Source organism: the organism of the source record quoted next, unplaced genomic scaffold (genome assembly GCF_019419815.1).
Source record: "Pyrus x bretschneideri cultivar Hongxiangsu unplaced genomic scaffold, Pyrus_bretschneideri_v1 Contig4, whole genome shotgun sequence".
NCBI lineage: Eukaryota > Viridiplantae > Streptophyta > Magnoliopsida > Rosales > Rosaceae > Pyrus > Pyrus x bretschneideri.
In genome coordinates this window covers 3,703,014-3,772,293 of record NW_025999723.1, presented here as the reverse complement: position 1 = coordinate 3,772,293, position 69,280 = coordinate 3,703,014, and the positions used below count along the sequence as shown (strand labels likewise).

The 69,280-nt window shown below is 37.7% G+C and overlaps 9 protein-coding genes and 1 pseudogene across 15 annotated transcripts in view; 5 read left to right on the top strand and 5 right to left on the bottom strand.

Moving 5' to 3' along the window:
* The window catches only part of LOC103959862 (leucine-rich repeat receptor-like protein kinase TDR), a 5,111-nt gene extending 117 nt beyond the window's left edge, over positions 1–4,994 (top strand). Inside the window, exons 1-2 of the mRNA XM_048565645.1 lie at positions 1–3,315; positions 4,419–4,994. The exon at positions 1–3,315 is cut by the window's left edge and continues 117 nt beyond it. Of these exons, the coding sequence (XP_048421602.1) occupies positions 639–3,315; positions 4,419–4,840 (3,099 nt within the window). The 5' untranslated portion in view covers positions 1–638 and the 3' untranslated portion in view covers positions 4,841–4,994. The remainder of the gene's footprint in view (positions 3,316–4,418) is intronic.
* A 2,968-nt stretch (positions 4,995–7,962) lies between these two features.
* Positions 7,963–10,397, bottom strand: LOC108868287 (QWRF motif-containing protein 7-like). The gene is given in 6 exon segments (XM_048564891.1): positions 7,963–8,040; positions 8,765–8,860; positions 8,977–9,066; positions 9,152–9,235; positions 9,237–9,390; positions 9,757–10,397. Coding segments are annotated over 6 exon segments (1,143 nt in total).
* Positions 10,398–17,882: 7,485 nt separating this feature from the next.
* LOC108868288 lies at positions 17,883–21,756 on the bottom strand (annotated as a pseudogene).
* Positions 21,757–27,807: 6,051 nt separating this feature from the next.
* LOC103961990 (QWRF motif-containing protein 7-like) lies at positions 27,808–32,685 on the bottom strand. Its single transcript, XM_048564888.1, has 6 exons — positions 32,647–32,685; positions 30,788–31,276; positions 30,185–30,421; positions 30,014–30,099; positions 29,798–29,897; positions 27,808–27,885 (listed from the first exon to the last, which is right to left on the bottom strand). Exons 1-6 carry the CDS (start codon positions 32,683–32,685, stop codon positions 27,808–27,810), a joined length of 1,029 nt encoding a protein of 342 aa, XP_048420845.1.
* An 858-nt stretch (positions 32,686–33,543) lies between these two features.
* LOC103961944 (F-box protein At5g07670-like) lies at positions 33,544–55,295 on the top strand. Its single transcript, XM_009374592.3, has 3 exons — positions 33,544–33,562; positions 53,195–54,450; positions 54,771–55,295. Exons 2-3 carry the CDS (start codon positions 53,228–53,230, stop codon positions 55,093–55,095), a joined length of 1,548 nt encoding a protein of 515 aa, XP_009372867.1. The 5' UTR covers positions 33,544–33,562; positions 53,195–53,227; the 3' UTR covers positions 55,096–55,295.
* Positions 34,369–35,778, bottom strand: LOC103961939 (zinc finger protein ZAT9-like). The gene has a single exon (XM_009374587.3). It carries the CDS (start codon positions 35,569–35,571, stop codon positions 34,609–34,611), a length of 963 nt encoding a protein of 320 aa, XP_009372862.1. The 5' UTR covers positions 35,572–35,778; the 3' UTR covers positions 34,369–34,608.
* On the top strand, positions 39,892–49,936 carry LOC103959810 (structural maintenance of chromosomes protein 6B). 2 transcript variants are annotated; one of them, XM_009372177.3, is made up of 28 exons: positions 39,892–40,207; positions 40,367–40,472; positions 40,839–40,972; positions 41,713–41,768; positions 42,059–42,145; positions 42,219–42,539; positions 42,758–42,877; positions 43,437–43,571; positions 44,330–44,406; positions 44,497–44,572; positions 44,735–44,809; positions 44,995–45,099; positions 45,348–45,517; positions 45,609–45,711; positions 45,824–45,936; positions 46,230–46,434; positions 46,638–46,763; positions 46,866–46,980; positions 47,069–47,154; positions 47,265–47,360; positions 47,879–48,015; positions 48,112–48,214; positions 48,662–48,741; positions 48,825–48,903; positions 48,994–49,051; positions 49,203–49,300; positions 49,428–49,522; positions 49,683–49,936. In XM_009372177.3, exons 1-28 carry the CDS (start codon positions 40,066–40,068, stop codon positions 49,738–49,740), a joined length of 3,156 nt encoding a protein of 1,051 aa, XP_009370452.2. In that variant the 5' UTR covers positions 39,892–40,065; the 3' UTR covers positions 49,741–49,936. The 2 variants fall into 2 exon arrangements, with proteins under 2 accessions (XP_009370452.2, XP_048421259.1); XM_048565302.1 differs by lacking the exons at positions 39,892–40,207; positions 40,367–40,472 and having other exon boundaries at positions 40,869–40,972; positions 41,705–41,768.
* Positions 55,296–56,133: 838 nt separating the features above from the next.
* On the top strand, positions 56,134–61,251 carry LOC103961943. 3 transcript variants are annotated; one of them, XM_009374590.3, is made up of 16 exons: positions 56,135–56,458; positions 56,559–56,642; positions 56,759–56,832; positions 56,940–56,973; positions 57,063–57,121; positions 57,245–57,359; positions 57,594–57,631; positions 57,808–57,905; positions 58,034–58,089; positions 58,900–59,170; positions 59,318–59,433; positions 59,814–59,870; positions 60,005–60,070; positions 60,165–60,239; positions 60,441–60,531; positions 60,741–61,251. In XM_009374590.3, exons 1-15 carry the CDS (start codon positions 56,243–56,245, stop codon positions 60,501–60,503), a joined length of 1,422 nt encoding a protein of 473 aa, XP_009372865.1. In that variant the 5' UTR covers positions 56,135–56,242; the 3' UTR covers positions 60,504–60,531; positions 60,741–61,251. The 3 variants fall into 3 exon arrangements, with proteins under 3 accessions (XP_048421466.1, XP_009372865.1, XP_009372864.1); XM_009374589.3 differs by having other exon boundaries at positions 56,136–56,458; positions 60,750–61,251; XM_048565509.1 differs by lacking the exon at positions 60,441–60,531 and having other exon boundaries at positions 56,134–56,458.
* A 138-nt stretch (positions 61,252–61,389) lies between these two features.
* Positions 61,390–64,458, top strand: LOC103959864. 4 transcript variants are annotated; one of them, XM_048565511.1, is made up of 15 exons: positions 61,390–61,667; positions 61,751–61,834; positions 61,945–62,018; positions 62,118–62,151; positions 62,240–62,298; positions 62,385–62,537; positions 62,647–62,744; positions 62,849–62,904; positions 62,992–63,181; positions 63,288–63,397; positions 63,507–63,560; positions 63,697–63,762; positions 63,846–63,920; positions 64,084–64,170; positions 64,269–64,458. In XM_048565511.1, the coding sequence occupies exons 1-14, from the start codon at positions 61,620–61,622 to the stop codon at positions 64,144–64,146; spliced, it is 1,164 nt and encodes a 387-aa protein (XP_048421468.1). In that variant the 5' UTR covers positions 61,390–61,619; the 3' UTR covers positions 64,147–64,170; positions 64,269–64,458. The 4 variants fall into 4 exon arrangements, 2 of the variants coding, with proteins under 2 accessions (XP_048421468.1, XP_048421469.1); XM_048565512.1 differs by lacking the exon at positions 61,390–61,667 and having other exon boundaries at positions 61,786–61,834; positions 62,125–62,151; XR_007251226.1 differs by lacking the exons at positions 64,084–64,170; positions 64,269–64,458 and having other exon boundaries at positions 63,663–63,762.
* Positions 64,459–64,608: 150 nt separating this feature from the next.
* Positions 64,609–67,416, bottom strand: LOC103961945 (NADPH-dependent aldo-keto reductase, chloroplastic). Its single transcript, XM_009374593.2, has 5 exons — positions 67,238–67,416; positions 66,808–66,983; positions 65,985–66,228; positions 65,299–65,478; positions 64,609–64,887 (listed from the first exon to the last, which is right to left on the bottom strand). The coding sequence occupies exons 1-5, from the start codon at positions 67,355–67,357 to the stop codon at positions 64,660–64,662; spliced, it is 948 nt and encodes a 315-aa protein (XP_009372868.1). The 5' UTR covers positions 67,358–67,416; the 3' UTR covers positions 64,609–64,659.
* Between the last annotated feature and the right edge of the window lie 1,864 nt (positions 67,417–69,280).

Sequence of the window (69,280 nt, the reverse complement as noted above, 5' to 3'; positions counted from 1 at the left end):
TGGGAGCAAAATGTTTAAAAAAATTGGAGGAGAATATGGTGGGAAATTGGAACGACTTTCTTGGATCCTGTGAGAGGCATTTGTCACTGCTACTGTGCTAGAAAATAACAATATTTGCCAATTTGCTAGACACAAAGATAAAGGGTACCCCCAAGGAATGATGAAAAGTAGAACCAAAAGAAAAGGAAAACTTAAATCCCAATAAAACCAAAAGGATTGTATTAGACAAAGGTAGAATACCCCAGCAGTAGCACCACTGCAGCTGCAGGAGGTGAGAGAGAGACACAAACAGAAAAAACTAGAGAGAGAAAACCAGCCATGGAAATTGAAATTGAAATCCAAAGATTATATTAGTAGAGAGAGAGAGAGAGAGAAGGGAGGAGAAGAAGTATGTATTTCTTTGCTTCTTTCTTTCTCTCTCTAGTTTCTCTCACTAGAATTTGAAGTCCACCAAGAAATCCCACTGGAGCAAAAGACCTAATGATGGTGATCATGAAACACCCTCTGCCCCCAGCACTCCTGAAAAGCACTTCTCTCTTGAACAGAAGCAGCCATCAAAACCTCTCTTCCCTTAAATTTCCTAACACTCTTTCCCTCTCACTCTCACCCACCACCTCCTTCCCCACACCCCCTAAACCATGAAAGTTCCTTCCTTTTCCTCCTCCTTCCCTCTCTCTCTCATCCTCTTCTTCTCTCTCCAGACCTCCATAACTCTCTGCTCTTCTTCCTCTTCTTCTCTCTCTTTCCAGCTCATTGCTCTGCTCTCTCTCAAGTCCTCCCTCAAAGACCCTTTCTCCTCCTTTCACGACTGGGTTCTGCCCAATTTCCAACAAAACGGCGGCGTCTCAGGTTGGTGTTCGTGGTCCGGCGTTAAATGCCACCCCAACACCTCCCAAGTCGTCGCCCTCGACCTCTCACGCCGCAACCTCTCCGGCCAAATCCCACCTCAAATCCGCCAACTTTCTTCCCTAATCTACCTCAATTTGAGCGGCAACGCCTTCGACGGCCCTCTCCCTCCCGCCATTTTCGAGCTCGGCAACTTAAGGATCCTCGACATCAGCCACAACGACTTCAAGTCGGATTTCCCGCCTGGGATTTCAAAGCTCAGGTTTTTAAGAATCTTCACCGCTTACAGCAACAGCTTCACCGGCCCATTGCCTCAGGAATTCATCAAACTCCGGTATCTCGAGCGGCTCAACCTTGGCGGAAGCTACTTCGACGGCGAAATCCCGGAAGGGTACGGAAGTTTCCCGAGATTGAAATTCCTTTACCTCGCCGGAAATGCACTTAACGGTTCAATTCCACCGCAATTGGGCTTCTTATCGGAGCTGACCCGGATGGAGATCGGGTACAACGAGTATTCAGGTGGGTTTCCTGCACAACTCGCAATGCTGTCAAATCTCACGTACTTGGACGTCTCCAACGCCTTTCTCTCCGGCGCTCTCCCGTCGGAGCTCGGCAACTTAACCATGCTCGACACATTGCTGCTCTTCAAGAACCGATTTTCGGGATTTATTCCGGCTACTCTAGGCCGCTTACAGGGTCTGAAGACTTTCGATTTGTCGGATAATCAGCTCTCCGGCTCAATCCCACCGGAAATTGTAACGTTGAAAAGGCTGACTAATATAAGCCTGATGAACAACTTTCTCGTCGGAGAAATCCCGGAAAAAATGGGAGAGCTGCCCAACTTGGAAAACCTCCTCCTCTGGAACAATTCACTGACGGGTGTCCTCCCCCAGAGCTTAGGATTCAGTGGGAAGCTCCTGCGAGTCGACGTTTCCTCCAATTCTCTCACCGGACCGATCCCGCCAAATCTCTGCAATGGCAACAAGCTCCAAAAGCTCATACTTTTCTCCAACAGGTTCACCGACCCACTTCCCAAAACGTTAGCAAACTGCAATTCTCTTTTACGACTCCGAATCCAGGACAACCAAATCAATGGGTCGGTTCCGACGGGTTTCGGGTTGTTACCCAATTTGACCTACGTCGATTTGAGCGGCAACAATTTCACCGGCGCGATACCTGAAGATCTCGGCAATGCCGAAGAGCTCAGTTACTTGAACATTTCACTGAACCCACTTCACTCAGTCCTTCCGTCGAACATTTGGCGTGCACCAAATCTCCAGATCTTCTCCGCCAGTTCCGGCCACCTCACCGGTAAAATCCCCGACTTCATCGGCTGCAAAAGCCTGTACAAGATCGAACTCCAACGTAACGACTTTAACGGCTCGATCCCGTGGGACATCGGGCACTGCGAGAAGCTTCTCAGCTTGAATCTGAGCCGCAATTCTCTCACCGGCATTATCCCATGGGAAATCTCCGCTTTGCCCTCCATTACCGACCTCGACCTCTCCCGTAATTTTCTCTCCGGCACGATTCCGTCCAACTTCGAGAACTGTAGCACGCTGGAGAGCTTCAACGTTTCGTTTAATTTGTTGACCGGTCCGATCCCGTCCGGTTCGATTTTCCTGAATCTCCATCCGACGTCGTTTTTGGGGAATGAAGGATTATGTGGCGGCGTTCTGGGGAAGCCCTGTGACACGTTGTCAGCCGGAGCCGTGGACGTTCGCGGCCACGAGCAGCCGAAGAAGACGGCAGGCGCGATAGTATGGATTATGGCGGCTGCTTTCGGTATCGGGCTTTTTGTTCTCGTTGCTGGGACCCGCTGCTTCCACGCCAATTACAGCCGTCAGATGGACGAAAGTCAGCAGATCGGACCGTGGAAATTAACCGCTTTCCAGCGGTTAAATTTCACGGCGGATGACGTGTTGGAGTGCCTGGAGATGAGTAATAAGATTATAGGGATGGGGTCCACGGGGACGGTTTATAGAGCTGAGATGCCAGGTGGCGAGATCATAGCGGTGAAGAAACTGTGGGGGAAACAGAAGGAGAACAGTAGTATTGTGATCCGACGGCGAAGAGGAGTTCTGGCTGAAGTGGAGGTGTTGGGGAACGTTAGGCACAGGAACATTGTGAGATTGTTAGGATGCTGCTGCAACAGGGACATCACCATGCTGCTCTACGAGTACATGCCCAATGGCAATTTAGATGATCTGTTGCATGGCAAAAACAAGGCTCAGAATTTGGGGGCGGATTGGGTCACGAGATACAAGATCGCCCTCGGCGTGGCGCAGGGAATTTGCTACCTGCACCACGACTGTGACCCGGTGATTGTGCACCGTGATCTTAAGCCGAGTAATATCTTATTGGATAGTGAAATGGAGGCTAGGGTGGCAGATTTCGGGGTGGCCAAGTTGATCCAGAGCGATGAGTCCATGTCTGTCATCGCCGGCTCCTATGGCTACATTGCACCAGGTGAGTTGATTCATCAATTTCCATTTCTCATATTGTTTTAATTTGTGGAAGATTATCATGAGTAGAATATTATGCATTTATAGACTGGTTAAAAAAAAAAAATTAATATTCGATTATATCCGTGCATATTATGTGTACTATAAATATTTGACCTCTCGCATAAGTTAGTTAGGTGATGCTTGTTTTTGTTTGTTATTTGTGGTTTTGGCTTTGTTGTTAAAAATTCGTTTTGTTGGATGACGAAATCTAAATTATCTAGTGTGTTGGGGTTAATCAACCAAAGGAATGTTTATTCCTAAAAGCAACCGTCACTTACTAAATTCCATTTGTAATATTAGTTACATAATCCAAATGGAAATATTAAGATGGTTGGTCCATTTGGTCAAAAGGTGTAACAATTTTGTTTTCTCTTTTGGATCCTTTATCTGCACAACTATGATGAAATTCTTAAGATGGTCGGATCTCCATGTATAAAAATTACAAATCACTATTACTTAGTTCACATTACATAAACCCACAAAGAAAAAGGTAAAAAAAAAGTTGACATTGATTGAAATACCACATCAACTTTGGGGCCATGCACCTTATCTTCATTTAAAATGTGGTTAATTTTATCTTCATTCAAAATGTGGTTAATTAACATAAATAAAAGATTTGATGATATTGGACGTGTAAAGTTATTAGGGTTTTATTCAATTCGATTTGCTGGGTTTAGATCTTTGATGCGAATAATAGATTTTGAAGATGGATGAGATTCGACATGACGTGAAACCTTCTTCTCTTCTCTTCTTTTTTTTTTTTTTTTTTTTGTTCTTTTGTTTTATTAATTAGTATTTTGTTTTCACGTAACATAGATTATTTAAGTTGATAGTTTAATCTACCGTAAGATTAATCTGATAGTTCATATGAAAATGGACTTCACTTGTCCTTGAAATGAGAACATTAGGAGAGCAGCTCTGCTTGGTGGATATGACATTTTTATTCAACTTACTGCATTTTGGATTCAAATCTTCTCTTTTTCGTTTAGAGTAGCAAAACTTACGAAGCACCATCGTTTGTAATTGAAAAAAATAGTAAGTTAACTTTGTTCTTGTTTTTCGCAGAATATGCTTATACCCTACAAGTAGATGAAAAGAGTGATATATACAGCTATGGGGTGGTGCTGATGGAGATCTTAAGCGGGAAAAGATCGGTCGACGCCGAGTTTGGAGACGGGAATAGCATTGTGCATTGGGTTAGGTCGAAGATCAAGATGAAAGACGGGATCAATGACGTTTTGGACAAGAATGCAGGGGCGGGTTGCGAGCCGGTGAGGGAGGAGATGATGCAGATGCTTAGGATTGCTTTGCTCTGCGCGAGCCAGAACCCCGCGGACCGGCCGTCGATGAGGGACGTGGTGTTGATGCTGCTCGAGGCCAAGCCCAAGAGGAAGTTGCTAGCTAGTGTTGGGCATGGCCACAATGGGAGTGGTTGTGCTGAGTATCATGATATTCCTTTGCCACAAAAGCCAGCAGCGGAATGTTAATAGGATTATTTATTACTTTTAAAAGCCTTAGAGGGGTTTTTAATTTTTTTTGGGTTTTTTTTTTTTAATGTTATTTTTCAAATGGTGGGGATTGGTATAGGAGAAGTGATTTCTTATTTTACTTTTATTTTAATGGAAATTTTCTCAAGTGTTACTATTATGTTCTTATATATGGTTTTGGGTTTGTGCATGTATGTGTATAAATTAATTAAGTGTTATATATTTTTACCAAAAACTTTTTCAATTATTTATAATATACTTTCCAACAAGTCCTAAGTGAGTTCAACTAATATTATCAAGATTTTTGTACACGGTGAGAAACTTGCATGCATCGAAAGCACATGATGTGTATTACAAGCTTAATGTCACTCAAGAACATTCTGGTGGGAAGTGATGTGGAAGTAGTGGACATAAATTAAGGGTCGGGATGTGAAACTTTGACTATCTTTTTACCTTCTGTTCTAACACTGTGAATTGTTTGTGCTACTCCTGCTTTTCTAGATTAGCAAACTTTTGAAACTTTTATTGTTCATCATGGCCCTGTTAGAATTCCTATGTCTCACATCCGTCAGAAGGCTTGAGAACAAGTCTTTTAAATAATATTACCCTATTTTAACTAACACTCCTTTAAATAGAATTACCTCAGTCTAACTAACATCGATGCCTTTGTATTAAAACCCCACACCTGACAGATTGAGCAAGTGTCCAAATGGAGACAGTATCGATGTTGTTGGAGTGGGCTCATGATCCGTCTACTTGAAATTTAAGAGGCCCTAAGTTACTTCTTGTGATATACCGAAAAATTGTATGCTCGGCAGCTGCATGCCTGCAACCTAAATATGAATTCACTTAATATGTTTATGATTAGCATATCATTGGACTTTATGCACACAGATTCTTACATATACACATATACGCATGTATTCATGTACGTGTGTGTACAGATTCTTATGTATACACATATGCACATGTATTCATGTACGTGTGTGTAGTTTGCGTATGGCGTATATGGGGAAGTAGGATTCAGTACGTATTTTTCATTTTGGTACTATCAATTTTCACACACACACACACATATAATATGTAGTATGTTATATATTTATTAAAAACTAATAGCTGCAATGTTTCACTCGAAGAGAAGCAACGGTTGGGTAAATACCCAATTTTTCAGCCAACGTGAATATATAAATATATTCTTGAAATATTTAACATCTACATCCCGAGAATTGATTATGGCGGTAAACTTCAATTTTGTTGAAGGGTTTAACTGCCCTCGGTATTATATTGTTGGGCACCAGAACTTGGATTCTTCTCTGCCTCAGTGACCAACTACTATTTTCGTTTGAAGTTACTTTGACTTATTTTGGATCAGAAAATTACTTGCTATTAAGGCTAATTAGATTGTGTAACAAAGGTAAAAACAAGCTCATTTTATCATTCTTTTCATAGTTGGAAGAGGCCTTAAGTAAGAGGGTTGAATGGGCTGAATTTTCAAGCCCATTAGACCTACGGGTGCACACATACTCTTTTTCCCGCCAAGCTTAGGCTATTGAGTAATATACTAATAATTAAGCTGAAAATTTGATATTACCCCTTGAAACTATATTTTCCTCTACTAAAACCCATCTCCTTTTGTTTTCTTGAATAAAGCCCATTGACTAGCCTCCAATTAAACAAATACTTTAATTAAGTTTGACTTTTCAAATTGTGTATTTTTCGAATGCCTAAACTACCCCTATTAATACTTGGAAGAGGTTTTTGGATCAGTTACTTGTTATATCCATTTAATTAATTTTATATATTTTACAAAATAATTCATGCCATTCATTGCATATTCAATGTATTAACTTTCAAATTGTTATAACCTGCCAATTGAAAAATAATAATACTAATTTCATAATTTTGTGCATTACATATATAAGTTAATTTACCTACCAACACAACAATAAACCTAAAACAGTTTCGGCTAATATTTCAATCCCTAATACACAAAACAAAAGCTATATGTTCCGCACAATTCTTACCTACAAAATAGTCTAATTTACCTATTACATCAAACCAAAATTTAAAGGGTCTAGTTTACTTTCAAAATGGTCTAAGTTACCTACATGATTTATGTGCATTAGATTAAAAGTTTATTTAATTGCCTACAAGCACAAATTAATTTAAATGTAGGTAAATTAGTATAATATTAATAAGTAGGTAAATTAGTATAATATTAATAAGTAGGTAAATTAATTTAAATGTAGGTAAATTAGTATAATATTTTATAAGTAGGTAAATTAATTTAAATGTTGGTAAATTAGTATAATATTTGTATGTAGGTAATTACATGATTCAAAATGCAGGTTTATTAGTATAATATTTTATAAGTAGGTAAATTAATTTGTATGTAGGTAATTACATAACAATATTATTTTTTCCGTACAAGATTGTGTTTCTCTTTTAAATTTGGTAAATTAATTTATATATGTTGCTAATATTTATGATACAAGAAAGGTAAAATATCCATATGGATTTAATTGCTCATCATAATTAGGATGAGTAATAACATTTATTGACCAAATTAGGATTCTATGGCATAAGTTGTAATTGTATTGTAATAGTTGGTCATATATTTGTCTACATGGTAGGCTATTTGAAATTTGGGTTTTATTTGAATGTTTAAATTTAGATGGGTTTTTATTTGGAAAATAGGAATTTCAAGGGTCTATATCTAAAGAAATAATTAAGCTTGGCATATATAACCTGATAAAATAAAAATAAAACTCAATCGAAAGGATGAAAGCACCAAATAAGCAATGGGTTCAACTATGTTCAAGATTTTCATACATGCATGGACCAAGATCACCTTATATGTAGTACGGCAAATGTCGGTATGCACACTGGACAACATATGATGTTTGTTACAGAAACAAAAGGATATACACATCAGAACAAAACGTGATGTTTGTTATAGGAAAAGTGCGATATGCACGTTGGGATAACTATTTTTTTTCTCTAGCATGTCCTACTATTGAACAAGAATTGATGCCATAAAAGATCACACTGGAGGTAAATGAAGATGAGCACAACGATCGAAGGATCATCTAAGTAGAAGATGACCTTTTCATTGATCAAATTTATAAGAATTTGTTGGGGGGCAAGAGGTACATTGATTCCAATTGGATGAGATGTGCTCTTACACTTGCCTCCTCCTCCTGTTAATAAAAGATAAGATCAATTTACAACCTCCAATTAATTATTTGCCTCTAAAAATATGTTAAATTTGCAAAATCTTACTCACATTAAATTTTTAAATTCAGAAAACTCTGGTGCTTTTTTTGGGGGGTTCCCTACGATCGGAGGTATCCGTGCTTAAGTTTTTCTCCTTCATTAATAATGTAAATTTGAATAATAATCGCTATTTGAAAATTCAGTTACTGAAAATGATTTTGCTATGGTATGTTCATATATATATATATATGTGTGTGTGTGTGTGTGGGGCGCATCCATGCCATCTTTCTTTTTTTTTTTTACATAACTTTTGACACATATTTTTGTGAGGTCTACTATGTAATTATTTTAATGTTCCGAACCATCTATCTTTTAGATCATTCATAAATTATCTTTGCAAAAATTCAACAAATTTAAGGCGATTAAGACATTCATTTGTAGTGAAGAAAATAAATGAATATTATTCTCTAAAAACAACTTAAACTCTTAAATCAACAGTCATATGGTCGCAGATTTTGGTGATATTTTGTAGACATGAATCATGAGGGAAGATCTTAAATATAGAAGAATTGGATCATTGAACAACATTACAAAATGGACCCATAAAAACACGTGTAAAAAATTATGTAAAAAAAGTTGTGTCGTCGATCCATTCCATATATAAATCAGAAAATTGCGTGAGCTTGACAGAAAGATAATACGACTCACCGCAAGTGCAGAAACCAAGGCTAAATTACTATCCAGGTCTCTCTGTTGTTTATGTGCGATTAATAGCTCCGTAACCATGTAAAGGACCTTTTCCAGCTGAAGAAAATCATCCGAATTAGAACTTAATTATATACAAATAATGATCCAATGGAAGATACCAAACTAAATTAGGCTTTTTTCTACTTTAATTAACTGTATAAAGAGGAACTAACCTGCGGCAGCAGTTTAGAGAGCATTGCTAAATTACCTTCCATCGCAGCCATGGCCGGGGTCATGGCTTCGTATACAGATGCCACATCTGCCTGCAATATACGGAAAGAGAGATTCAAACTTAAGTGTAACAAACGGACAAACTATCCCGACTAAAAGAGAGAGTTGAACTTATACCTTAGCATCATTGACCAAAGGGATTGTGTTTGAAATTCCTGACAATTTTCTCACCAACCTGCTGATGGATTCTTAATTTTTTTTTATCCAATTTTCCCCATTCATTCAGTAGGAAAATTTGTGGGTTCAAAATCTGGTACACCTTAATCTCATGCTTGACCTTTTGCACTTGTATTCTTTTGTCTAGGATGAAGTTTCTCACTTTCAATGTTCTAAGCCACACACTAAACAATTTTATCCTGAAAAATAAAAGACAATTTATTAAGCAAATTTACATAGTGCACCAGTTAACTAGTAGGCCTCATTTACCATGTTACCCCTCAAAAGTGTGTTCCAATAATGCTTAAGTGTTGGTGTGGTACAAATAAAGCTCGTTACATTTGACTCTCACTTAAACACAAATAAGCACAATATCAGACCCTGTTCATGCCTCGAAAACATGTTGGACGGTATATTTGACGGGAATTTAACGGCGTGAAAAAAGTGGGCAACGACAACATGGTTTAGGGGGTGAACTGGGTCATGGGAACATCATGAGGCAAATTGTAATTTACAACACCGTCAGAGGCAATGTAGTAATTAAGCATTAATGTATAACTAGTACCTGTGAAATTTTCTGTGTAGCAAGCTTAGCAGCCTCACCTCTGGCGTTTGCAAACCTCCACTGCAGCAGCCTATTATGCAAAATCCGAAACCGGTGGAAGTCCTCCTCTTGTATCGGCGGCACTTTCTTCTGCAGCCTAAAATACTTTAAAACCCCACCAACCCCGCCACCACTAGACTTAACCCTAGCTGCCCTTGTCGAAGGCGCTGCCGCTGGGGGATCCGGTGTCACCTTGCGCGGCAAAGACCGCCCTGGGGACAAAGCCCATGCAGACGGAGACGGCACGGACACTGATATTCTAGGGCGTGGACTTGGACTAGGACTAGTACTCCCTCGCTGCAACTTAGCAAAACTAGTATTTAGACCGAAATTATTAGTACCTTGTTGTCCAATAATGATATCTTCTTGGCCACCTTTCTTTTGCTTGAGTGCGTGTACTTTCTCTTCCTCGTGATTCTTATTGGTTCTTGATTTTACGGTGGATTTCGAGCGCCGGGGGGTGACGAATCTTTGGCTGTTGTTTGGCGTGGTAGTGCATGAACGTGAAACGTTTTGCGGTAGGGTTAGGGTCGGGGTCGAAGAAGTTCCACTTCTGCTTCTGAGAAGTCGAGGGCTGGATTGCTGCTGCTGCCTGCGTGACATGTATGTGTTTTCCATCTCAAGAACTAATTTCTGGGACTAATTTCAGTGATGACTTTGATTAATATTTAAGAAGAATGGATGTTGAGGGAAGTTGGTCGCACGTTGGGATTCAGCATGCAAAATAGAGTTTAATTAATTCATCAGGTCATGTTGGTCAGTATGTACTCACCAACCTTCAAGAATCATTAAATCTTAATTTTTATATTTTAAACAAAAATTTTAAATTTTAAATACTCGAAATATCGGATAGTACTCTGGAATACATAAGAATGTTCCCACCAACCTTATAGGTTACTCTATTTCATTTGTCAACGCTTCAGAAAAAAAATAAATATATATAGCAACTATGCATGATTCTATTTTTACAATGTGATATCTACACTTATTTTTACCTTCCACACACTGTTTGTTAATTTTCATCCTTTAATTTTTCTTAAATTTATTCGATCATATGACCAGAAATTAAGAGGATTGTGTGGGAAGTAAAAAAGTATGTGTGAATAGAACAACCCAAAAATAAAAACTATGCATTATAATGAACTTTGCACAAAATTGTAAAACCGACTAAAAACCGTGAGTGTTAACATAATTTTTAGGAAAAACGCAAATTTTTTATTCTCACCAAATATTTTTCGTATAAGTTAAGGAAAATTTTATAAGGCACTTGGAATTGGTTTTACCATTTATTGAGCCTCAAATGTATATTTAATAGAATATTTAAGACGAAAACTAAACAATAAGTGGAATAAATAGTAGTGAGGCCCAAAACATTGCCAAAATAAGGTTCACTCATTTTGGAAGGGCAGGGGTGATAAGCACATTCTCGAGACGTTACCAAACACGCAAGACCCTCACTTCGTCAATGGCGTTAAACATGCTCATGACTGTGGAAAGTTCGCGGCGGTGTGCTGAAGTAGAAGGCAAAGTAAGCACCAAAGCGGATATGTGGTGGGTAACGTGGGTTCTGTTGTCACATCCCGACCTAGGGGGACCACTTCCCGGGCCCGCTCCACCACCGTAGCACGATATTGTCCACTTTGGGCCCCGACCACGCCCTCATGGTTTTGTTTCTAGGAACTCACATGAGAACTTCCCAATGGGTCACCCATCCTGGGAGTGCTCTCGTGCGCTACTCGCTTAACTTCGGAGTTCCCATGAAACCTGAAGCCAGTGAGCTCCCAAAAGGCCTCGTGCTAGGTAGGGATGAGAATATACATATAAGGATCACTCACCTGGGCGATGTGGGATGTCACAATCCACCCCCCTTAGTGGCCCAACGTCCTCGTTGGCACATCACGACCCGGGTTAGGCCTTGATACCTCCCGGGCCTGCTCCACTACTATAGCACGATATTGTTCGCTTTAGGCCCTGACCACGCCCTCACGGTTTTGTTTCTGGGAACTCACACGAGAACTTCCCAATGGGTCACCCATCCTGGGAGTGCTCTCGTGCACTACTCGCTTAACTTCGGAGTTCCCATAGAACCCGAAGCCAGTGAGCTCCCAAAAAGCCTCGTGCTAGGTAGGGATGAGAATATACATATAAGAATCACTCCCCTGAACGATATGGGATGTCACATCTGTGCATATAAAACAAAGCAGGCTCCGCTTACAAAAAATGAGGTAGGCACCGTTCACAAAAAACAAGGTAGAAAAAAGTTGTGCACAAACGAGGTGGGCAATGTGTGGAAAATGAGGCATGCAAAAAAGAGGTATGCTCGGAGCACTGATCAACCATGGTTGGCTGGACGAAGCATTGGTACTGGGGTGAGGCATTTATAAGTCGCTATCAACTACGATAAAATTCACACTAAAGTCGTCACCTTTAACATTGTAACTTCTTCATTAAAAAAAAAAAAAAGTTTATCAGCCGCTCCACGGCAAAGAAATTTTTTTTTAGTGCGCCAAGCACTAAATCGCACCGAACTCAGAATGTTATTTTTATGGTCCGCTACTATTCACACGCTCCTAAACTCTGAACCATCAATTTTATTTATTTTATGTTTTTTTTAATTTTTGTTAATATTTTTCTTTTTTCGCTTACCATAATACCAAATTATCATCTTCATGTTTTACAAAATGTACTTTTAGTGAATTTTTTTTAATAATCCATGTGAGAACACTCAAAAACAAGAATATAAATATAAATATAAAGGTATTTGATTCTAAATAAAGTAACATAGGAAGAAAAAAAATATTTGATGGGAAAAGAAAAAAGTACAAAATAAATCAATAAAATATAAAATGATACAATCGGTACTTTGCTACCGCTTTTGTATGGATTATTTCGGTAATGTAGTAGTGACTATTATGTGTAGAAATCGCTAGCTTCCTACCGATCCTCCCCTTTTAAAATAATTTTTTTGATTTTTATTAATTTTTCTTTTATTGCTTTTACCATTATAACAAACTACCACAATCATGTTCTTCAAAATATACTTTTATGTACAAAATATATTATATTCATATTTAAACACTTGAAACCAATGATTTAAAATATAAATTTAAAGATATTTCAATTTAAAAGTGGTTACTCAAATAAGTAACGTATGGAGAAAAAACAAAAAAGCCAAATAAATAGATAAATTGGAATAGGAAAGATCTTTACCACGCTATTGATCCTCACCCAGTCGTCCGGGGTGACATCTGGTGGTGGCGAGCATCAACTACCGGCTTGTCATTTCCGTCTTACATGAATTCTCAAAATCTCACGATGCAGCAGAGGTGAAAGCAAATGGATATTATGATGAACTTTGGACAAAATTGTAAAACCAACTAAAAACTGTAGAGTTAACACACATGCTTTTTCTGGGAAAAATTAAAATTATTTATTTTCACAAAATATTTTGCTATAGCATTAAAGGACACTTTATAAGACACTTGGAATTGGTTTTAACGTTTACGGGGTCTCAAATGTATTTTTAATATAATATTTAAGTCGAAAACTGCTATAGCATTAAAGGACACTTTATAAGACACTTGGAATTGGTTTTAACGTTTACGGGGTCTCAAATGTATTTTTAATATAATATTTAAGTCGAAAACTAAGCAATAAGTGGAATAAATAATAGCGATGCCCAAAAATGTTGCCAAAATAGTGTTTCAAACTCGAGAATATTAACGAAAAGTCTTAGATGAATTCTCATAACCTCGTGGTGAAGAGGAGATGAAAAGCGAATGGATTTTATAACGAACTTTGTACAAAATTGTAAAACCAACTAAAAATCATGAGTGTACATGAAAATGTTCAATTATAAACTTAAATTTGTGATTACGAATTTAACAGTATTTGTTTTGAATTTCATATTTAATGGAAGCAGATCCACATGAATCGTTCAAATATAAGCATATTGAGATGAAGATCCACCGAATCTACATTTTTTATCAGCGAGATTGAATATGATCACGTATTGTGATATGAGTAAATGTCACACGAAAAGGTAACTTCGCGTACTCCAACTGAGGGAAGAAATTCACCAAGAATCTTCAACCTCGTAGTTAAGTTTGCCACTTAATTACAAATTTATAAGCATCCTATGGGTAATTTAACCACTAAGCTGTCATATGTTTCAGGAATGCAAACTTGGCAATTTACGATCGAGTTCCTTTTTGGTTTGGTCAAATTCTACAACGAAGTTCATGACGTTTTGATTCAATGAATGTACAACAATTTACATTGAAACTCCAACAATTAATCTCTATTGTAGTATCTACATTAAGGGGGTAGAGAAGTGAGCTAAGTGGGCTAGCATGTGGTTCAAATTCGTCTTTGGAAAGAATCAAACCTAAAACCTCTCACTTACAAGTGAAGAAGAATACCACTAGGATTCCATTTTCTGAAAGAGCCTTGCTTTCGTGCTTTCGTGGGTCTCCGAGATCCTTTCAATGACCTATGTTGTGTTGAAGGATATCTATATGATCTGATCAATTGTGTAAAGCCTGCAGTAGCAACAAAACATGGGAAGTATATAGAAAATACAGTTCTTTTCTATTATATTAGCATTTTCATTAGTATTATATTAGCATCTACTAAAATTTAACCATAGTCAATATTTTATTATCATATGAAATCCCTAAGAAATAAAGAACAACTTACATACATCCTCTGGGATGCTAATGTGGTGGCATCACAGGCCAAACAAAATGTCATATGTTAACTAGAGAAACAGATAAAAATGGAGTAGGATTTTCTCTCCTCTAAATTCTCGTTTCCTTATGTTCCCTCTTATTTGAGTGGTCGCAATTAAGTCACATCAACATGTTGTGTTGACTTGTTTATAAAGAGAAAACGAAGAAGAAAGTGAGAGAGAAGAGGAGGACAAGGAATGAAACTTGAAGGGAAGAGAATCATAAGATAAAAATAACATGGAACATCCAAGTGAGCTAAAGCTTCTCTGTCAAGTTTCGACTATCCTCTCCGCAGCAAAACAGGCTTTCTGATTGGGATGCTTGTCAAATAACATGGAACATCCAAGTGAGCTAAAGCTTCTTTGTCAAGTTTCGACTAACCTCTCCGCAGCAAAACAGACTTTCTGATTGGGATGCTTGTCATCTTCCAACCCACTTTTATCAAGCAAACATGATTTTGTTTCGTCTGGTAATGCTGGTGAAGAAGAAGAAGAATGAAACAAGCATAATGGCGGAGGCGATGGAGTCTTACAATGGCGGAGTGTCAACTGTCTATCTACTGTTAGAGTAAATGTTGAAATATAGAGAATAATCTGAATAATGACTTTGAGGTACGACTTGAATCGTTTCCTTAAAATGTTATTTGCCCCCACTCAAATGAGTTTTGTCATATCCCGGCCCGGGGCGGAACCACTTCCCGGGCCCGCTCCACCACCGTAGCACGATATTGTCCGCTTTGGGCTTACCATTCCCTCACGGTTTTGTTTTTGGGAACTCACGAGCAACTTCCCAGTGGGTCACCCATCATGGGATTGCTCTAGCTCCCTTCTCGCTTAACTTCGGAGTTCCTACGGAACCCGAAGCCAGTGAGCTCCCAAAAGGCCTCGTGCTAGGTAGGGATGGGAATATACATTTAAGGATCATTCCCCTGGGCAATGTGGGATGTCACAATCCACCCCCCTTGGGGGCCTGACGTCCTCGTCGGCACACACGCGACCAGGGTTAGGCTCTGATACCAAATTGTCACATCCCGGCCCGGGGCGGAACCACTTCCCGGGCCCGCTCCACCACCGTAGCACGATATTGTCCGCTTTGGGCTTACCATTCCCTCACGGTTTTGTTTTTGGGAACTCACGAGCAACTTCCCAATGGGTCACCCATCATGGGATTGCTCTAGCTCCCTTCTCGCTTAACTTCGGAGTTCCTACGGAACCCGAAGCCAGTGAGCTCCCAAAAGGCCTCGTGCTAGGTAGGGATGGGAATATACATTTAAGGATCACTCCCCTGGGCGATGTGGGATGTCACAAGTTTGCTAAAGGGTTCTTGGCAAATCACTTACAGGATATAACAAAGTATGGAATACTCGATTAGCAAAACCGAATTATTTCCTTAGAAATAACTAGAAATAAGTTGTATGAATGTAATGGAGAGAGAAGAGAGTAAGGAATGTAGAAACAAATTTCTAAAAATTGTGTGTGAAACATTATGCCACAAAAAGGTATTTATAGGCATTAAAACATCCGTTCATCGAGTCTCTTCATTTTAGTTGAAGATATACAATTACAACCCTTCGTAATAGTGTTAACCCAAAAAACATGTTTTCTATATAGAATTTCCAGAAAATAAATATTGAGTAATTACATATTTTTAATTCTACTCAAACAATTGAATAAGCATCATGTCTTTTAACCAAAAATTGCACTTCAACCAAAAGGTACAAGGTTGAATTAAATCCAACCTTTGGGTGCTATCAATTTTCGCGCACAGATGTTGCATAAGGCAACACGAAGTCACACACACACACACACACACTTAAAAACTAATAGCTGCAATGCTTCACTCGAAGAGAAGCAACAGTTGGGCAAAATACCCAATTTTTCAGCCAACGCGAATATATAAATATATTCTTGAAATATTTAACATCTACATTCCGAGAACTGATTATGGCGATAAACTTCCATTTTGTTGAAGGGTTTAGCTGCCTTTGGTATTATATTGTTGGGCACCAGAACTTGGATTCTTCTCTGCCTCAGTGACCAACTACTGTTTTCGTTTGAAGTTACTTTGACTTATTTTGGATCAGAAAATTACTTGCTGTTAAGGCTAATTAGATTATGTAACAATGGTAAAAACAAGCTTGTTTTATCGTTCTTTTCAAAGTTGGAAGAGGTCTTAAGTGAGAGGATTGAATGGGCTGAATTTTCAAGTTAGGCCTACGGGTACACACATACTCTTTTTCCCGCCAAGCTTAGGCTATTGAATAATAATTAAGCATGGCATAAATAACCTGATAAAATAAAAATAAAACTCAATCCAAAGGATGAAAGTATCAAATTAGCAATGGGTTCAACTATGTTCAAGATTTTCATACATGCATGGACCAAGATCACCTTATATGTAGTAGGGAAAATGTCGGTATGCACACTGGACAACATATGATATTTGTTACAGGAACAAAAGGATATACACATCAGAACAAAACGTAATGTTTGTTATAGGAAAAGTGCAGTATGCACGTTGGGATAACTTTTTTTTTTTCTCTAGTATGTCCTACTATTGAACAAGAATTGATGCCATAAAAGATCACACTGGAGGTAAATGAAGATGAGCAGAACAATCGAAGGATCGTCTAAGTAGATGATGACCATTACATTGATTCCAATTGGATGAGATGTGCTCTTACACTTGCCTCCTCCTCCTGTTAATAAAACATAAGATCAATTCACAATTTCCAATTAATTATTTGCCTCTAAAAATATGTTTAATTTACAAAATTTTATTCACATTAAATTATTAAATTCAGAAAAACTTTGGTGCTTTTTTGGGGGGTTCTTTACGATTGGAGGTATCCGTGCTTAAGTTTTTCTCCTTGATTAATAATGCAAATTTGAATAATAATCCTTATTTGGAAATTCAGTTACTGAAAATGATTTTGCTACGGTATGTTCACACACACACACACACACACACACACACACACAATGGCGAAGCTACAGAGGAGCAAGGAGGGGCGACTGCCCCTCTTCTCGCCGGAAATGAAGCCCAGGAGTGAGTAGCTGCCCCTCTGGTCCGTCGGAAAATTTGCAGGTGAAGGTTATGTTTTTTGCTGCTGCTGCGTGCAGTGACTCTTTCTTTTTCTTTTTTTTTTTTCTGAAAAGTTCAGGCCCAAAACGAAAGGAAGGATGGCGTCATTTGATTTAATGAAAAAAACTATAAAATACAAAATGGGGACCACCCACTAACCCAAGCATGGTTTTTTCAATGAAAAAAATATATATAATACAATATGGGGACCACTCGGCCCTATTAATCCTTCATTCTTCCAGTCCCAAATTCCCAATCCCCTCACCCAAATCAGTTATTCTGCCCAAATTACCCCTTCCTTTACAGCCTTCAAGTCAAGCCTTAGCAAGCAACTTCCAGTTCCAAACCAAGTCAGCAGCTTCTGCTTCGATGGCTTTTGTATTAAAGTCCCACACCTGACAGATTGAGCAAGTGTCCAAGTGGGGACAGTATCGATGTTATTGGAGTGGGCTCATGACCCGTCTACTTGAAATTTAAGAAGCCCTAAGTTACTTCTTGTGATATACTGAAAAATTGTATGCTCGGCAGCTGCAAGCCTGCAACCTAAACATGAATTTCCTAAATATGTTTATGATTAGCATATCATTGGACTTTATGCACACAGATTCTTACATATACACATATACGCATGTATTCATGTACGTGTGTGTACAGATTCTTATGTATACACATGTGCACATGTATTCATGTACGTGTGTGTAGTTTGCGTATGGCGTATATGGGGAAGTAGGATTCAGTACGTATTTTTCATTTCGGTACTATCAATTTTCACACATACACGTTGCACAATGCAGCACGAAGTCATACACACACACACATATAATATGTAGTATGTTATATATTTATTAAAAACTAATAGCTACAATGTTTCACTCGAAGAGAAGCAACGGTTCGGTAAATACCCAATTTTTCAGCCAACGCGAATATATAAATATATTCTTGAAATATTTAACATTTACATACCGAGAATTGATTATGGCGGTAAACTTCAATTTTGTTGAAGGGTTTAACTGCCTTTGGTATTATATTGTTGGGCACCAGAATTTGGAGTCTTTTCTGCCTCAGTGACCAACTACTATTTTCGTTTGAAGTTACTTTGACTTATTTTGGATCAGAAAATTACTTGCTATTAAGGCTAATTAGATTGTGTAACAAAGGTAAACAAGCTCATTTTGTCATTCTTTTCATAGTTGGAAGAGGCCTTAAGTAAGAGGGTTGAATGGGCTGAATTTTCAAGCCCATTAGACCTACGTGTGCACACATACTCTTTTTCCCGCCAAGCTTAGGCTATTGAGTAGTATACTAATAATTAAGCTTGGCATATATAACCTGATAACATAAAAATAAAACTCAATCGAAAGGATGAAAGCACCAAATAAGCAATGGGTTCAACCATGTTCAAGATTTTCATACATGCATGGACCAAGATCACCTTATATGTAGTACGGAAAATGTCGGTATGCACACTGGACAACATATGATGTTTGTCACAGGAACAAAAGGATATACACATCAGAACAAAACATGATGTTTGTTATAAGAAAAGTGCGGTATGCACATTGGGATAACTATTTTTTTTCTCTAGTATGTCCTACTATTGAACAAGAATTGATGCCATAAAAGATCACACTGGAGGTAAATGAAGATGAGCACAACGATCGAAGGATCATCTAAGTAGAAGATGACCTTTTCATTGATCAAATTTATAAGAATTTGTTGGGGGGCAAGAGGTACATTGATTCCAATTGGATGAGATGTGCTCTTACACTTGCCTCCTCCTCCTGTTAATAAAAGATAAGATCAATTTACAACCTCCAATTAATTATTTGCCTCTAAAAATATGTTAAATTTGCAAAATCTTATTCACATGAAAATTTTAAATTCAGAAAACTCTGGTGCTTTTTTTGGGGGGTTCTCTACGATCGGAGGTATCCGTGCTTAAGTTTTTCTCCTTCATTAATAATGTAAATTTGAATAATAATCGCTATTTGAAAATTCAGTTATTGAAAATGATTTTGCTATGGTATGTTCATATATATATATATATGTGTGTGTGTGTGTGTGTGTGGTGCATCCGCGCCATTTTTCTTTTTTTTTACATAACTTTTGACACATATTTTTGTGAGGTCTACTATGTAATTATTTTAACGTTCCGAACTATCTATCTTTTAGATTATTCATAAATTATCTTTGCAAAAATTTAACAAATTTAAGGCGATTAAGACATTCATTTGTAGTGAAGAAAATAAATAAATATTATTCTCTAAAAACAACTTAAACTCTTAAATTAACGGTCATATGGTCGCAGATTTTGGTGATATTTTGTAAACATGAATCATGAGGAAGATCTTAAATATAGAAGAATTGGATCATTGAACAACATTACAAAATGGACCCATTAAAATACGTGTAAAAAATTATGTAAAAAAAGTTGTGTCATCGATCCATTCCATATATAAATCAGAAAATTGCGTGAGCTTGACAGAAAGATAATACGACTCACCGCAAGTGCAGAAACCAAGGCTAAATTACTATCCAGGTCTCTCTGTTGTTTATGTGCGATTAATAGCTCCGTAACCATGTAAAGCACCTTTTCCAGCTGAAGAAAATCATCCGAATTAGAACTTAATTATATACAAATAATGATCCAATGGAAGATACCAAACTAAATTAGGCTTTTTTCTACTTTAATTAACTGTATAAAGAGGAACTAACCTGCGGCAGCAGTTTAGAGACCATTCCTAAATTACCTTCCATCGCAGCCATGGCCGGGGTCATGGCTTCGTATACAGATGCCACATCTGCCTGCAATATACGGAAAGAGAGATTCAAACTTAAGTATAACAAGCGGACAAACTATCCCGACTAAAAGAGAGAGTTGAACTTATACCTTAGCATCATTGACCAAAGGGATTGTGTTTGAAATTCCTGACAATTTTCTCACCAACCTGCTGATGGATTCTTGATTTTTTTTTAATCCAATTTTCCCCATTCATTCAGTAGGAAAATTTGTGGGTTCAAAATCTCGTACACCTTAATCTCATGCTTGACCTTTTGCACTTGTATTCTTTTGTCTAGGATGAAGTTTCTCACTTTCAATGTTCTAAGCCACACACTAAACAATTTATCCTGAAAAATAAAAGACAATTTATTAAGCAAATTTACATAGTGCACCAGTTAACTAGTAGGCCTCATTTACCATGTTACCCCTCAAAAGTGTGTTCGAATAATACTAAAGTGTTGGTGTGGCACAAATAGACCTCGTTACATTTGACTCTCACTTAAACACAAATAAGCACAATATCGGACCCCGTTCATACCTCGAAAACATGCTGGACGGTATATTTGACGGGAATTTAACGGCGTGAAAAAAGTGGGCAACGACAACATGGTTTAGGGGGTGAACTGGGTCATGGGAACATCATGAGGCAAATTGTAATTTACAACACCGTCAGAGGCAATGTAGTAATTAAGCATTAATGTGTAACTAGTACCTGTGAAATTTTCTGTGTAGCAAGCTTAGCAGCCTCACCTCTGGCGTTTGCAAACCTCCACTGCCGCAGCCTATTATGCAAAATCCGAAACCGGTGGAAGTCCTCCTCTTGTATCGGCGGCACTTTCTTCTGCAGCCTAAAATACTTTAAAACCCCACCAACCCAGCCACCACTAGACTTAACCCTAGCTGCCCTTGTCGAAGGCGCTGCGTCTGGGGGATCCGGTGTCACCTTGCGCGGCAAAGACCGCCCTGGGGACAAAGCCCATGCAGACGGAGACGGCACGGACACTGATATTCTAGGGCGTGGACTTGGACTAGGACTAGTACTCCCTCGCTGCAACTTAGCAAAACTAGTATTTAGACCGAAATTATTAGTACCTTGTTGTCCAATAATGATATCTTCTTGGCCACCTTTCTTTTGCTTGAGTGCGTGTACTTTCTCTTCCTCGTGATTCTTATTGGTTCTTGATTTTACGGTGGATTTCGAGCGCCGGGGGGTGATGAATCTTTGGCTGTTGTTTGGCGTGGTAGTGCATGAACGTGAAACGTTTTGCGGTAGGGTTAGGGTCGGGGTCGAAGAAGTTCCACTTCTGCTTCTGAGAAGTCGAGGGCTGGGCTACTGCTGCCTGCGTGATATGTATGTGTTTTCCATCTCAAGAACTAATTTCTGGGACTAATTTCAGTGATGACTTTGATTAATATTTAAGAAGAATGGATGTTGAGGGAAGTTGGTCACACGTTGGGATTCAGCATGCAAAATAGAGTTTAATTAATTCATCAGGTCATGTTAGTCAGTATGTACTCACCAACCTTCAAGAATCATTAAATCTTAATTTTTATATTTTAAACAAAAATTTAAAATTTAAAATTCTCGAAATATCGGATAGTACTCTGGAATACATAAGAATGTTCCCACCAACCTTATAGCTTACTCTATCTCATTGGTCAACGCTTCAGAAAAAAAATAAATATATATAGCAACTATGCATGATTCTATTTTTACAATGTGATATCCACACTTATTTTTACCTTCCACATACTGCTTGTTAATTTTCGTCCTTTAATTTTTCTTAAATTTATTCGATCATATGACCAGAAATTAAGAGGATTGTGTGGGAAGTAAAAAAGAAGTAAAAAAGTATGTGTGAATAGAACGACCCAAAAATAAAAACTATGCATTATAATGAACTTTGCACAAAATTCTAAAACCGACTAAAAACCGTGAGTGTTAACATAATTTTTAGGAAAAACGCAAATTTTTTATTTTCACCAAATATTTTTCGTATAAGTTAAGGAAAATTTTATAAGGCACTTGGAATTGGTTTTACCATTTATTGAGCCTCAAATGTATATTTAATAGAATATTTAAGACGAAAACTAAACAATAAGTTGAATAAATAGTAGCGAGGCCCAAAACATTGCCAAAATAAGGTTCACTCATTTTGGAAGGGCAGGGGTGATAAGCACATTCTCGAGACGTTACCAAACACGCAGGACCCTCACTTCGTCAATGGCGTTAAACATGCTCATGACTGTGGAAAGTTCGCGGCGGTGTGCTGAAGTAGAAGGCAAAGTAAGCACCAAAGCGAATATGTGGTGGGTAACGTGGGTTCTGTTGTCACATCTCAACCCAGGGGGGACCACTTCCCGAGCTCGCTTCACCACCGTAGCACGATATTGTCCGCTTTGGGCCCCGACCACGCCTTCACGGTTTTGTTTCTGGGAACTCACACGAGAACTTCCCAATGGATCACCCATCCTGGGAGTGCTCTTGTGCGCTACTCACTTAATTTCGAAGTTCCCATGGAACCCGAAACCAGTGAGCTCCTAAAAGGGCTCGTGCTAGGTAGGGATGAGAATATACATATAAGGATCACTCCCCTGGGCGATGTGGGATGTCACAATCCACCCCCTTTAGGGGCCCAATGTCCTCGTCGGCACACCATGACCAGGGTTAGGCTCTAATACCTCCCGGGCCCGCTCCACCATCGTAGCAGGATATTGTCCCCTTTGGGCCCTGACCACGCCCTCACGGTTTTGTTTCTGGGAACTCACACGAGAACTTCCCAATGGGTCACCCATCCTGGGAGTGCTCTCGTGCGCTACTCGCTTAACTTCGAAGTTCCCATGAAACCTGAAGCCAGTGAGCTTCCAAAATGCCTCGTGCTAGGTAGGGATGAGAATATATATATATATATATATATATATATAAGGATCACTCCCCTGGACGATGTGGGATGGCATATCTGTGCACATAAAACAAAGCAGGCTCCGCTCACAAAAAATGAGGTAGGCACCGTTCACAAAAAACAAGGTAGAAAAAAGTTGTGCACAAACGAGGTGGGCGACGTGTGGAAAATGAGGCATGCAAAAAAGAGGCATGCTCAGAGCACTGGTCAACCATGGTTGGCTGGACGAAGCATTGGTACTGGGGTGAGGCATTTATAAGTCGCTATCAACCACAATAGAATTCACACTAAAGTCGTCACCTTTAACATTGTAACTTCTTCATTTAAAAAAAAAAAGTTTATCAGCCGCTCCACGGCAAAGAAATTTTTTTTTTAGTGCGCCAAGCACTAAATCGCACTGAACTCAGAATGTTATTTTTATGGTCCGCTGCTATTCACACGCTCCTACACTCTGAACCATCAATTTTATTTATTTTATGTTTTTTTTTAATTTTTGTTAAAATTTTTCGTTTTTCGCTTACCAAAATTCCAAATTATCATCTTCATGTTTTACAAAATGTACTTTTAGTGATTTTTTTTTAATAATCCATGTGAGAACACTCAAAAACAAGAATATAAATATAAATCTAAAGGTATTTGATTCTAAATAAAGTAACATAGGAAGAAAAAAAATATTTGATGGGAAAAGAAAAAAGTACAAAATAAATCAATAAAATATAAAATGATACAATCGGTACTTTGCTACCGCTTTTGTATGGATTATTTCGGTAGCATAGTAGTGACTATTCTCTACAGAAATCGCCAGCTTCATACCGATCCTCCCCTTTTAAAATAATTTTTTTTTATTAATTTTTCTTTTATTGCTTTTACCATTATAACAAACTACCACAATCATGTTCTTCAAAATATACTTTTATGTACAAAATATATTATATTCATATTTAAACACTTGAAACCAACGATTTAAAATATAAATTTAAAGATATTTCAATTTAATAGTGGTTACTCAAATAAGTAACGTATGAAGAAAAAACAAAAAAGCCAAATAAATAGATAAATTGGAATAGGAAAGATCTTTACCACGCTATTGATCCTCACCCAGTCGTCCGGGGTGACATCTGGTGGTGGCGAGCATCAACTACCGGCTTGTCATTTCCGTCTTACATGAATTCTCAAAATCTCAAGGTGCAGCAGAGGTGAAAGCAAATGGATATTATGATGAACTTTGGATAAAATTGTAAAACCAACTAAAAACTGTAGAGTTAACACACATGCTTTTTCTGGGAAAAATTAAAATTATTTATTTTCACAAAATATTTTGCTATAGCATTAAAGGACACTTTATAAGACACTTGGAATTGGTTTTAACGTTTACGGGGTCTCAAATGTATTTTTAATATAATATTTAATTCGAAAACTAAACAATAAGTGGAATAAATAATAGCGATGCCCAAAAACGTTGCCAAAATAGTGTTTCAAACTCGAGAATATTAACGAAAAGTCTTAGATGAATTCTCATAACCTCGTGGTGAAGAGGAGATGAAAAGCGAATGGATTTTATAACGAACTTTGTACAAAATTGTAAAACCAACTAAAAATCATGAGTGTACATGAAAATGTTCAATTATAAACTTAAATTTGTGATTACGAATTTAACGGTATTTGTTTTGAATTTCATATTTAATGGAAGCAGATCCACATAAATCGTTCAAATATAAGCATATTGAGATGAAGATCCACCGAATCTACATTTTTTATCAGCGAGATTGAATATGATCACGTATTGTGATATGAGTAAATTTCACACGAAAAGGTAACTTCGCGTACTTCAACTGAGGGAAGAAATTCACCAAGAATCTTCAACCTCGTAGTTAAGTTTGCCACTTAATTACAAATTTATAAGCATCCTATGGGTAATTTAACCACTAAGCTGTCATAATTTTCAGGAATACAAACTTGGCAATTTACGATCGAGTTCCTTTTTTGTTTGGTCAAATTCTACAACGAAGTTCATGACGTTTTGATTTAATGAATGTACACCAATTTACATTGAAACTCCAACAATTAATCTCTACTGTAGTATCTACGTTAAAGGGGTAGAGAAGTGAGCTAAGTTTCACAATGGGCTAGCATGTGGTTCAAATTCGTCTTTTGAAATAATCAAACCTAAAACCTCTCACTTACAAGTGAAGAAGAATACCACTAGGAATCCATTTTCTGAAAGAGCCTGGCTTTCGTGCTTTCGTGGGTCTTCGAGATCCTTTCAATGACCTATGTTGTGTTGAAGGATATCTATATGATCTGATCGATTGCGTAAAGCCTGCAGTAGCAGCGGAACATGGGAAGTATATAGAAAATACAGTTCTTTTCTATTATATTAGCATTTTCATTAGTATTAGATTAGCATCTACTAAAATTTAACCATAGTCAATATTTTATTATCATACGAAATCCCTAACAAATAAAGAACAACTTACATACATCCTCTGGGACGCTAATGTGATGCCATCACAGGCCAAACAAAATGTCAAGTGTTAACTAGAGAAACAGATAAAAATGGAGTAAGATTTTCTTTCCTCTAAATTCTCATTTCCTTATGTTCCCTCTTATTTGAGTGGTCACGATTAAGTCACATCAACATATTGTGTTGACTTGTTTATAAAGAAAAAACGAAGAAGAAAGTGAGAGAGAAGAGGAGGACAAGGAAATTTGAAGGGAAGAGAATCATAAAATAAAATTAACATGGAACATCCAAGTGAGCTAAAGCTTCTCTGTCAAGTTTCGACTAACCTCTCCGCAGCAAAACAGGCTTTCTGATTGGGATGCTTGTCAAATAACATGGAACATCCAAGTGAGCTAAAGCTTCTCCGTCAAGTTTCGACTAACCTCTCCGCAGCAAAACAGACTTTCTGATTGGGATGCTTGTCATCTTCCAACCCACTTTTATCAAGCAAACATGATTTTGTTTCGTCTAGTAATGATGGTGAAGAAGAAAAAGAATGAAACAAGCATAATGGCAGAGGCGATGGAGTCTTACAATGGCGGAGTGTCAACTGTCTATCTACTGTCAGGGTAAATGTTGAAATACAGAGAATAGTCCAAATGATGACTTTGAGGTACAACTTGAATCGTTTCCTTAAAGTGTTATTTGCCCACACTCAAATGAGTTTGCTAAAGGGTTCTTGGCAAATCACTTATAGGATATAACAAAGTATGAAATACTCGATTAGCAAAACCGAATTATTCCCTTAGAAATAACTAGAAATAAGTTGTATGAATGTAATGGAGAGAGAAGAGAATAAAGAATATAGAAATAAATTTCTGAAAATTGTGTGTGAAACATTGTGCCACAAAAGGTATTTATAGGCATTAAAACATTCGTTCATCGAGTCCCTTCATTTTAGTTGAAGATATACAATTACAACCCTTTTTAATAGTGTTAACCCAAAAAACATGTTTTCTATTTAGAATTTCCAGAAAATAAATATTGAGTAATTACATATTTTTAATTCTACTTAAACAATTGAATAAGCATCATGTCTTTTAACCAAAAGTTGCACTTCAACCAAAAGGTACAAGGTTGAATTAAATCCAACCTTTCGGTACTATCAATTTTCGCGCACACATGTTGCACAAGGCAACACGAAGTCACACACACACACACACTTAAAAACTAATAGCTGCAATGCTTCACTCGAAGAGAAGCAACAGTTGAGTAAATACCCAATTTTTCAGCCAACGCGAATATATAAATATATTCTTGAAATATTTAACATCTACATCCCGAGAACTGATTATGGCGACAAACTTCCATTTTGTTGAAGGGTTAAGCTGCCTTTGGTATTATATCGTTAGGCACCAGAACTTGGATTCTTCTCTGCCTCAGTGACCAACTACTGTTTTCGTTTGAAGTTACTTTGACTTATTTTGGATCAGAAAATTACTTGCTATTAAGGCTAATTAGATTATGTAACAATGGTAAAAACAAGCTTGTTTTATCATTCTTTTCAAAGTTGGAAGAGGTCTTAAGTGAGAAGATTGAATGGGCTGAATTTTCAAGTTAGGCCTACGGGTGCACACATACTCTTTTTCCCGCCAAGTTTAGGCTATTGAATAATAATTAAGCATGGCATAAATAACCTGATAAAATAAAAATAAAACTCAATCCAAAGGATGAAAGTATTAAATAAGCAATGGGTTCAACTATGTTCAAGATTTTCATACATGCATGGACCAAGATCACCTTATATGTAGTACGGAAAATGTCGGTATGCACACTGGATAACATATGATATTTTTTACAGGAACAAAAGGATATACACATCAGAACAAAACGTGATGTTTGTTATAGGAGAAGTATGGTATGCACGTTGGGATAACTATTTTTTTGCTCTAGTATGTCCTACTATTGAACAAGAATTGATGCCATAAAAGATCACACTGGAGGTAAATGAAGATGAGCACAACAATCGAAGGATCGTCTAAGTAGAAGATGACCATTTCATTGATCAAATTTATAAGAATTTGTTGGGGGGCAAGAAGTACATTGATTCCGATTGGATGAGATGTGCTCTTACACTTGCCTCCTCCTCCTGTTAATAAAACATAAGATCAATCTACAATTTCCAATTAATTATTTGCCTCTAAAAATATGTTTAATTTGCAAAATTTTATTCACATTAAATTATTAAATTCAGAAAAACTCTAGTGCTTTTTTGGGGGGTTCTCTACGATTGGAGGTATCCGTGCTTAAGTTTTTCTCCTTGATTAATAATGTAAATTTGAATAATAATCCCTATTTGGAAATTCAGTTACTGAAAATGATTTTGCTACGGTATGTTCATATATATATATATATATATATACATACAGTGGCGAAGCTACAGAGGAGCAAGGAGGGGCGACTGCCCCTCCTCTCGCCGAAAATGAAGCCCAGGAGTGAGTAGCTGCCCCTCTGGTCCGTCGGAAAATTTGCAGGTGAGGGTTATGTTTTTTGCTGCTGCTACTGCTGCTGCGTGCGGTGGCTCTTTCTTTGCTGCTGCTACTGCTGTTGCGTGCGGTGGCTCTTTCTTTTTCTTTTTTTCTGAAAAGTTCAGGCCTAAAACGAAAGGAAGGACGATGTCGTTTGATTTAATGAAAAAAATATATAATACAATATGGGGACCACCCACTAACCCCATCATGGTTTTTTCAATGAAAAAAAATATATAATACAATATGGGGACCACTCGGCCCTATTAATCCTTTATTCTCCCAGTCCCAAATTCCCAATCCCCTCACCCAAATCAGTTATTCTGCCCAAATTACCCCCTTCATTTACAGCCTTCAAGTCAAGCCTTAGCAAGCAACTTTCAGTTCCAAACCAAGTCAGCAGCTTTTGCTTCAAAGCCGGATTTTAAAGCCAATTTTTAAGTTAAATTTCTAGTTTTTTTAATTTAAATTCCTAATTGATAATTTAATAAGAAGTGTGGTTAATTGATATGGAATTATAGCTTATGGTATTGATCGTTAATTATTGATATGAATTATATGATTATTGACGAATGAAATGGTTTATTATTGGTGAATTGAATTAATGATCATTGAATAGCTTATATGATTATAAAATAATTTATGTGATTATTGATATTGATTAATTAAGTTGTTAGTTTAATTAGTTATTAGTCATATAGTAGACTATACCATAAAATTAAGAGTCTAAGTTTTTTTTTTCCATTATAAAGTTACGTAATTGAACAAAACTATAAGAAACAGTGTTATGAATATTTTAAAACACCTGCATAGCAAAATGGAAATCCATTGTTGAGTGATAGCTTGGTTTTTCACATTGAAAGAGATGTTTTTGCTTTTATTAATAATGAACCTATTATGCCATGCTTTTATGACTTGAAACCTTGTCCGCATAATTGTAACTATATTTCTTTGTATTGATACATTATAAACGACATTGATTTTGTCTAACATGTAAAAGGATTTGGTTGTCTATCTTTTTTTTATTAACGCTTTTAAATTTTGCCCCTCCCCTCATTTATTCCTGGCTTCGCCACTGTATATATATATATGTGGCGCATCCGTGCCATCTTTTTTTTTTTTTTTCACATAACTTTTGACACGTGTTTTTGTCAGGCCCACTATGTAATTATTTTAATGTTCTGAACTGTCTATCTTTTAGATCATTCATAAATTATCTTTGCAAAAATTCGACAAATTTAAGATGATTAAGACATTCATTTGTAGTGAAGAAAATAAATGAATATTATTCTCTAAAAACATCCTAAACTCTTAAATCAACGGTCATATGGTCACAGATTGTGGTGATATTTTGTAGACATGAATCATGAGGGAAGATTTTAAAGATAGACGAATCGGATCATTGAAAAAACATTACAAAATGGACCCATAAAAACATATGTAAAAAATGATGTAAAAAAAGTTGTGTCATCGATCCATTCCATATGTAACTTAGAAAATTGCATGAGCTTGACAGAAAGATAAACGACTCACCGCAAGTGCAGAAACCAAGGCTAAATTACTCTCCAAGTCTCTCTGTTGGTTCTGTTCGATTAATAGCTCCGTAACCATGTAAAGCACCTTTTCCAGTTGAAGAAAATCATCCGAATTAGAACTTAATTATATACAAATAATGATCCAATGGAAGATATCAAACTAAATTAGGCTTTTTTCTACTTTAATTAACTGTATAAAGAGGAACTAACCTGCGGCAGTAGTTTAGAGACCATTCCTAAATTACCTTCCATCGCAGCCATGGCCGCGGTCATGGTTTCGTATACAGATGCCACATCTGCCTGCGATATACAGAAAGAGAGATTCAAAGTTAAGTGTAACAAGCGGACAAACTATCCTGACTAAAAGAGAGAGTTGAACTTATACGTTAGCATCACTGACCAAAGGGATTGTGTTTGAAATTCCTGACAATTTTCTCACCAACCTGCTGATGGATTCTTGATTTTTTTTATCCAATTTTCCCCTTTCATTCAGTAGGAAAATTTGTGGGTTCAAAATCTGGTACACCTTAATCTCATGCTTGAGCTTTTGCACTTGTATTCTTTTGTCTAGGATGAAGTTTCTCACTTTCAATGTTCTAAGCCACTCACTAAACAATTTATCCTGAAAAATAAAAGACAATTTATTAAGCAAATTTACATAGTGCACCAGTTAACTAGAAGGCCTCATTTACTATATTACCCCTCAAAAGTGTGTTCGAATAATACTTAAGTGTTGGTGTGGCACAAATAGAGCTCGTTACATTTGACTCTTACTTGAACACAAATAAGCACAATATCGGACTCCGATCATGCCTCGAAAACATGTTGGACGGTATATTTGACGGGAATTTAACGGCGTGAAAAAAGTGGGCAACGACAACATGGTTTAGGGGGTGAACCCGGGTCATGGGAACATCATGAGGCAAATTGTAATTTACAACACCGTCAGAGGCAATGTAGTAATTAAGCATTAATGTATAACTAGTACCTGTGAAATTTTCTGTGTAGCAAGCTTAGCAGCCTCACCTCTGGCGTTTGCAAACCTCCACTGCAGCAGCCTATTATGCAAAATCCGAAACCGTTGGAAGTCCTCCTCTTGTATCGGCGGCACTTTCTTCTGCAGCCTAAAATACTTTAAAACCCCACGAACCCCGCCACCACTAGACTTAACCCTAGCTGCCCTTGCCGAAGGCGTTGCCGCTGGGGGATCCGGTGTCACCTTGCGCGGCAAAGACCGTCCCGGGGACAAAGCCCATGCAGACGGAGACGGCGGAGGTGGCGCGGACACTGATATTCTAGGGCGTGGACTTGGACTAGGACTAGTACTCCCTCGCTGCAACTTAGCAAAACTCGTATTTAGACCTAAATTATTAGTACCTTGTTGTCCAGTGATATCTTCTTGGCCACCTTTGTGGTGAAGAGGAGATGAAAAGCAAATGGATTTTATAGCGAACTTTGTACAAAATTGTAAAACCAACTAAAAATCATAAGTGTACAAGAAAATGTTTAATTATAAACTTAAATTTGTGATTACGAATTTACAAGGGATTTGTTTTGAATTTCATATTTAATGGAAGCAGATCCACATGAATCGTTCAAATATAAGCATATTGAGATGAAGATCCACCGAATCTACATTTTTTATCGACGAGATTGAATCTGATCACATATTGTGATATGAGTAAATGTCACACGAAAAAGTAACATTGCGTACTTCAACTGAAGGAAGAAATTCACCAAGAATCTTCAACCTCGTAGTTAAGTTTGCCACTTAATTACAAATTTACAAGCATCCTATGGGTAATTTAACCACTAAGCTGTTATCTGTTTCAGGAATACAAACTAAGCAATTTATGATCGAGTTCCTTTTTTGTTTGGTCAAATTCTACAACGAAGTTCATGACGTTTTGATTCAACGAATGTACACCAATTTACATTGAAACTCCAACAATTAATCTCTATTGTAGTATCTACATTAAAGGGGTAGAGAAGTGAGCTAAGTTTCACAATGGGCTAGCATATGGTTCAAATTCGTCTTTGGCGAGAATCAAACCTAAAACCTCTCACTTACAAGTGAAGAATAATACCATTAGGAATCCATTTTCTGAAAGAGCCTGGCTTTCGTGCTTTGGTGGGTCTCCAAGACCCTTTCAATGACGTATGTTGTGTTGAAGGATATCTATATGATCTGATCGATTGCGTTAAGCCCGTAGTAGCAACGAAATAGGAGAAAGTATACACAAAAGATAGTTCTTTTCTATTATATTAGCATTTTCATTTGTAGTAGATTAGCATCTACTAAAATTTAACCATAGTCAATATTTTATTATCATACGAAATCCCTAACAAATAGAGAACAACTTACATACATCCTCCGGGACGCTAATGTGGTGGCATCACAGGCCAAACAAAATGTCATGTGTTAACTAGAGAAACAGATAAAAATGGAGTAAGATTCTCTCTCCTCCAAATTCTTGTTTTCTTTTGTTCCTTCTTATTTAAGTAGTCACGATTAAATCACATCAACAGATAAGAGAAGAGAGGAGAGCAAGATAGGAAATTTAGAGGAGGGAAAATCCTAAGATAAAAATAATGTGGAACATCCAAGTGAGCAAAAGCTTCTATGTCAAGTTTCAACTAACCTCTCCGCAGCAAAACAGGTTTTCTGATTGGGATGCTTGGCATCTTCCAACCCACTTTTATCAAGCAAACATGTGTGATTGGGATACTTGTCATCTTCCAACCCACTTTTTTCTGTGACCCCTTGCTTCTTTGAGTAGAATTGTTAATTGACATTTCGCTTCCTTTAACTTGTATTTTTGTGAATTTAAAGTTATGATTAATTACTGTATTTGATATGACAGTTTCAATTTTTGGCCAGGACATTCTTGTAAGGATGATAATTAACGGCCAAGATTTTTCTCTACTTTATCCTATTTTCAATTCGACTTATATATAATAAGTTCACAGTCACAGTAGTATACGTTTGTTCTATTAAATCAATAACATATGTACGTTTTTCAACACATAACATTGTATTATTAAATCTAAACGCCTAACTTGTTTTTATGTAAATTGTTCTCCTCCAATTTGTACATTCGTCTTGATAATTCTTTTAAATCATAAAAAAACACGAAAATGTATATAAAGCAATATAAATATATAATAACAATGAGATTTGAGATTCTAAAGATTCAAAACTAGGAGTGTTTATAAGAGTAAACGAGTTAAGAATGGGAGGAACAACACGGATAATGTTCTAGCACATTAGAGACAACAAGACCTAATTTGACAAAAGTTAAAAATAAAAAATGCCATCTCTATTTTAATGTGGCATAAGGTGTTGGATTAGGCCATGCAGAGAGTGCAACCCTCGAGTTGAGTTGTCGTAGAGTTTAGAATTATGAATAGGTTTGTCGATGCTTAACCAAAGGAAGCTAAAGATCACGTCACGTCATCATGCCCCTTGTGCCTTAGGTTATGACCGAACTAACTTAAATTCCGCTAGTAGACACAACATTTATCAATTGAAGTAGAAGTGACACCATTAAGTTAACTCTTGCAACTAATTTTTTATACATATTGATTTAACCGACCTAACTACACTCGAGACGGTATAAAACCCTTGTTTAATTAAATGCAAAATGGCATTATTTGACTGGTTATGTCATCCTTTTCACCTCAGAAAATTACCACATTACACCAGAAATAAAAGAAGAATCCAGAAGAAGATAAGAAGGAGGAGAGAGAGAGAGAGAGAGAGGTTCAGCTGCATGAGTGGAGTAATTTTTCGGTGTACCCGGCACATCAAATTTTTTTGATGTACCCTCACTCATAATGGTGAGGGTGCACCAAAAAAATTTGGTGCACCCTCACTTTTTGTACACCAAAAAAATTCTAATGAGTGAGGGTACACCAAAAAAATTTGGTGTACCCGGTACACCTAAAAATTTTTCGCATGAGTGGGCTCTTTCTCTCTCTTGACTTGTTCACCGACTGTGCTAACTATGAAGGAGGAGATGACAGGTAGAAGCTTAATCATTTTACATTCAAAAAATAAAGCACAAACTTTTTTGCATTTTTGGACTTTAATTCTCTCTCCAAACTTCTATTTTTGTCCACATATTATTCAAAATTTTAATTAATTTGTTTTCCTAAAGAGAAAAATGAGGGAAACAGTTTCGATAAGTCAAAAACAAGTGGCTGCACAAGTAACTTCTTAATTTTTTTGGAATGAGTATCCACTTCGGATTCTCAAATCGTATCTGTTTATTATACATCGTATGGTTAGTTTTCGTTATGTACTGTTTATGTTTAATTTTAAATAAAAATATTTAAAATGATTTATGATTTCACGATATACGATTAACAGACATAATTTGAGAATCTGAAGAGTATATGAGAATTCCGATAATCCTCACAAAGAAGATCCGAAAATCGAGTTTAGCGATTTTGACCCTCATAATTTAGCTTAAGAGAGCCAAGGTCGAGTTTAACTTCTAATGACGAGAAGCTATACTGATATTCGTTCCATGCAATACGAAGTGTAAACTATTAAAATATTCAAAATAAAAAAAGAAATAAACTCCATTAAAATATCCAAAAAAAACCACTGTATAACATCCTCAACAGAGAAATGAGAAATTTCTAGTTCATGTTCATCAGTATATACGAAGAAAGAAAACTATGTTTGGAAAAAAAAATAACAGGATGAACACTTTTTAACTTTTACCTCTCCAACTTGTCAATGATCAAGGATTTCGATTTTCAAATAAGCACTTGTAGTTCAAAAGCACTTTTTTTACTGCATTAATCGAAAACTGTTGAGAATTCAACCTGGCTAATCTCTTCTTCTTCCTCCTCTGGTGCAGGGAGATTGAGGTCAATGACCAAATTGTCCACAAAATTAGTAGAAGACGCTGGCAAATTCATATTCCTAGTAGGGGCATTGATGGTCAAATTGTTGTAGTAGTGTACTTTTTTGTGCCCACCAAGTGCTTGACCAGAATCAAACTGTTTGAAACAAACAGAGCACTCAAATATCCTGTGATTCTCCACCACGGCCAAATTACCATTCTGCCCATCATCTTCCTCAAAATCTTCATCTTCTTCCTCTTCATAGTCATCAAACACTTGGGTTTTAAGGATTTTCTTGTGACTCGCTCTGTGCCCTCCGAGCGCTTGATAAGATCGAAACACTTTGTCACAAGTCTCGCACTTGTACTTCCCCCGAGTCCGAACCCGAGTATGTGACCGAAGACCAGAACCGCCGCGGTCGTCCGACTCATCCTCTTCCTCCTCATCCGCGGACTCATCCACCCCATTTTTTACTTTTACTTTTTCCCATTTATCCCATTTATCCATCGAGAGCATGATAAGACACCTAGCCACATCTTCAGTTGAAAAAGCATCGGTAACAGAACTCACCTGCTCTGCCTCGAACGGCAGTGTCAGCGACGATTTCCCAATCACTTTGCGGCGCCGCTTGGATCTTCTATGAGTTGGGTTTCGCGGGTGGGACTCGCTGTCGCTGTCTCCGCCATCGTGGACCACGGCTGAATCCAGAGAAGAATGCATGCCCCTGTTGGAAGTCGAAAATGGAGGGGACGACGACTCGGGCGAGTCACTGAGTTGGTGATGCTGCTGCTGCGGCGGCGACTGCGGCTTTGGTGGGAGAGGAAGCTTGGCGAGGTGGGATCTCATGTGACCCCCCATCGCTTTTCCATTGGAGAACCGCTTGTTGCAGATCTTGCAGATTCTCTGCTTCTCCATGGAAGATGAAGAGCACCAAATCTCTGTTTTCTCTCTCTCTCTCTCTCTAAAAACTGTGTGTTTGATGTGAGGAGAGAGAGAGGGGAGAGTGTGAAACTGAATAGGGCACTTAATATGGTGAGTAGGTGACAAGCATTTCCTTACGCAAAAGGAACAAAACCGGAAATATATGTCCTTCGGAGGCCGTGGCCACTGGCCATATGGGACACGATACTTTGTATTTTTTGGTTTAATGCTCGAGCGCTCCTGTTATATATATTTTTGGTTTTTTTTTATGATAGTATCTGACTCGCATCGGTGTAAATCCCAACTCATTAAGTAGTAAATTCAAATGCAATCTCAAAAGAAAAATAAAAGATCATTTTTTTCTGAATGTGGTTTGTTTTTAGGAAAACTGATAAAAAAAAGTTTGAAAATTTTGAGTTTTAATGATAAAGATAAAATAAATGATGAAGTGAATAGTACCTAATTTGACTTTTTAGTGTAAAAATGTGATTTTTCGTTAAAATAAACAGTACCGCGAATTTTTCGTTAAAACTCCTGTTGTTTTTTCATATGTTTTTGCTCCTTTTTGGGTGGAATGTGCCTTTATTTTAGTGCTTATTTTCTGGTCAAATAATCTCCCAATGTGGATTACTTGCCTTTTATTCATAAATGATGAAATATGAAGTTTTATCTTGATTATAAGTGACCTTTAGGCTTCAAAATTATACAAATGTGACTTTAGGTGACTGGTCATCAGTTATAAATAAAATCAAATGGCACAAAACAACTTTCCTAATTTGAAGGATATACTTATAATGATAGCTTTGACAAACGATAGTAGTCGTAGGTTAAATTGTTGGAGGAGAAGATTGGTGGAGATCAAATCCACACTAAAGTGCATATGCATCGTTACTTTCTGACACTACGACAAAGCGGCATTTGCTACATATTACTAACTATTATGTGGATGTTTCTAAGCACATCCAAGTTTTACACATCAATCACAGTATGCCGTGTCAGTTGTAACGTGCCATGTAGACAGCATAATTATAAGTCAATACCGAAATTTAAGTGACACGTAAACAACATTTCTGAGCACGTCCAAATTTTATACATCAATCACAGTAGAGCGTGTTAGAATATTACCAGTAATTTGTGTAAAATAACACGTCCAAATTTTATACATCAATCACATTAGGGCGTGTTAGAATATTACCAGTAATTTGTGTAAAATAATTCTATAAATGTTGGAATCTGAATCTTGGTAATCTGGAATTATGCAAAACAACAGCTGTAAATTGGATTTAATCTCTGATTAATTTGCATGGATTGGAAACAGTCTTCGAGAAAGGAAGCTAATTTGGATTCCTTAAATTACGAGGTGGAGTTTAAGTTGGACTAAATCACGACAGGAGTTGGGTTGGGCTGTCTTGCTACGATATGGGGCCGTGCGACTCGAAAAGCGTGTTGTGCTAAGCAAGTTGGACTCTAATTCGGGTCCAGGTGCGGTGCAAATAAAGCCTCATATATGATAACGAGTCATGTTGGGATTTACATTTACCCATTAGTGTAAATGTCCTGTTTGTGTCAACGCACGACCCAGAGCAACGTGCATAATGATCAAGATTCTAAAAGGCTATTACATGTAGTTTTTCTTGAAAATATACGTACGTCTCTTGTTTCTTTAATATGTTACTTTCTTTTTTCTCATATGAGAACCGGAGCTCATCGAGAGTTTCAGTGTATCTGCAACAATTTAAAAGGTCGATCTCAAGTCAATAAAGCTCCTCACTTCACGAGGGTCGGGAACGAACGTCTATCGTATGCAACATTACCTTGCTTTACAAAGATGTTGTTTTCATGACACGAACGCGTGATCTTCTAATAAAAAATGAACAATCTTTCTGTTGCACCAAAGTTGACCCTTTGCAATAGTTTTAAGCGGAAAATCAGCACACTCTTGTCGATTTTTGTTTGGAACAAGGTTCCCAATGGATACTTATCAGCCCTCACGATACCAGGTAATGTTTTACGAAAGATTGTGATTCGATTTTCAAACTTTCTGCAACAATTCCTCGAAAACAAGACGTCAGATAAACAAAGTAATGCCAAAAGCTGGTAATGCTTGATCATGTGGGGGATTATATAGAATGTTTTAGGCTATTGCGAAAATTGTAATGTGCTCCGATATTTTATACGTCAGAGCATACTAGAAAGTCCTAAACTCTTTGATTAGTTGTTGGTGGGCACTCCAAGGCTTCGTTTGTTATATTTTCTTAAGAGAAATTGTTTTAGCTGAGACTACAATCCTACGTTTAATGTTATCTGAACTAACAAATAAATGAGATCAAATCGTGCACTCTTAAGTACATTTTCGTTCTTGTACTTTTATGAAATTTACCCTGCTTTGATTGTATGTTTCGTAGTGTAAAATAATCTGTTTTGCGTGATGCTTGATCGAGTCTCGGGTGCTCTCCTTTAATCTGTCAACGGAATCTTTAACATCACATATGTACCTCATTTAGCAAAATCTTTGACGTCAAATACCTCAATGTTATGCAAAACAAAATTATGAGTTAAAATTAGAATAGGTCAATGAATTCCTCTAATGCAACCGAAAAAAGTCTTCTTCTTCTTTATTTATTTATTTATTTTTAACAAAATATATTATCTACCTCACGAAGGGGTGATTCAAATTCATCTTTGGCGAAAAAAGCGAACCTAAGATCTCTTATTTACAAGTGAATGGAAATATCAATAGACCGTAATAATAAATGACAATAAAAAAAAAATTTAAATATTGATTTGAATAAAGATAATATCGCTATTACTAGTTAATTGTGAGGTACCCACTTCATATCAATTTAGAAAAAGAAAAAAAAACCCCTCTGACACCACTCCCAATTTTCCTAGAAAGAGATCCTTTCTGGATCTTTTCTATCAAGGTCACCGGATCAAGTGATTCGGATCCTTGAAATTTAATCCAACAGCTAAAGTTAGGGGTAGACAAACGGGCCCTGGCCCCGCAGGTAGGGGCGGGTACTAGTGGTTCGAGGTGGGTCCATATTATGTTATATACAAAACGGGGTGGGCGAGGCAGATCCAAGTAAACAGCGAGGCTGGGCGGTTCCAATTTTCTAAAGACACAGGCCCTTGGCCTGGACCGTATCCAATGAACTAAATCTCCTCTCAGTTCACTTTCTCGAAAACTCCTAAACTCAGACTGAATCTCCTCTCTCTATCATCCCTCTCGTGTCTCGATCTCCTCCTTCTCGACCTCTCTCTTCTAGAGTCCAGAATAACTCTCATCCCTCTCGATTCTCGATCTCTCTCTATCGAACTCGAAGGGAAAAATGACCAACTCAGTCTCTCTCTCTCTCTGTTGAACTCGAGGGGGCGAACGACGAAATACAGCAGGCTCAATCAGATCGGAGAAGACGAACGTTGCGAGGCTTTAAATCGGAGAAGATGGTGGGCTCAAGTAGATCGGAGAAGACGAAGGTGAACAAATTGGACAATTCTGTGGCGCTCAAACAGATCGGAGAAGATGAAGGTGAACAGATTGGAGCTAACCACCCAATCTAGTTCGACTCGCCTGATTATGTGGCGCTATTAGCTCGATTGATTTTGTCGAACTTCCTCTCTCCGCCGTTGACGACTTACTTGAATCCGTCGAGTCCACCTCCAAGCTACCAATCAACAAAGCCCCCTACCTCAAAATAGCCTACGACTTGCTCAAGCATACAGTCACACATTTCGTCCAACACTCGGGCATCAACTGGGTTGTCCACGACTTGTTCTCAACCGTAGATTCCCTTATATGCTGATGAAAACGACTTCGTTGAGGTCATCCCTCACCTTATGTGTTGGCCAAAAAAAAAAATTAATTGGTTGCAGTTGTTGATCTGAGGATGAACGCTTGCAGAATTTCCTCGCAGCGGGTAAGGAAAGAGCTTGGTTCGATCTCCGGCAACACCTTCTTCCCATCCTCATTCAATTTCGAACTTGAATTTGACTAGGAATCTGGGTTCTGGAATATTGGAAATTAGAAGAAAAAAAAAAAATAGGGTACCCGTTGGACCTGCAGGAACCGGCCTGTTTTATACGGGCCGGATTAGGTCCGGTTTTTAGTTTTAAAATAGTAAAATCTATCTCGACCCGGCTCGTTGTATTTTTAAGTGGGTCTGGTCCGGTCCCTCCAATTTTAAGCCCGGCCCAACCCGTGCGCACTCCTAACTAAAGTTATTATAACTTTTAAAAGAAATATCTATTTCAAATTTTAAATATCAGATTACTTAATCCGGTGGGTTTGGTAAATCAGAATTTCTCGTCTTTGAGGGAAAAAGAACTCGTCCCTCTCACGGCCTACTCTCTCTTCCCGCCTAAATCCTCCAGAGTCCCATCAATCAAGCCCCACCCTCTCTACCTTCCCGAGATACTCCGTCAATCTCGTCTCCTAGGGTTTTGTCTCTGACCTTCGCGAGAACGCCATCGCACTCCGACCTAGCCATGGGTGACCCTATCTCCGGCCTCCGCCAGCGTTCCGGGTCGGGCATCGTCCAGAGAGTCAGATTGGAGAACTTCATGTGCCACAGTAGCTTGCAGATTGAGCTCGGCGACTGGGTCAATTTCATCACCGGCCAAAATGGAAGTAAGCCCTCCTCTCTCTCCTTTCTCTCTCTATCAAATGCGTCTGTTTGAATTGGGTTTATGAATTGTATGTGAAATTGATCGAATTTATGGGTTTTTTTTGGTAAATTGGGGGTTTGAAAATTGTGTATATATCAGTTGATTGTTTGTGTTTCTGTAGGTGGTAAAAGTGCAATACTGACAGCTCTTTGTGTGGCCTTTGGGTCTCGAGCTAAAGGCACTCAAAGGGCGTCGACATTGAAGGATTTCATAAAAACTGGTTGCAGGTTCGTGCCTTTTGCCCTTTTTCCAGTTTTCCTTTTTTCTTAGGTATGTATGTGCACAGTATGGCTAATCATTGAATTCTGAAAGTGATATGTTATAGAAAAGAACTGTTTGTGTAGAGGGTTGTTCCACTTTGATTCCCAGTGAAAATCCAAAGATTAAACACCTGGGACTTGCAAAAGCTTTCTTCTTTCTCTTAAGAAAATTTTACGGTGAAATTTTCTGGTGGTTGAATTTCACTTCCAGTGGCCTAAATCCTAATGCATGATGGAACGCCTTAAGTAGTTTTAACTTCTCCTGTTTTTAAGTATCTGTTCTTAAACTACTTTTTGGTGTCTCACATTTTTATATGCTGTGTTATATTGCAGTAATGCTGTTGTCCAAGTGGAACTCAAAAATCAAGGGGAGGATGCTTTTAAGCCTGAAATATATGGGGACATCATAACAGTAGAGCGCAGGATTTCTGGAACCACAAGCGCCACTGTTTTGAAGGATAAACAAGGTTTAAACTTTAAATTCCTTTGCTCATACAATTTTGTTTTGCTCTCTCTGATGAGTCAGGAACGTAGTTACTTAAACATGGAGTATATAGAGTTGATTCAAATTTTTTGGTATTGACTTTGAGGTATCGAGTGAATAATTTTCTTACAGTATTGCTTGTTTGTATTTCTACCTACATAAAACGTTGATTAAACTATTGACTTTAAACTTTTAAAGTGATATTAAAGTACTTTCTCATCTTGTTTGTACTTTTTTTTTGGTGAATCAGCTAGAAATATTGTTGGTTGGCATATTTGTCCTTTTGGCAGTTTCATTCTTTTGTGTTCCCATATTAAAGGTTGGCATGCACCACAGGGTTGCTTATGTATTAAAAATCTTTAAAAAACATGGTTGTTGCATTTTTCTTTATCCATCTTTCTTGTACTAAACATTTGTAAACTTGTTTTAGGAAAACCGTTTCTTCTCCAAAAAAAAAAAAAAAAAAAAAAAAAACATGTTTTAGGAAAACTTCTTCTGACATGTGTCAATCTTTTGCTCCAATTTTGTTTCCCATCCTTATATCATTGAAGTAATGAAAGACCTGTGAGATGGAACTGTTCTTCGTTATGTTTTTCTTTTCTAATAATATTGATATGATTTTTTCCTTTCAAAATCTTTTATGCTGTACTATAGTGCCAGATCATTGATTCATGACGTTGTAGTTTTCATTTGACCATGTTCTCCACCTGAGGAGTTTGGCAGGAAGAAGGGTTGCTGCTCGAAAAGAGGATCTTCGAGAACTAGTAGAACATTTTAATGTGAGTGTTTTTCCTAGTACTTGCTTAATCTGCTTTGCATCAATTATTTTTTAGAAACTATCTGTTTGCATTAAGTTAGCATGGTAGACTAAGACTAACAGGATTGTTCTCTGCTATTTTGTTGTTTCATGAAGATGATATGTTTAAATTGAGTGATAATTTTATATTTGACCGCATTTAATGTTTAATTGTTAGAGGTTTGTATCATGTCATGTGCATTTTCAACACTTCTCTTCATCAAAATTAGACTCCTGCAAAGGATATTCATGCTTCGATGCTTTACACTGCAGATTGATGTGGAGAATCCTTGTGTTGTCATGAGTCAAGACAAAAGCAGAGAGTTTTTGCATTCTGGGAATGACAAAGATAAATTCAAGGTGATTATTTATTTTGCGTGTTATCTGAGGACAGAGTTCAATGGTTGTGCTGTACTGACACATGATTGTTCAGTTCTTTTACAAGGCCACACTTCTTCAGCAAGTTGAAGATCTTTTGCAAAACATTGAAAAACAGTTGGAGAAGGCAGGTGTTGTTGTTGATGAATTAGAGGGCTCAATAAGACCTATTGAAAGGGAACTTAATGAGTTGCAAGAAAAGATTAAAAGCATGGAGCATGTTGAAGAAATATCTCAAAAAGCAAAACAGTTAAAAAAGAAGCTTGCTTGGTCATGGGTATATGATGTGGACAAGCAACTCCAGGAACAGAATTTGAGAATCGTCAAGCTGAAAGATCGTGTGCCTCGATGTCAAGCTAAAATTGATGAAAAAATAGTGAGTATAAAATCTTGGCATTGACAGAGATATCTTTTTAAATTTTCCTCATCGACTGTTGTCTTTCTGATTTCTTAAGAAATATTAAGTGGAAGTAAGTCTTCAGCTTTGAAAAGAATCCAGAGAATACAAACAGAAAAGATTCTAGAAGGAAAAATAGTTGTGTTTGTTTTATCTAATTTACAGGGTTCTGATAAAAAAATGTATCTATTTTACAGGGTCAAGTGGTGAAACTGAGAGAATGCTTCACCTTGAAGAAATCTGAAATTGATCAGATGATGGCAAAGACATCAGAAATTAGGAGAATGAAGGACGAATTACAGCAGACACTAACATTGGTACGTTGAAAGCTTGTTCTTTTTAGAAGTATCCTGAGTTGAAAGCTTGTTCTTTTTAGAAGTATTCTGAGTGAAGGATACATATTTTCTTGGGAGGTGATTTTCACACACTTTTAAGCTTCTCACATACACCCTCTTATTCGTGGCCATTAGATTGAATTAATCAAATGAAACAATGGACATGATTAAACAGGGGTGCGAGAGAGGCTAAAAAGGGTGTGTGTTTATCATTTGACTTCCCCTTCCTCAGTTTCTTTATCCTAAAATTTAAAAATAAAAAAGAATGCAAGTAACTTCTTCTGCAAATGTTTTTTCACTAGTAAGTCATCTCAAAAGAAACTGCCGTTTAGTGATACATACTTCATTTTTATTTACAATTGAATTCTGAAAAAATTGTAATGTTGAAATTGCTAAGTATGTGTTACCTTTCTGAATATGCTTGCCTATTTGGTAATTAGCTATCGAATTCCTTTTTCTCTGTATCTCTGTTAATTAGTTCTTGTATGGTCATGAAAATGTTACATCCTTTCAAGATAATGGGTGCCAAATCCTTTTTTAGGCCACGAAAGAGAAGATTGGGATTGGAGAAGAATATAGCCGCAAAGCTAACCAGATCCAGAAGTTAATGAATGCTGTTAGGTCTCTTCAGCAACAGATTGAGGATACGCAGGAGCAACATGCCAAACATACACAGGTTTTTTTTGTTTCCTGTTGTGTACAACCATATATGAGCATTACTTCTTTGAGAGCATGCTAGTTTGTTCTTTCTTCATTTTGTTTTTCCTTCACAGAACTTACTGTGAATACTATTCTCATTGAAGGGATGCTTTTGTTGATGTAAAGATTAGATGGTTTGCATGAAAATCTCTTAAGTAGTGGTTCAGTATGGTTTCAGGTGATTAGCTCAATCAATAGGCCATGGAAATAGTAGGGGTTAATTAGTGGCTACTGAAATAGTACAGGCTTTGAACTTGCCCTTGTAATATGTGAGGCTGAGCCGCTGAAGTTAGGATTACCTGGTTTTTAATAGTTGCAATTATAGAGAAAAGGGCCTGGGGTTGGAAGGAATACTGAAAAAAAAGTTTGGGTGATACCTTGGTGTTAAAGATCCCATAAATTTGTTAACTGTAATTGCAAATTCTGGCTCACAGTTTCTTGAAGTATTTAAAGTTGTATACAACTTTGGCTTTATACTCAAAGTCAACATTCCATCATCAAATTTAATCTCTTTAGTTATAATGAAAGCAAAATATTAACTCTTGGTTGTGATATCTCAAATCAGAAATGTATTCGTCCTTTGCTTAATTCCAATAAAGGATTTATAATGAAAAATAGCCATGGAATACAAAAATTGATTTTGTGCCTAATTAGATTACACGCAAATGGATGGGTTAATCTTCTGCAGCATCTTTAAAATATCAGCTTTTACACCACTAATTTGATATTGTTCAGGCAGAAGAATCTGCAATAGAGGAAAAGCTGAAAGAACTCCAAAATGAGGTTTCTACTGTTGAATCAATGCTTACCAGGTTGAAAGTCATAAATTTCGTCAATTTATGTTTTGCGTTGCCGTCAAGGAAGATTTAACCAAATCCCAGTTGCATCTAATGATATTTCAGGTTGAAGGAAGAGGAGAGTGCCTTATCAGAATGCATACAACAGATAAATAATGAAATCAGAGAGATAAATCAAATGGTATGAAATGTTTGGCTTGATTTAATAACTTGAAATTGTTTATCGCAAATTTTTGCACATTTTATGTAGTTAATTTCATAACTTGAAAATGCATAATTTGTTTGTCAAACTTAGGTAGCTGTGATTCTTGAATGTATATATTATGACATGTTGATCTTTCAGATTCAAAATATTGACAAGAATCGCCGAGAGATCTCAAGTGTTATTCGTGAGCTTCGTCAAAACCAAACCAACAAAGTGAGGCTCTCTCTATATTGTGGTCTTAGAAGCATGTGAAATCACCAGTCTTTTCTATGTGGGATATTTCAAACGAAGTCCATTTGTACCCATCCCTTCTAAAATGCACATGCAATAGCTCACGTGCTGGCATTTTACTAGAAATAACTGTAATGCTCAGTAGGAAAAATGTTATTGTTATACAGGTGACAGCATTTGGTGGACAGCAGGTGATATACCTCCTACAATCGATTGAGAGACATCATCAAAGATTCACAAGTCCTCCTATTGGTCCAATTGGTGCCCACCTGGTAAGTGTGGAACGACTGTATTACATTCTACATAATTTGCACTCCTGTATTTCACCATACCAAATTAAATGTTTTGAATAAGAATTGTTTTTTCTGTGATGCACTTCCATAATTTCTACTGAACTTACACAGTTAATACATAGTGTTACTTTACTCTTCAATTTACTTGTTCTTTCTAGCAAGATTCTTTTTTTACTGCCGCTTGCAACTACATGCTAAGTGATACATCTTTATGGTTGTTTCTGCAGACTTTGAATAATGGTGATGTCTGGGGCCCTGCTGTTGAACATGCCATTGGAAGGTTGCTCAATGCTTTCATTGTAACGAATCATAAAGACTCTCTTCTTCTGAGAGCATGTGCAAAAGAAGCAAAGTACAACAACGTTCAAATTATCATATATGACTTTTCATTACCAAGGTCGATATTAATTCTCAGTTTGCTGTCTCATACACACAGTGCATGTTTTCTTTCTGTGATTGCATAATTCCCCTCTTTCTTTCTGGACTAGGTTGCATATACCTCCTCACATGCTTCCACAAACAGAGCACCCAACTACTCTTTCCCGTGTTCATTCTGAAAATCATACTGTTCTAAATGTTTTGGTAGATAGGGTAAGTTACAGGCTTCTTTTGCTAGTACCATGATTTATGGTATATTCTATTAGCTGTTGATCTTGCTAGACCTGACATTTACTTTATTATTTTCTGAACTAATCTCTTCCAGGGAGATATTGAAAGGCAAGTTCTTGTACGAGATTATGACGTGGGAAAAACAGTGGCTTTTGACCAGAGGATCTCAAATTTAAAGGAGGTTGTCACTTTAGATGGTAGTAGGATGTAAGCAAAAGATAGATCTGATTCCTGTTACATATTCTTCAATTTTCACATTTACATCTGGATTGGGAAGTTTGTTTTGCTTTTAATGTCATAAATCTATTTACTGAAGTTTTGTCTAACCTTCTAGCGTAATTTTCTATTCCTCATAAAATTTGATTTTGACTGAGCAAGGTTCTATACTGTTGGTGGCAAGTTTGGAAACTGATTATTGTCTCTCAATCTTCTACCACATTCATCTGCTTCAGACGCAGTTTGGGTTTACAAATAAGCTCATATTTCTGTCTTATTTCTAGGTTTTCTCGTGGCTCTGTCCAGACAGTACTCCCTCCCAATAAGAGAGTTAGAACTGGTCGTCTTTGTAGTTCTTACGATGATCAAATTAGTGATCTTGAAAGGCAAGCAAAAAGTGTAGAAGAAGAAGATAAGCAGTGCATGAGGAGAAAAAGAAATGCAGAGCAAAACCTTCAGGATCTTCAAGAGAAGCTCCGAAATGTGAAGGTTATATTTGTTTACCTTCTCTTCTTCGAGTATGAACCTATGCTTTTGAATGCAAAATTAATATAGTTGTCCTATTGTATTTTAGTTTGAAATGTGACACTAAACTTAAGATCTCCTCGTCTAATTCACTGCTATTGATTAGTGGTCTAAATATTTCATTCACGCTGTTTGCTAATCATACGTTGGTTCTTTCCTTTGGGTAGAGGAGGCGTGCACATGCGGACCGTGATTTGGCATCTAGGAGACTAGCGCTTCAAGACAGTGCGTATGCTGCTGAAGCTAGTACATCACCTGCATCAACTGTTGATGAGCTTCACCAAGAAATCTCAGTCTGTTGCATGATACTTTATGTTTTCATTTACTCCATTATGTATATCTTTTAAGATAAAGTTTTCTTATTTTGATGAGCTTTATCAACTGTTGATTATCAGAAAATGCAAGAGGAGATTCAAGAAAAGAAAATGTTGCTGCAAAAGTTTCGAGAGAGAACTGATGAAGCTGAAGCAAAGACCCATGATCTTAAAGTATCATATGAGAAACTATGTGGTATGGTAACTCATTTTAAGTATTAAGTATTTGGTTCCATACACGTTCTTCCCAACTTACTTTTTCTTTGTGTTCAATAAACCAATAGAGTCGGCAAAAGGAGATATTGATGCCTTTGAGAAAGCAGAGAGAGAACTGATGGAGACTGAAGAAAATCTGGCTTCTGCAGAAGAGGTCTCCTCCACTTTCCTTAAACTTACAAGCACACATATACGTGTTTTTTCAATGCCTTGTAACTCTTGTTGTTCTCCTTCTGTAAATCTAACAATTCAACGTTATCTCAGGAGAAGGCTCATTATGAAGGTGTAATGAGGAACAAGGTACTTCGCGATATCCAAGAAGCAGAAAAAGAATTTCAGCAGCTTGAGCATCATCGTGAGGTATTATCATCCACAGCCTATGGTTTCATTATGTCTTAATTCCTGGCAAGCAACAGCTTCATGTACTTTGCTGATTTTGTGTGTACCTTTGACACTCCCGCTTTCGCTCCTGCTTTTGTTTTATTTTTTATTAATTTGTAAATTTCCAGGTATGTGATTGTGCAAAGATAATATAGCGTGCATTGGAATTCAAATTTCTCTGCCCTTTATTTTAGGGTTGATGTCTGTACTTGTGTCTCTGAATTGTTCTTGAGAATTTGAATATTTGTGTAAGAAAGATATTGTTTTAGGTCTCATTTGGAAAGTGCATTTAAAATGAAAACGCTTTCTGCAAGAAGTGCCAGTTATGTGCTTCTTGTAGGAAGCACTTCAAATTCTTTTCCATGATTCACTTACAGTTTTACTAAGGATTGGTTTCAAAACGCACTTTCATCAAAAGTGTTTTCAGTCATTCTAAAAACACTTCCAAACAAGTAGTATCAACTAGTTGCTGAAGTTATGCACTGGCTGAACTGCAGGAGAATTGTAGAAAGGCTTCTATCCTTTGTCCTGAGAGTGAAATTATAGCTATGGGTGATTGGGATGGTAGCACCCCGGAACAGCTCAGCGCCCTATTAACTAGGCTGAATCAGAGGCTTGAGCGAGAGAGCCAGAGGTGTGTAAATTATTCTCTCTTTATTGCTTCTGTTGGACAACAATTCCAAACTAAAGCTTGTAAATAAGATCTTTTTTCTTATTTGATATGTTGCAGATTCACTGAATCCATTGATGACCTCCGAATGTCATATAAGAAAAAAGAACGTAAGATTTTAGAGAGACAGAAAAAGTACAGAGCTTACCGAGAAAAGTTACATGTAAGGTGCTGCATGTGTAATGCTATGTTGGCGCTCTAACTGCAAATTTTGTATAATTATATAGCCTACAGTTTTGCTTTCTCTCTGTTCCTTCTACAGAAATTGCATATGCTTTGTAAACTTCTATGGGGAGAAATAATTTCTTTGTGAGCATGTGGAGTTTGTGGATGTGGATTATTGAAGGCATATGGCCTGGGTTATCCCTTGCTTAAAGTTGCCTTTTTAATTAGGCATTGCCCAGGAAATGTTACTGCACAGCAGTGATTTTGGAGAAACAATTTATGATAGTTTATATATGTCTGGGATGTGCCCTTTGTTCCCTGTATTCGATATGGTCTGATAACTGTCTATTCTATATCTTCTGTGGAGCGCGGTCCCCAAATGGATGAATCTTGCTGCTCAGAGTCTCATTGATGTATTTTTCCTTGTCCAATCATTTAATTGCAGGCATGCCAGAAAGCCCTAAATTTGAGACGTAGCAAGTTTGAAAGAAACGCAAATCTTTTAAAGCGCCAGTTGACATGGCAGTATGTTGTCTCTTCTCATTAACAAATCACACCACTTTTCTTTTTCAATTCTAGGTACCTTCTAATTTTTATTCTGTTCTTAGTTTTAATACCCATCTGGGAAGGAAGGGGATGAGTGGGAAAATTAAGATTGATGACAGGGAGAGGACCCTTGCTATTGAGGTAAGTTTGGTATTTCTGGACGGCTTGGTATTTCTTTTGCTAATCCTATTTTTCCTTGCAAAACTTGATGCCGTGTGCTCCTTTGCTCAGGTAAAGATGCCCCAGGATGCATCGAGCAGCACTGTTCGCGACACTAGAGGGCTTTCAGGTTTGCTTCTTAAATACTCTCCGACTGGTTGTCCATTTATTTGTGTTTTTGTGAAAGATGCCCCAGGATGCATCGAGCAGCACTGTTTGCAGTCGGTAATATAAGTACCTACAAAAAAAAAAACATTTGTGTTAATTTGATTGTTAATCAGGTGGGGAGCGCTCCTTTTCAACGTTGTGCTTTACATTGTCTCTTCATGAAATGACGGAAGCCCCATTTAGAGCAATGGACGAGTTTGATGTTTTCATGGTACGCTTAAACCATGCCCCTTATGCCAGGAATGAAGATTGCGTTCATACTTGTCTAGGTTTTTCTGTTTAAGATTCCAAAGAATGGTTCATATCAACTATTTTTCTGCACTTCATTTGATCTCCAGGATGCTGTAAGCCGGAAAATCAGCCTAGACACTCTTGTCGATTTTGCATTGGTGCAAGGATCCCAATGGATACTTATCACCCCACACGATATCAGGTAATGCCGTAAGAAAGATTGTGATCCGGAGTATCAGACGTTTTGCAATTCAATTTTCTTTCCGTGGATATCAGTCTGCGAAGCGTTTTTTCTTTGACGAAAACCAAACATTCCGCTTGATCAATGACATGATTCTCTGAATCTGGTTCTTTCGATGCAGTATGGTGAAGAACGGGGAGAGGATAAAGAAGCAGCAAATGGCAGCTCCTCGCTCTTGAATTGTTTCACTGTCTAGTTTTAATTATTTAGTCACAATAATTACCCGCTAATGCTTGATTAGATGATGGTAGATATGTATTTATCAACAAACCTTTATTATCTTAATTAACTGAGTGGGAGATTATATGGAATGATTGTAATTATTTGTACACTTTGGTTTTTTTTTTTATACATATTTTCAACACTTTTGGGACATTTTTATTCACTCATTGTTCTGCATTTTTATTCCCAGGCAAGTTTTAACCAAATTAAATCATTGACTAATGCATTAAAAATATAAACTAGCGTTCATTTTTTATAAACAATAAGATTAGTACAACGGTGACACACCCCGACCGAGGTCAGGAGATGCTGGCCGTCACGTGGAAGTGACGTAACCAAGTGCACAGTGCGGAAGCAATTAATATAGTAATAGAAGAAGTACGAATAAATAAAAGCTAGTTTACATAAAGTAATAAGAACAAGTGCTAGCGTAAGTGAGACGCTAAGTTCAGAGCCAAAACGCCTAAAGTAGTCCAAAAGGAAAAGATGCGACAATAATACACCCGAAGGTGGCCCTACGCTGGTGATCGTCTGTCAAAAATGCCGGGAAAACCCTCTGGGAAACCACCAAACTTGCTAGCTAGCTAGAACCTGGAGGGGCGCAAAACAAAAGCGTGAGTGGGCAAAAACAAAGCTTTTCAAAAACCATTTAGCAAAATAAGTTCTAACCCCTTGCCGTAAAACCTGTATACTTCCCAGAAAATAAACATATGCACGTATAAATATATATGTCAACCATGCTCAAGAATATGCCATGCCAGGAACTCAGAATGGAATGCAGGTGCTCAGGTATAAACCATATCAATAACATATAACTGGCAGCCGGAGTCACCTAAAGTGACCTGTACGGCTGAATCTAGAGCTCAAATCTCAATCATAATAACTAAACCTGCCCACGAGTCGGAACCACCTAAAGTGGTCTGTACAACAGGCCTGGGTGTAATACATATAAACGCTCTAGTGCTACGATCACGTGAAGGCTGTGCGAATAATCGCGGGTCACCTACGAGTCAGAACCACCTAAAGTGGTCTGTACGACAGGACTGTGCACCTAACTTGGATCCAAGCTGAGCGTGTGGTGCGGGAGGTGAACATCACGTGAAGGACTGTGCCTTACTCTGGGCGGGAGCACTAACACCGGGGGTGCAGGTTATGAGCTCTCTAAGCATCTCTAATCACTATTGAATGCAAATATTAAATAACGCTTACCTGGTACTTACCTGTGCATCCACAACACCAATTATGCATACGTATATATATATACGACTAATAAAGCAACTAATGATGCATAAGTAACGATAATATAACACATGGCATATAACTAATAAACATTTAAATCAATTTCTGGGAAAATATAAGTATATAGGTATATACGGAAAACCAAAAGCCCACTCACTGATAAGTGGAGGGGTCGTAGCCCCCCTGCCTCGAGTGACCGCGCTCGTCCTCGGGATACGTCTCACCTATATGCGAAATAACTATAAAAACGTTAATTTTAAAGCACATAACCAAACTTTAGAAATAACTTCTCATACATTGCTCAAATGGGGCAAATGAATATACCAACGTGCTCTACTCGACCTCAGGATCACACCCAAATTTTTAGAAAAATTTTTCACCGCCGCATGCACCCCCATGCGTCGGCCAAGGCACGGCCACACGCGCCGGCCACGTGCAGGCACGTGCCTGGCACGCTGACGGCGTCAACTGACGTCGTAGGGAATATTCCGTTAGTTCTAACGGATTCCGTCAACGGCGTCAGGAATATTCCGTCAAACTTGACGGAATATTCCGTCTCCTTCCCCGACGAACCTCCGGCGCCGGAAAACTGGAAAATTTTCAAACGTTTATATCTCCTTCGTTTTTCACCTAAATTCCACGATTTTGGTACCAAAATGAAGCCTAGAACTAGGGGAACATAATTATACTACTTTCAAGGGTTAAAAACCACGAAATCTCACCTGTCCAAACCACCCAACTCCGACCAACTCCAAATACAGTGATCCCGACGTCCAATTCCTTCAAACGAACTACTCCGAGCCTCCTTGGGACCTCACCAAGCTATCTACAAGCTTCATTTTCCCTAAAACGTGAGAAATCACGTGTGCATGAATAGTACCCCAAAACGGACATTGTGAAATCGACGTGAAAACGACGGAGTTCTTACCTGAAAATGGTACGGTTGGACTCCCACGAGCTTCACGAGTTCGAATATGGGTTTAGTTTCTTCGATCTGTGGAGGTGTAGTGTGCTTGTGTGTGTGTCCGTACGTTTTCGAAGGTAGAGGAAAGGAATGGGGCTCGGGACAGGTGCAGAGAAACAGGGAGAAAGGTGGTGGTGTGTGGGAATATGTGTGTGGCTCCAAACATGCCAACAAAACCCCGAAACAAACAATAAACGTAAGGAAATCGAACTAGGGGCAATTTCGTCTTTTCACACGTACGTTAAAATGTTTCTGGGACGGGCTGTCACAAACGGAGCTTATGATGCACTTACAAGAAAGCTACGTTATCAAGATTAGTCACAACTAGGTTTCGAGCATATCACAAATATAGGGTGTGATTGAAATTGCTTTTTATGGAAGCGTTTGTTTGTTTGTTTTTGTGAAAATGTTTTTGGAATCAATTCTTAGTAAAATGCAAGTGAATTATGAAAAAACATTTGGAAGTGTTTTCTGAAAAAACATATAACTGATGCTTTTTGTAAAAAACACTTCAAGTGATTCAGAAACTATACAAAAAATGCTTTCAATTATTTAAAAAACATTTTCAAACGAATTCACATGAGTTGAAAATGAGACTACCTCTAAACAAGCAGACACTGATTACAATTTTACCAAATATTAGTTTACGACAAAGGAAAAGGATTCTTGCTTGATCCTTTTTCTGTGGATCCTCGCCGGATTCTTTTTTTGTGGATTCTCGCCGGATCCTTTTTCTGTGGATCCTAAGGATCCTGTGATCGTTTATCGTACATCGGTTAGAAAATTATTTCACATTTTAAAATTTAAAATTAAATATAAATAATGTCTAATGAAAACTTATTGCACGATAAACGATTACGGAATTCTTAACCTCCCGTAATCCGACGAGGATACTTTTCATACGAAAAATATCAAACGATAAAAAGAATAGTAGAAAGTCAATCATTATCGTTTGTTTTTCTTCCTTTTTTTTGGGTCCTACCCTCAGAAAAGAAATTTGAATTATAACGGCTATCTAACGATCATATTTGATGAGTGGACATTGTTTATTGTGCTTCTGGTCTAATCACATCATCAAATGAAATGGCTTTGTAATTTGTTTGGATGTGAAAACAAAAAGCGCCACACACACAGCCCTTTCATTCAAAACTCGCAAAAAGTTTAGAGAGAGAAAATCCAGCGGTTGATAGAATACTGAGAAAATTTAGAGAGAGAGAGCTGAAACAAGAAGAAAGACAAAAATGGGATACAGAGAAACAGCAGAAGAAGACGACCATGAAACGATGTCGTTGCGGTGCGAGAAACCAAACCCAAAGACCAGCCCTTTACCGCCATCGAAGCGGCGGACGGCTAGGTGGTCAGACATCTGGCTCAAGAACACCACCCCTCTCAAGAACATGATCTTCGCTATGCAGCTGGCCTCGCCCAATCCGAAATCCACCCACAAAACCCTGATCCCTAATTGGGCAAACATTGACCGGACTTCCGTATTGTCCGACGAAATCCTCCTCAAGATCCTCGCCAAGCTGCCGGAATCGCAGCGGAAGCCTAGCTCCGTCGTCTGCAAGCGGTGGCTCAACCTCCACGGCCGCCTTGTACGGTCAATCAAGATCTTGGACTGGAACTTTCTCCAATCGGGTCGGTTAATTTCGCGGTTCCCCAACCTGAATCAGGTGGATCTTCTATCTGGGTCGTTGATTCCGGACCAAAATTCGGGCATTTCGTTGAGTTGTAGGATGTTGTCGGTGCATACCGGCTCCGGGTTTTCGCCGAATCAGCGAGTTTTGGAATCGAATTTGCTTCCAGCTGAAGTTGTTGACAGGGGGCTTGATGGGCTGGCGAGTGGATGCCCCAACTTGCGGAAGCTTGTGGTGATTGGCGCTAGTGAATTAGGCCTGCTGAGTGTGGCGGAGGAGTGCCCCACATTGCAAGAACTGGAACTGCACAAGTGCAGTGACAATGTGCTGCGTGGGATTGCGGCGTGTGAGAATTTGCAGGTGCTGAAGCTGGTTGCAAATGTGGATGGACTTTACAGTTCAGTGGTTTCGGATATCGGGTTGACAATTTTAGCTCAAGGGTGTACTAGACTGGTAAAGCTTGAGCTTTGGGGATGTGAGGGAAGCTATGATGGGATTAAGGCAATTGGGCAGTGTTGCCAAATGTTGGAGGAGCTGACTTTCTGTGATCACAGGATGGATGGTGGCTGGCTGGCCGCGCTTCCCTATTGCGAAAATTTGAAGACTTTGAGGTTTCAGTCGTGTAAGAGGATTGATACTGTTCCAGGGCCGGACGAGTACTTGAGTGCTTGTCCGGCTCTGGAAAGGTTGCATTTGGAGAAATGTCAGCTGAGGGACAAGAAGATCGTGAGAGCTTTGTTTATGGTGTGTAGAGCTGCGAAGGAGATTGTTTTTAAGAACTGTTGGGGATTGGAGAATGATATGTTCAGGCTAGCAAGCACTTGCAGGTACATTGGTTCTTCTCTCTATGTTATGCCTTCCGTTGCCTGAGATTTATGTTGGCTGGTTATACGCCGTTTAGTTATCTGGTATCAATCTACGAATGTTCTTAACGTTACGAGTAGGTTTGCTAGAACAAAAGCTACAAACTTTTCGAAGATTATTGACGATGTATTGTTGCATTTGTTATATTGCAATTGTAATGAACTGTAGATACTTCGATTTGCTTGAATTGTCGAAAGTTCATACCTTTTACTGTTCGAGTTGCTAAGATTTTTGGTGACTGAATTCTACTTGGGAATTTTATGGGCGTTTGGTGTTGTCGCAGGAGAGTGAAGTTGCTATCACTAGAAGGATGCTCAGTGCTAACAACAGAGGGTCTGGAGTCTGTAATTCTTGCCTGGAAGGGGCTCGAATGTCTTCGAGTTGCATCGTGCAAGAACTTAAAGGACAAGGAGATATCTCCTGCACTCTCAACCTTGTTTTCTACCCTCAAAGAGCTGCAATGGAGACCGGATACCAAATCTCTTCTCCCGTCGAGAATTAATGGAACCACCATAGGAAAGAAAGGCAGTAGATTTTTCAGGAAGACGCGAGATTTGAAGATGCTGTTCGATGATCAGAATCCGCTCCTTGAATTTATCCACAGATGAGATGATCATCAATGATCTCTTGTATGAAGAATGTATGAGTATGCAGAGGAAGATTGTTGTTGGTTTTAATCTTCCACAATGAGGAAACAGCCCAGGTTGTACAATTATATTACAGTTTGCCCTACCCACTTCTCCCCTAGTGAATGTTGGGCAAACCCGTTTCTCCATAACCTTAATTTTATGGTACAAATGTTTTACTTCTTCGTTCTTGTTGGTAACTTTGTCAATTGTTCCGTCAAATTGAGGGTAACTTTCACCCATCCATAGGATAATTCAATATTACAAATAAAATAGGGACATGTAAAAAAAATTTATACGTTTTTCTCATTGTATCGAAACTTCACAGTAACAGTGTATTAGTGTTATATAATTTTTTTCTTCTATCATCAACAAGAATAAAATTTTAGTCAAACTATAGAAGAGCATTGTATGTATAAGGTAATGCTACGTAAACTAAATAATTTGTCACCAATAAAAAATAAGTACGCTAATCAACACTTAAGTAATAATTCAATTATCAACAATCATATCATTTGGTTTAAAATTTTGATTTCTTTAGCATTACCAATACGTACAACATTGTTAACATAGCTGTTGACACTTGGAAAAGTTGTCTTCTTTCAATATGTGCAGAACACGAGTGAAATACCACATGTATCATTATTTAATGAAAAAGACACTAAAAATGTTCTTTTTTTTTTGGCTAAACAATAAATTTTGTTAGCTTAGATATTAAACTAGCAGAGAGCACACATTTTGTGTGCGTGAGCAATTTTTCTTAATAAGTGCATATTTTTTTTAATATTACATAATTACTATTGTGTATAAAAAATAAGGGTAAAATTGAAAAAATATGATTGTCATTTTGTCAAAAGATATAAAATTACTATTTTACTCCTCTTTTGTTAATAGTGTGTATTAAAAATAAGGGCAAAATAAGAAAAAAAAGAAAAAAAAATTGACAATGTGGATTTTCTTAATAATGGCATACCGACGAAATTCGAACCTATCCGTCAGATAGGCCTTTAACACTTTTAATTTTGTATAATAAAATGTGACGTGGCGTGACACGCCGTGTCCCGGCGCACTGAAAGATCTCACCTAACCCTCTGTCTTTCTGCAACTCCCCTCTCGAACTGGAACAACAATGGGATTCCACCCAGACACACAGACGATGAACAACAAGGGCAAAGCAGTCGCCGTCTCAAGCCCCAACATCAACGACATCGACGACGACAACGTTAACATCAGCGTAGACGACTTGGATTTGGACGACGACAACAACAACAGAAGTAGTGGCGTCTCTTCGACTTCCATCAGATTCTCGTCCCGCAACACTTCCTCCAAATACGACTTTGTCAAGGTTCTTCATTTTCCTTTTTTCGATTTTCTCTCTTGATTTTCTGTTTGGGTCCCAAGAAAATGAATCAGAAATCGAATATCATTTCTGTTTTGCTCATCAGGTGAAGGTCTGGCTGGGTGATAATGCAGATCACTACTATGTTCTTTCCAGATTTTTGCTCAGTCGAATGTTGACTGTCACTAAGGTATCGATTTCAGTCGACCCAATTCAGTATTTTGATTCACTTGTTCGTTTATTTTGGTAAATTGTAATGATTTGATCATGTTATTCATTGTGAATTTTTGGTGTGGTGATCTGTAGATCCCGAATTATGTAGCGATTAAAATCGCGCTGGAGCTCAAGAAGCTGCTGATCGACAACAGCCTGCTAGATGTGTATGCTGTCTCAACGTTGATTCTTTTTTGTTATTCTGATTTTTCTTGTTGTTTTGTTTGGATTTGTATAAATGGTTTCACTTTTGGGTTCGCCTGATGCGTTGCAGTTCGCAGTCCGATTTGGAAGTGAATTTGTTTAAGGTAATGTCATATGCTTGTGTAGTTGTCGGAAAAGTAGTGCACTTTGCAAACTTTCTAGATGCTGATTTGGGTTCATTCTGTATTTGTAGCTTATGGAACGAAGGGGTTATGGGGAAGAGTACATAAATCGGTACAAGATGATGACCAGGTCAGTCTAAAATCTATATACTCTTAGGAAGTGCCTTGAAACCGAATAAACAAAAGATGATAAAATTTTACTGAATTCTATGGTAATGCCAGTTTTTTTCTTTGCTGAGACAAATTTTTACAGATTTCACCATCAACGAGTACCATTAGTTATTCTTGTATGTGGAACTGCCTGTGTTGGAAAGTCGACCATTGCTACCCAACTCGCACAAAGACTAAATTTGCCTAATGTCTTGCAGGTTCTAATATTTGTCACCTGTCATTCTCTCTCTCTCTCTCTCTCTCTCTCTCTCTCTCTCTCTCTCTCTCTCTCTCTCTCCCCCTCCCTCTCTCTCTCTCCCTCCCTTTCTCTCTCTCTCTCTCTCTCTCTCTCTCTCTCTCTCTCCCTCTCTCTCTCTCCCTCCCTCTCTCTACTGTTTTCAAGGTGCATAGAGATGTCTTTGACATTTATTTTTCCTGTGTAATTGTTACAGACAGATATGGTATATGAATTGTTGCGCACTTCAACAGAGTATGTCCCAATTTCATACATTTCCTTTGTTTTTCATTTGAATGTGCACCAAAATATAGTTTGCAAAATAATAGTGTGTCCTATGTTAAGCTGATTAGTTAGCATTGCGTGTGTTGAAGTCCTTTGTTTTGATGAACGATATTGGAATGCTTATTCTCTCCTTTTATCCAATTCAGTGCACCGTTGACATCTACTCCTGTATGGGAACGAGACTTCAGCTCCTCTGAGGAGTTAATTACTGAATTTTGTAGGGAATGCAGGATTGTCCGTAAAGGTAATGTCTTTATTGATCCACCTGCTGAGATGTGTCATATGACTACTTTTGAAGTTATAACCTTGAGAAATCAGAAATCTCTTTTTGGCTAGTATATTGATCAAAGTTCTGGAACATGTGTTTATCAGGATTGGCTGGTGATTTGAAGAAAGCTATGAAAGATGGAAAACCAATAATAATAGAGGTGTGTTTGTTTATGAAATCCGTGGATGTCAATCACATTGTAACTAACTTTTGTCCCTTCAAAGTTTTGCCTCCTTCTATCTGTTCCTTTTCATTTCTTTTTTATTATGGAAAGGATCTGTTTCAAATATTAAGCTTGAAAAAGCTCATATAGATTCGCTGCAATATTTTTGTTCCCTCCGTGCTTAGTTTTCTGGAGATTCTGTTCAAGTCTCATTTATCTGGTTTTGTACCTGAACCTTGTCTTGAAGTGAGAACCAGACAGATGAATTTTTATTGCTCTATTTGCTTAGGTTGGTAATTTTCAGTAAGAAGTGTCAGAACAAATCTTATAGTGACTACTTTTCACAAGGGATTGGGTGTGCGTGTATTTCGTATGGCTTAAGAATCTTTCCTCAAGATGTTCCAGTTTGGGTGCTAAGTCCGTGCTTATGTTAAAAAATCCATGGTATTTGCTGCAAAACATTTTGTGGACGTGACTTTCTAGTTTCCTAGGGAGAGAGAGAGAGAAAGAGAGAGAGAGAGAGAGAGAGAGAGAGAGAGAGAGAGAGAGAGAGAGAGAGAGAGAGAGAGAGAGAGAGAGAGAGAGTGTGTGTGTGTGTGTGTGTGCACACGCTTATCACGGCACTGCATGGACATTTGCGTTTTTAAATGCTGAAAAATAAAAAGGGATTTTTTTTAGGTCATATATGTGAATTATTTGGATGAACAATTTATCGATGACAGTGTCAAAAGCATTAGCAAGCTTCCGTCCACTTAGTTTGTCTCACTCTCAGCTTGGATGATTTCATCTGTTTGATGATAATGGCAGGGAATACATTTGGATCCAAGCATTTATTTAATGGAAGATGATAATAAAACACAAGCACAAGAGAAAACTCAGGAGGCAGACCCCGTTGCAGTAGATGGTTCCAAAACACAGATGGAAAACAATTCTCCAAGTATAAGCGGAAGTTCTTCTGAAGTTTGCAACAGTGCTGCACATGTCAGCTGCGAAGAAGGGACACCAACTAACAAGGTGGACGAAGTCTCGGATCACCTGGAAGCTATTGACCTAGCCGGAAGTGTTTCTGAGGAAAAAGGTTGATCCCCACTGTGGATAATTCTCAGATTGTTTATGTTCTGTTCCAACACACTTAATTTTGGTCAGAAACATAATTAATCAATAGGCACAGGGCAGAGTTGAACATTTAAGATGTCAGTTCTCTGACTACTTTTATGCAATCCAGGTGAAAGTGTTACTGATCCGGAGTTGAGTAAAAGTACTTCTGTTAAGAAAGAGAAGTCTGGTACTGAACCAATTATTATACCTCTAGTTTTGAAGATGGCTGAGTTTGATCATAAGGTGCGGTCACATTCTCCTTCACTTATATAGTTTATTATGGTACAAACTCTTTTTCCCACTGTCCTCGTTTTCTGTGTGAGTGCATTTGGCCTTGGTTGGTTTTGGTTTCTGTTTTTGTGCATGCACATTTATTAGTGCTGTCCCCTCTCTCCTCTCTTAATCATAGGCCTCTAAATCCTGAATTGGTGTCATTTAGAAAACATATAGTTCTCGTAGAAAAATGAATACAGATTCTCATGCTTTTATTCTTGGCTCTTGGTAAAGAATTTCTTGAGTTTTCATGTTGGTGATGATGTGACTGCAAATTTTTCGTTGTTTCTATTCTTCTCTGAATCTTTGCCTTGTTTTGTAATTTGTTTACCTATACTTCTCATTTGCAGGCATTACTAGAAGAGGTGATCTCAACTCGTACATTTAGTGGTAAATCTGTAGTCCAGGTATCAAATCATGAAGAATGCTTAAATGTTTGTTAAATGAAGAGATTCCCGTCGGATTTTCGTTTTTCACTCTTTTTCAAGATAGCTTATCAGTTGGAAAAATCCCCTCAAACCCTCGTATTTATCATTTCCAGGATAAAGATAAGCTAATACGCAACTTAAAGACCATCCAGGACTATCTTTGTTCATTCAATTCGCAGGTAAGTTCTTTCCTGTGTTGTAACTCCTTTAATCTTTGAGTTGGCCGATTGTTTATTATTGGTTGTCTTATTTTATCATCCTTGATTCAAACAGGGATTGACAGTTGTCAATATATCTTCAACCACATTTCCGCAAACACTGGATTGGCTGCATGGGTATCTTCTTGAGGTACTTCTGATGAACTCTTTTAAATTTGTGCTGCCCTGGCCTCTTTAATGCTGCTGAAACCTGGAAGTTTTGGATGTTTAAGGCACCAAATGATATTATCGTATTATGCCATCACCAATACAAGATTACCTCAAATTTAACTGCCACTGTGGCCGGAATATGAGAAAGATACATTAACTGGCTCCTTGTTTCTTTATAAAGTGTATAGAGCATGGTATTTCATCAGTGTCCAATGAAAATAGTAGGCGGCCTGCAGAAAGTTAGACTGCATTCCGATGTTGGCTGAAGGCTGGTATGAGTTTGACTTCCATTGTTTTGATCTAGTTTTCTCTCTATATGATTAGGTATTTATTGTCTTCTGTAAACAAAATAATTACATGGTAAGTTCAAATGAAAATGGGAAAAGATTGTAAAACAAACACGAAAAATATTATGCTCATGACCAGCTTTACATTCATTCCTTTGTGCTAAAATTCATTCCTTGATAATATCTGTTTGTAGTTCACGTAGAGCTGGAGAAAAGAACCAGTAACGGTTATGAAACAGTGATCGGCTGGACGATATAGATCAAATGTCGGGAAACAAAGCAGAGAACAAATACTATAAGCACCTTTGCAGCAGCAGCAGCAGCTTGCAGAACAAATTTCTACTTGCATTACTTGTTCTTTGATGAGACGCCAGATTTCAACTAAATGCAGCCTCTTCAATGCATCCAAGACTTCACCAAAATTCAATTTTTCGATACGAGATACCAAGTTTCGGATAAGTTGTTGTCTTCGTATTGTACGTATGTAAAATCAGTCAATAAGTTGTTGTCGTAGTAGTGTTCGTATGTTTAACTTAAGGGATACTGTATTTAAGATGATGTTCTTAACCACTTTTTCGACGATCGACCTTTGGACAGCGTCAGTTGTATGTGCATCTTCTTCGCCTTTTCTCTGTATATATCAACAAAGAGATGCAGTAAATTGTCTGTCGAGTAATGCTAGGGTTACCACATATTTATAGCACATTTTGATACTGCGTGATGTGGCATGATATATTCAAAGGGATGCTAAAGGTCACCTCGTATTTATACCACATGATATGGTATGTGATATATTCAATCAATATCCCATGATTCTATCGACGTGACTATACATTCCATCTCACGAGCAATTTTTCGATGCACCTTCTTCTATAACACGTGAAATGAAATATCATTGGTGTTATCATCTCACAATCAATATCAACAAAAAGCAGTAAGTTTGTTGCATCCAAAAATAAAATAAAAAATCAACCAGCTGCATGGATCATCAAAATCTTAGGACGCAACGGCATTAAATCCAAGAATCCAAAATACATGCAATCTGCATTCTGTAATTTACTAATTTGCAGGAGATGGGTCCGAGAACCATAACTGCTTCCTCCAAATACGACTTTGTCAAGGTTAGTTTTCTTTTCCTCGATCATTCTTTCTGTTTGGTTCCTGAGAAAATTTGAGTGGTAAAAGTTTGTTGTTTCGCAACCAGGTGAAGGTGTGGTTGGGTGATCATGCCGAGCACTACTACGTGTTTTCGAGGTTTTTGCTCAGCCAAATGTTAACCGTCACCAAGGTGGAATTCAATCTGCATTTCCTTCGTCATGCTTCGTTTGGCTGGTCACAATTCGATCATTTGTTTCTTCGTGCGAAATCTGATGACGAAATTATAATTCTGTTTATTAGATCCCAAATCATGCAGCTATCAGAATCGCTCTTGAGCTCAAGAAGCTGCTTGTGGACAACAGCCTTCTGGATGTGTATGTCGCGTCGCGTCCTTCATCCACATTGCTTTGTTCATTTCTTGTTTAGATTTCCACATATGGCTTAACTTTGTGCATTCTGTTGTTGTATGGCAGGTCGCAGTCCGATTTGGAAGCTAATATGTTCAAGGTAATGGCCACAGAAGTTGAAGTTGTGAACTTTGCGAAATTTCAACATGTCGAATTTGATCAGCTTCACAGTTCTATATAATTTGCAGCTTATGGAGCAAAGGGGCTATGGGGAAGAGTACGCAAATCGTTACAAGATGATGACGAGGTCAGTCCATGGAAAAAATTTCGCTGCGTTATATGGCGGTTCATGATTTTTAAGAAACAATTTGGTCGGGGTTACGTTTCTTTCAGATTTCACCATCAAAGAGTGCCATTGATCATTCTTTTGTGTGGAACTGCCTGCGTTGGAAAGTCGACGATTGCAACACAAATTTCACAGAGGTTGAATTTGCCTAATGTCATGCAGACAGATGTGGTATACGAATTGCTGCGCACATCAACGGAGTAGGTCTTGATTTTATTTAGTTTCTTACATTTGAAGAGGAATGTTTCTCGTTTCTCAAGTTTAGTTTTTCTATTCTATGTTTTTATACTCTCGTTTGATCCAATTCAGTGCACCGTTGGCATCTACTCCTGTATGGGCGCGAGACTTCAGCTCCGCGGAGGAGTTAATTACCGAGTTTTGTAGGGAATGCAGGATTGTTCGTAAAGGTAGTCACTTTATTAGATAATCGGAACAGTTTGAAGCCTGTTAGAGAATGTTTTGCAGATTATGTCTCTCTTTATTCATACATTTCGTCTGCTTTGTTCGGTAGGATTGGCGGGTGATTTGAAGAAGGCAGTGAAAGATGGGAAGCCAATAATAATAGAAGTAGGATAACTATAAACATCTCACTGTAATGGTTTCCTGTCTCTCTCAGCATATATGATCTCCTTCGTCTTTTAATGGTAATGACAGGGAATGCATATCGATCCAAACATCTATCTGATGGCGGATGAAAATAAAACACCAGACGAATCCAGAACACACTTGGAAAATGTGCATGTCAGCTCAGAAGAAGGGACACCCACAACTAACAAAGCGAACAAAGTAGATTACCTGGAAGCTATTGGCCTAGCAGGAAGTTTCATTGAGATTAATAACGAAGGTTAAACCTAATGTGGATATGGTTGCAAAGTTTGCGTTGAAGAGAGTTGACAAGTTGAACCATTTAAGATGTTAGTTCTCTAAATGCTTTCATGGCCGTAGTGCAGGTGAAAGTGGTTCGGAGGAGGTTAAAAGTACTTCTGTTTCGAAAGAGAAGTGTGGTCCTGGACCAATTATTATACCTCTAGTTCTGAAGATGGCTGAATTCGATCACAATGTGTGGTCACGTCCTCTGACATATTACATAGTTTTAAGATTACAGCATTTCTCGAGTTTTAATTCTTCAAATTTCACCTCATTGCTCCTGTTCTTTTCGCAATCTGCAGGCGTTACTAGAGGAATGGTTCTCAACTTTTGCATTCAATGATAAACTAGTCCAGGTATTCACTATTAACCATCTTATATTTTCTGTTAATAATAATGAACTATAGGCTTATCGTTCGTTGATTAATTGAAAACTAAACAGTCTGATTGTTTGTTAGAACAATCCGGTGATCTATTTGTTTACTTTTCTAGGACAAAAATAAGCTAGCAAGCAACTTAAAGACCATTCAGGACTATCTTTGTTCATTCAACTCCAAGGCAAGCGCGTTTCTTGTGAATCACGGTTCATATTAACTTTACATTGGCAGATGGTTTATCTTTCGCTAATCTGATTCAAACAGGGATTGAAAGTACTCAACCTGTCAACAAACACATTCAACCCGACATTGGACTGGCTGCACGGATATCTTCTCGAGGTACATCTTCTGAGTTATGATTAAACTTTTCGAATTCAAGCAATCCTGCGTGCTTCTTAAATCTTCAAAACTTGATGTCAATGTCCAACTCAATATGTTAGTCCTTGTCTACATACACTGCGAACTCATAGTTATCTTACCCAACTAGCTCATCGTTATATAGCGTATTGAGCAAGGAATTTCGCCGAAGTCCAATGAAAACAGTAGGCAGCTTCAGGAAAATTAGACTTCGTTCGTATGTTAGCTCAAGGTATGACTTGGGCTATCATAATGTAATTTTTTTTTCTTTCAACAGTGTATGTCACATAGTTACCTGTTTAACGAATTTGGTTCAATTTTCGGGTTTAGGGTTCAGAATCGGAGAAATGAATCGGTAATCTAAGGGTTCTAAAGCAGCAAACCGGTTTGGATGGCGAAGATCGAGTGACAGGATTTGAAGAAATTGGCCTGGCACTCAAAATCTGTTGATAAATTTTGTGGTGAAATTTATGATTCATTGAAGATTAAAGGTTGAGGGCGAGTATTGGCGCAACAAAAATGTTATTCTTTTGTGACCGAAGGTCACGGGTTCGAGTCATGAAAAGGAAACAGTTATTTTGCAAAATAAGGATAAGACTACGTACAATAGAGGCCTCCCCAACCCTACCCTTGCAAACAAAGACCCTTGTTGGCTTGAGGTCGCCTTTTATTGAAGACTCAAGGTTAAATTACATACAAAATACAACAATGTGAAATGAATTTAAATTTCATCATCCCATAAATCTTGAATTGTTTTGTATGGGCTTGTGGTTTCGTTGACTAGAAACTCTCCCCTCATGATCTTCCTTTCCTCCAACTTGTCTATCTCCATGAAATCTTGACCGTCCAATTTCAGATCAAAGGCTCCAAAGTTCTCCTTAATCCTTTCTGGACTAAAGCTTTTCACAATCATGCTTGATCCCTTTGATAATCCCCACCTTAGAGCAACCTACATCAAGTAAAAGAATTTAATTAGCATTTAACAGTTGCAGACATTAGTCACATTGGTTAGAACAGACATGGTTTCCTTATGCATATGCGTTAAAATTTTCCGATCTACCATTTTGTGTAATTTAAAATAGAATATAGCTTACATTAATAAAAAAATATAAATGAGAGTTCATTTGGAAGTACTTTTAAAATGGATGAAAGTGTTTTTGGGGAAAATATTTTTGGAACCAGTCATTAGTAAAAATACAAGTAAATCTTGGAAAAGCATTTAAAGTGCTTCTTGCATAAAACACTTACAGTGTTTTTGAACCCAAAAACAATTTTTCTAAAAACGTTTAGATCATTTTAAATATACTTTCAAACGAGTCCTAAGTTTGCTATGGTTTTGTTTGTTATTTGATGGGTTTACCTGGGCTGGAGTTGCTTTACGCTTGTTGGCAATGGCCCGAATGGTTGGACTGTTCACCACAAGTGTTGATCCCCATGAATTCCCAGGCCCACCAAGTGGTGAGTAAGCACTTACATGGATGTTGTGGTCCCTACAAAAATCTCGAAGCTTTCTTTGCCTCCACAGCGGGTGCATTTCGACCTGTGCGTATAAACAAGGAACTTCAATGAAATTTTTTTTTTGATAATGTTTACTTTAACAAAAAAATCATATTTTTATATTAAAAAAATTAATTCTGATATTATTTATTTTACTCTTTATTTTGTCATTTTTGTTAAAACTCAAAGTTTTCATGTCATTTTCATTAATTTTTCTTATAAATAATCTCATGTCAAATGACGATTGATGCTAACGGAATGAGATTCACTCCAAACTTCTGTGTTCGAAGTTGGCGCACTGAGAAATTAAAACCTAATTTAAAGGGCAATCTCAAGTCAGTAAGTCTTTCTATTTTGCGAGGATCAAAGGAGAAGAGGAGAAAAAACGTCTATTATACACGATCTTATCCTTACTTTATAAAAAAACTATTCCTACAACTTGAACCAGTAATTTTTCCATTAAAAAAACAACCTTTTAATTACATCAAGACTCGCCCTCGAATTCAAACGTAACCTCATGAATTTAATTATTTAAGTGGTAAATTTTACCTGATCGACAGCTGGGGGAACAGAGGCAAAATCCAGAAGCTGTTCAATCTTTTTGGTGGAGAAATTGCTGACACCAATGCACCTGCACAATCCCAAGTCCAGGCACTTCTCCATTCCAGACCAAGTGGTCTCCAAATCCAATGGCTCAAATTCATCTTCATCTGGAATGGGATTGCATGCCCATGGCTTCAACTTCACTGGCCAGTGCACTAGGTACATGTCCAAATATTCCATTCCCATGTTCCTGCAACACCAATATTAATCGTCACATTACAATCTAATCTAAAAACGACTTCGCGCATATTTCATCTAGAACTGTTATTGACGTTGCAAAATATCATCAGGCCGTCATCCATAGTGTTGTCGTAGTTATATTCTTTTTAGGGCTAATTGTGGTGTAACGGAAAAATTGTTTCTTTATGACCGAAAGGTCACAGGTTTGAATCATGCAAACAGCCTATTTGCAAAGCAAAAATAAGGCTATGTATGATAGACGTTCTCTTCCCGACCATTGTAAATGAAGAGCCTTATTGGTTGGACTCACCCTATGTTTTTTATTTTTATAAAGATTTTGAATCGATAAGAACTTGCATGGATTCTCATAATCCTAGGCCATGGATTTTTGTGCCCAGATTTCTCCTCGTGGAAATGCTCAATCATTGATCTTTGACCTAAAAGAGTGGGGATCTCCGGAGATCCTGCTGAAAACCAGCAGGCACTGAATTGAAGATGATTTTTCACACTCAACATGCAGTTTGAGAGATTGCAGGACAAATATGTGTCAAAACTGCGGACGTTTATATGTTAGTGCACAGTTTCTTACTTAAGAGTTTGCTTGGGTCCTGCAACAGGGTCATGGTGATCACTCCCCCATAACTTCGATGTCACAAAAATGTCTTCCCTCTCTACTTCTCCGTCATGCATTGCCATTGTCAAAGCGTTTCCGAGAGCCGGCTCCGAACCATATATCTTCGCTGTGTCGAAATGTCTGTAACCCATCTGCATTACACAACCATGCATTAGTTCTAGTCGTTAAGAACAATTACACCCATATCCGAAATCTTGAGTTCAGTTTGTCCCCCCCAAAGATATCGCTTGTGTAAAAAAAAATTACATAAAAGCAAGCGGATAGAAGATATTTGTAGCGTCAATAAAGTATATCTCCTTGTGACTATAGTACTAAGTATTGTAGACACAAGAACATATATTTTCGGTGGTATGACAGAATTCTCTAGTGTGTGTAGGGTTTGTACCTTGAGGGCCATATGGACAGCAAGTTCTGTTGTTTTCCTATCGTTTTGGAATGAATAAGTGCCCAACCCAATGACAGGCACTGTGATTCCACAATTCAATCGAACCTGGTTGCTTCTCATCTTTCTTTCTCTCTGTCTCTCTCACCCTTCTCTCTGTGTGTTTCTCAATGCAAATATGGCTCCTTTTATATAGAGACATGACCAAAAATGTCAAACATCTTAAACTGATTTCTTAATCCACTTCAATCCCATTAAATATGATTTAAAATTTATTGAACTTGTTTATTAGAGAGCTAATGACTTTGAAATGTATACTGAAATATACACAGAAACAAGGCATGGGAGATCTTCCATGTCTCTAGGGATTTTTCATGAAATGGCAAGACTTAGCTGTACATACAATAAAAAGAAATCATATTGTTGTTTGAAAATATTTAGATAAAAGTCAATACTTAAGATGGTGACACGTGAAACGAATACCTATAGATGTTTCGGTTAGAAGATGTGACCATGAGACGGATGATTAGGACAAACAGGGCAGAGAAAGGTCTAGGAAGACGGAAAAAGACTTTATTAAAAGATATGGAATACTTGGAACTAACAAAAGACTTTACGCAAAATCAAGCGTAAACATTATAGGATTCATACAATCAACTCCACTTAGTAGGATAAGGTTTCATTTATTTCAAAGTCAACTAATATACGCATGTGTGCCACCATCAAAGCAACAGTTGCTTCTAAGAACAACAGGTGTCACCTCCTACCTTCTCTCAATCTCTCTCGCTCTCTCTCTCTCTCTCTCTCTCTCTCTAGCAAAGAATTGAAGAAATGGAAAATGCTAGAGCATGCAAAAAATTAATATTTTCTAGTTGGATTTGTTGACTCTAAACCATAATTAAATAAATTAATCAAGTAATTAGGTATTTGACATGCAAATTTGTCAATGCAGAGAGTCAATCGAGATTTGAAACTTTACTAATTTATATTAGCATTAATAGTCTTGCACAATGCACTCTCTTAGTTGACATTGCTCCAAAGTCAAATACAAGTACATTTGGACGTTTCTATTTTTAGCTTTTTAGAAGATTGGACGGTTTTAAGTATCAATCTGTTGCTTAATCTTGTGGCTTATACAGCCTAATTTGCAATCCTACACTCTTTAAGCAACAACCCTAAACATAAAATGGTGGTCCAAGAAAATAGTTTTCACACCCCACCCTAGGGTTGGCAAACGGACCATGTTTGTTGTATTCGTATTGTTTTCGTATCATACTCGTTATATGAACGGGTCGTGTTATGTTAAACCTGTTATCTTCACAGGTGGCTGGATAATGACCAAATTCGTTAACTCGTTATCTGAACGGGTCATGTTAGGTTAACAATTATGCAAGAAATCGTTATGCCTAATGATTAGATTTGGCAATCGATATCGTAGCAAGTTTTTACAAGTAACCTAATAACAACTCGATTCGTTAACGAAATATGTTTCGTATTAGATTAACAGGTATGCAAGAAATTGTCATGTCAAATGTCTAGATTCAATGAACGATATTTTATCAGATTCTTAGTGCGTGGTCACATGATCCAATAACTACATGACTGGTTAACGAATTAACCTAAAACATGTTATTTTCGTACCATTTTGTATTGGGTTAGTGGTTCATGCAAATCATTGTGAAACCTACCTCACTCTACTACCAAGTAGATTTATTATATATGATATGGAATTTAGGAATCATATATTTCAAATCCCTTTTCCAAGAAAATCAAGATCAAATGGGGGTGTTGAATAACGTGGAATTTGTCACTTCCCAGGATATATTCTCACACATTTTGTTAACTAGGATTTTGAGAGACGTCCACTACAAAGGAAGACAATGTTTGTATAGGTGTTTTTGAGCACCGCCACAACGACGCGTTTGGGATCCTATAAAATCCTGTCATGTGAAGTACGGATTTTCTCATGTTCTAATGATATCCATCGTATTTTTGGAGAAATTTTTCAGGGTGGTAAGAACACCGTCCGATAGAGTAAATGTAATA

Coding starts and splice junctions, on each gene's coding strand:
- LOC103959864 (XM_048565511.1), top strand. CDS start 61,620: ATGGGTCCGAGAACCATAACTGCTTCCTCCAAATACGACTTTGTCAAG. Junction 61,668..61,750: donor CCAAATACGACTTTGTCAAG/GTTAGTTTTCTT, acceptor TTTCGCAACCAG/GTGAAGGTGTGGTTGGGTGA. Junction 62,152..62,239: donor TGGAAGCTAATATGTTCAAG/GTAATGGCCACA, acceptor TATAATTTGCAG/CTTATGGAGCAAAGGGGCTA.
- LOC103961939 (XM_009374587.3), bottom strand. CDS start 35,571: ATGGAGAAGCAGAGAATCTGCAAGATCTGCAACAAGCGGTTCTCCAAT.
- LOC103959810 (XM_009372177.3), top strand. CDS start 40,066: ATGGGTGACCCTATCTCCGGCCTCCGCCAGCGTTCCGGGTCGGGCATC. Junction 40,208..40,366: donor CATCACCGGCCAAAATGGAA/GTAAGCCCTCCT, acceptor GTGTTTCTGTAG/GTGGTAAAAGTGCAATACTG. Junction 49,052..49,202: donor CGACACTAGAGGGCTTTCAG/GTTTGCTTCTTA, acceptor ATTGTTAATCAG/GTGGGGAGCGCTCCTTTTCA.
- LOC103961945 (XM_009374593.2), bottom strand. CDS start 67,357: ATGAGAAGCAACCAGGTTCGATTGAATTGTGGAATCACAGTGCCTGTC. Junction 65,479..65,984: donor TTCCCCCAGCTGTCGATCAG/GTAAAATTTACC, acceptor TTATACGCACAG/GTCGAAATGCACCCGCTGTG. Junction 64,888..65,298: donor GTAAAGCAACTCCAGCCCAG/GTAAACCCATCA, acceptor TACTTGATGTAG/GTTGCTCTAAGGTGGGGATT.
- LOC103961944 (XM_009374592.3), top strand. CDS start 53,228: ATGGGATACAGAGAAACAGCAGAAGAAGACGACCATGAAACGATGTCG. Junction 54,451..54,770: donor AGGCTAGCAAGCACTTGCAG/GTACATTGGTTC, acceptor GTGTTGTCGCAG/GAGAGTGAAGTTGCTATCAC.
- LOC103961943 (XM_009374590.3), top strand. CDS start 56,243: ATGGGATTCCACCCAGACACACAGACGATGAACAACAAGGGCAAAGCA. Junction 56,643..56,758: donor GAATGTTGACTGTCACTAAG/GTATCGATTTCA, acceptor GGTGATCTGTAG/ATCCCGAATTATGTAGCGAT. Junction 57,632..57,807: donor TTGTTGCGCACTTCAACAGA/GTATGTCCCAAT, acceptor TATCCAATTCAG/TGCACCGTTGACATCTACTC.
- LOC103961990 (XM_048564888.1), bottom strand. CDS start 32,685: ATGTCCTGGCCAAAAATTGAAACTGTCATATCAAATACA. Junction 30,100..30,184: donor CTTTGGTCAGTGATGCTAAC/GTATAAGTTCAA, acceptor TGTATATCGCAG/GCAGATGTGGCATCTGTATA. Junction 27,886..29,797: donor CCTTGGTTTCTGCACTTGCG/GTGAGTCGTTTA, acceptor TTTTATTAACAG/GAGGAGGAGGCAAGTGTAAG.